The sequence below is a fragment of the Physcomitrium patens genome, chromosome 9, assembly GCF_059467195.1.
Source record: "Physcomitrium patens ecotype Gransden chromosome 9, ASM5946719v1, whole genome shotgun sequence".
In the NCBI taxonomy this organism is placed as follows: Eukaryota; Viridiplantae; Streptophyta; class Bryopsida; order Funariales; family Funariaceae; genus Physcomitrium; species Physcomitrium patens.
The window spans coordinates 8,762,208-8,834,296 of record NC_143418.1 but is presented as its reverse complement, the minus strand read 5'-3'; the positions used below and the strand labels follow the sequence as shown (position 1 = coordinate 8,834,296).

The 72,089-nt window shown below is 32.5% G+C and overlaps 4 protein-coding genes across 11 annotated transcripts; 3 read left to right on the top strand and 1 right to left on the bottom strand.

Moving 5' to 3' along the window:
- The first annotated feature begins 12,307 nt into the window (after positions 1–12,307).
- On the top strand, positions 12,308–15,752 carry LOC112286903 (uncharacterized). Its single transcript, XM_024529286.3, has 7 exons — positions 12,308–12,619; positions 13,192–13,361; positions 13,862–13,938; positions 14,071–14,136; positions 14,399–14,473; positions 14,736–14,810; positions 15,060–15,752. Exons 1-7 carry the CDS (start codon positions 12,468–12,470, stop codon positions 15,549–15,551), a joined length of 1,107 nt encoding a protein of 368 aa, XP_024385054.1. The 5' UTR covers positions 12,308–12,467; the 3' UTR covers positions 15,552–15,752.
- Positions 15,753–16,442: 690 nt separating this feature from the next.
- LOC112286901 (chaperone protein dnaJ 10) lies at positions 16,443–22,150 on the bottom strand. Of its 2 annotated transcripts, none has more exons than XM_024529285.3 (11): positions 21,549–22,150; positions 20,675–20,734; positions 20,347–20,429; positions 19,907–19,982; positions 19,458–19,541; positions 19,176–19,305; positions 18,624–18,782; positions 18,225–18,403; positions 17,964–18,044; positions 17,579–17,710; positions 16,443–16,983 (listed from the first exon to the last, which is right to left on the bottom strand). In XM_024529285.3, exons 1-11 carry the CDS (start codon positions 21,633–21,635, stop codon positions 16,966–16,968), a joined length of 1,089 nt encoding a protein of 362 aa, XP_024385053.1. In that variant the 5' UTR covers positions 21,636–22,150; the 3' UTR covers positions 16,443–16,965. The 2 variants fall into 2 exon arrangements, with proteins under 2 accessions (XP_024385053.1, XP_024385052.1); XM_024529284.3 differs by having other exon boundaries at positions 16,443–17,092; positions 21,549–22,074.
- Positions 22,151–41,258: 19,108 nt separating this feature from the next.
- LOC112286347 (persulfide dioxygenase ETHE1 homolog, mitochondrial) lies at positions 41,259–45,432 on the top strand. 4 transcript variants are annotated; one of them, XM_024528144.3, is made up of 10 exons: positions 41,259–41,701; positions 42,488–42,730; positions 42,907–43,035; positions 43,296–43,403; positions 43,697–43,831; positions 44,080–44,121; positions 44,308–44,367; positions 44,610–44,663; positions 44,841–44,865; positions 45,017–45,432. In XM_024528144.3, the coding sequence occupies exons 1-10, from the start codon at positions 41,663–41,665 to the stop codon at positions 45,100–45,102; spliced, it is 921 nt and encodes a 306-aa protein (XP_024383912.1). In that variant the 5' UTR covers positions 41,259–41,662; the 3' UTR covers positions 45,103–45,432. The 4 variants fall into 4 exon arrangements, with proteins under 4 accessions (XP_024383912.1, XP_090109209.1, XP_090109210.1 ...); XM_024528143.3 differs by having other exon boundaries at positions 41,517–41,701; positions 42,485–42,730; XM_090253083.1 differs by lacking the exon at positions 44,080–44,121 and having other exon boundaries at positions 41,263–41,365.
- A 4,960-nt stretch (positions 45,433–50,392) lies between these two features.
- LOC112286920 (protein ROOT HAIR SPECIFIC 17) lies at positions 50,393–57,609 on the top strand. 4 transcript variants are annotated; one of them, XM_024529326.3, is made up of 14 exons: positions 50,393–50,700; positions 50,834–50,963; positions 51,348–51,754; positions 52,091–52,147; positions 52,457–52,547; positions 52,877–52,950; positions 53,284–53,372; positions 53,659–53,848; positions 54,138–54,224; positions 54,526–54,620; positions 54,853–54,955; positions 55,405–55,736; positions 55,922–56,066; positions 56,367–57,609. In XM_024529326.3, exons 3-14 carry the CDS (start codon positions 51,557–51,559, stop codon positions 56,712–56,714), a joined length of 1,809 nt encoding a protein of 602 aa, XP_024385094.1. In that variant the 5' UTR covers positions 50,393–50,700; positions 50,834–50,963; positions 51,348–51,556; the 3' UTR covers positions 56,715–57,609. The 4 variants fall into 4 exon arrangements, with proteins under 4 accessions (XP_024385094.1, XP_073392335.1, XP_090109208.1 ...); XM_073536234.2 differs by lacking the exon at positions 50,393–50,700 and having other exon boundaries at positions 50,824–50,963; positions 51,534–51,754; XM_090253082.1 differs by lacking the exon at positions 50,393–50,700 and having other exon boundaries at positions 50,861–50,992.
- Positions 57,610–72,089: the final 14,480 nt, after the last annotated feature.

The window sequence follows — 72,089 nt, the reverse complement described above, 5'->3', positions numbered from 1 at the left end:
TTTTTCACCTGAAATAGATTTTTTACATGGTAAAAAATGTACTATTTTGGTGAAGAGATCTACGATTAAAATTAAAGAGTCATACGAACCTGAGACTAGAAGATCCATGATAAAATTCATGAAAATAAAAGACCATGGTTGTTCTAGAATTGGTAATGATTAAAGAAGTCCATAAGTTCAATGGCGAGGGATTTTAGATCTTGAATAAGTATCACATGATTGCACAAAGTCTTTGACTTCCTTCCACATCTAAGGCCATCAAAAATCTCTTGCTATTAGCTCCAAAGTCTTATTGTATTAAAAATGTTCTACTGTTGGTAAATCATCATGAGCTTGAAGGATACATAACTGTGCGTCACCTTCTAAAATATATTGGCAATCTTTAAAATATAATAGATTATTCTTGAACTCAAACTTTGAAGTATCATAGGACTTAGAGGAAAAATACTTGATATCATGAATAAGAAGATCATAAGACATACTTAATTAAATTTTCTTGATAAAAGTTGAATCAACAATCAATGTTGATTTTATTGCTTGAAGATGAAAATGCTTAGACTTCAAGATAATCGATCTTTATTGATAAAAAGATGCATTTCCTTCTTTTGGTACAAGATAAGAACATCTAGAAAGGGCATCTGATAGACCTTGTTTTTTTCTGGGTCAATAAGTGATCTTCAAATTGAAATTGGATAAAAACATGCTCCAATAGGCTTGATGACGATTCAAAACACATATTGATATGAAATACTTGAGGTTCTTATGATCTATATATACGATAATTGGATTTGAAGTGCCTTCTAGATAATGATGCCATTCTTAAAATAAATCCACAATTGCAAGGAGCTCTTTGTCATGAATCTCATAATTAATCTCAAATGCTGAAAATTTCCTAGAATAAAAAGCTATTGGATGGAATTTATTATCTATTCTTATTTGTGACAATACAACATCTATAGCAAAGTTTGACGCATCTATTTCCATAAAAAATACCTTAGAAAAGTCGACACAATACAAGATTGGTGCAAAAATAAATTCCTTCTTTAAAGCATCAAATGATGCTTGTGCTTCTTTATTCCACTCAAGTTTTTCTTTATAAGTCAAATGTATAAATAGAGATGCAACTTGAAAAAAGTTCTTCATGAAGATTTGGTAGTAATAAATAAAGCCCAAAAAATATTGCACATCTTATATTGTTCTTAGAATCTTCCAATCTATGATAGTTTTGACCTTCTTAGGATCCATCATAAAGCCTTTGTTGGAAATGATGTACCCTAAAAAGTCAACTTTTATAGTGCGGAATACAAACTTTTCTAACTTGGCATATAATCTTATATCTTTAAGTTTTTTTAATATATAATAAATATAAAGTTCATGTTTTTAGAGTAGATTAGAATGTTATCTATATAGTAAATGACAAAATCATTTAAAAACTTACAAAAAATATCATTCACAAGATGTTGAAAAGTAGCCAGTGTATTTGTGAGTCCAAAAGGCATGACATCATATTCAAAATATCCACACCTAGTTTAAAAAGTAATCTTTTATTCATCTCCTTCTTTAATACAAACTAAGTTGTATGCTCTTTGTAGATCTATTTTGGTATAGGTCTTTGTTTGATTGAATTGATCAAGAAGTCTTGAAATCAAAGGCAAAAGATACCTATTTTTGATGGTGATCTTATTGAGTCCTTAATAATCCACATACATCTATAGAGATCCATCTTTCTTCTTTACAAATAAGATAAGAGCCCCGACTAGAGATTTAGAATCATGTATAAAGTTCTTTGCCAAGTTCTCGTCAATGTACTCTTTTAATATAGCAAATTCATTCTATGATAAGCTATAGATTCTTTTGAATGGTGGTTGAGCTCGTCCTTGCAGATCAATTAATTAATCATAAGATTGATGCTTTGCAAGAATATCTATATTTTTTTTTCAAAAATATCTTAGAATTGTTGATATTGGTTAGGAATACCACTTGACATTTTTTTACCATTAGAAATAAACATAGCATATATAGCAAAAGATGATCTTTCTTTTACAACTTATATGAAAGCTCTCACACCTATCAATAAAGGTTTGGATGTCAAGCATAAGAACATGATAAAGATAAATAAACAAGTGAGACTTCTTTCAAAGAAAGATGACAAAATAGAAATAACTTGATATGTATATTAAGAAAGAAACTACAATGGCTATTGCCAAAAGCCATGAAAACTAGAGACCTTTGAAGCTAAAATCGAAGCAAGAAAGGAATTGACAAGAGTGAAGAAGGCTTCATTCTTGTGTCTATATATACTATCTTTCTAGGAGCTATGTGGCGACGTTCTATAGGACCTCTAATATGTATTAACTTTATAGGACACATGCCTTGACTTACAAGACAAGTTTTTTTATATGTAGGCCACATAATTAGCTTGGTCTTTAAGCTAACAACATATGTAGCACATGGCAAACTTGTTGACCACGTTTTTGATCCCAAAAAGTCAATTAAAGATGCTTATAAAGTCAAAGTAGCATCTATAAAGCTTCTAGGAAGCTTCCATATCAAATACTATAGAATTAACTTATTTTTACCTACTTTTATTTACTTCTATTTATTTATACATATAATTACTAGCTTACATGCGTATGTTCATGACATTATCTCCTCTTCTAGGGACGAGTTCCACTAGGAGCGTCAATCATATGTTGAAGAAATCTATGATGCGATGAATTGTATTCACTACATACTCTGATCTTTGTTCTCTTCGAAGATGATTGATAGGACCTCTCAACCATCGATACTGTCTTATACCAAGGTAGGAGGACCACCTAATTATTCGATCATTGTTGAGGCCTTCATAACTTCCTTTGAATAAAATATTTGGAACACCATCAGGAGTTGTTCCTATTTCTAATAAAATCACCAAACATCGGGAGTCCCTTTCAAGGTCGTGATACCAAATGCGTTGTATCTCACCATCTATTCAAAGAAGAACATGTCGTTCTTGAAGATCTTCATCTCGATTGCATCGTCTTGAAGGTTGTGACAATCGTAATGTCTCATTCGGTAGGTCAACAAATGAAGGCTCTTAAGTCGAATCCCTTGGTTGTTGGTTCTCCATCTTCTGAGCATCACAACTACAAAGAAGCTACAAACAAGGATTAGAAGTAGAATTTTATCTTGCCTAGATCTTGTTTCTTTTATAAAGAAGGTTTTCATTTTGATTTTGATGGATGTTTTCGATGAAAAGCCTCCACCGCCTTTGCTACATTTGTAAGATTCTTTACTGGCTCCCATATGCGTTCCCTAATATCATATCCATGCTAATAGAGAAGATATTCCAATTTATTTTAGCGTCGCCTCAAATCTAAGACTTCTTCCACTTCAAACTCTTTATTATTGTCCACTTCTATAGGAGGAGGTGGAGCTTATCTTCTTCTTGATATATCCACTATCTTGTTTGGTTCAAGAAGAGACATGTGAAAAATTGGATGGATTTTCATTGACTCCAATATGTATAAATGATATGCAACTAGATTGATTTGTGTAGAAATAGAAAATGGTCGAAGCCTTCGATAGTCCAACTTGTCACAAGGACGAGTAGTCTTGATATTGCGATGAAGTAACCATACCTTATCACTGATGTTGAATGGTAGTTGTTCCTTTCAATAAACATTCGCATTGATCTTTTGTTGTTCTTGAGCTTCTTTTTAACTATGTCTTCATCGTTGCATGTAGCTTTGACAAATGAATTACCAAATCTTTCGCAGCAAGATTATCAACTTTTGAAAAGTCGAAAGTATCAAGTCGTGGATGATAACCATAATTAGTAAAGAAAGGTGTTTATTTTGTAGAAGAATGTATCGTGTTATTTTAAGCAAACTGTGCCAATGGCAAAAGAGTTGTCCAATCATCTTATTCATAGTTAATGGTACATCTTAAATACTATTCCAAAACTTCATTAACAAGCTCCGTTTGTCCATCGCTTTGAGGATGGAATGCAGAAGATAGTTTTATATCCACTTTTAGAATCTTAAAAAAAGTCTGCCAAAATCTTGATACAAATTGAATTCTCCTATTTGATATAATATCTTTGGGTAATCCATGATAGCGATAGATATTATCAAGAAAGAGCTTAGCTATTTCTTCACCTGTGATAGATTTTGTACATGGTACAAAATGTGCCATCATGGTAAAACGATCTACTATCATAAATATAGAGTCATAAGAACTTGAGATTGGAAGATCCATGATGAAATCCATAGAAATAGAAGACCATGGTTGTTCTCGAATGGATAATGGCTGAAGAAGTCCATAAGGTCGATGACGAGGAGTTTTTAATCTCGAGCAAACATCACAAGATTGTACAAAATATTTGACTACTTTCCACATTTGTAGCCACCAAAAGTCTTGTGATATTAGTTCCAAAGTTTTATTGTATCCAAAATATCTTGCTATTGAAAAGTCATGACGAGCTTGAAGAACACGTAATTGAGGTTCTTCTTCTGGAACATATAGGCACCCCTCAAAATATAGTAGATTCTACTTGAATTCAAACTTGGAAGTATCATGAGACTTTGAAGAATTTTTCTTGATATAAGAATAAGATGATCAGAAGACATACTTGACTGAACTTGCTTAATGAAAGTTGAATCAATAATTAGTGTTGATTTCAATGCTCGAAGATGAAGATATTTTGGCTTCAAGAAAATTATCCATTGTTGATTGAAAGCAGCATCTCCTTCCTTTGGTGCAAAGTAAGATCATTTAGACAGTGCATCTGATAAACCTTGTTATTTTCCAGGTCGATAAGTAATCTTGAATTTGAATCTTAACAAAGACATACTCCAATGAGCTTACATAAAATATTCAAGATTCTTGTGTTCCATATACACTGTGATTGGGCTAAAAGCATCTTCTAGATAATGGCACCATTCTTGAAACGAACCTACGATTGTAAGAAGTTCTTTATCATGGATCTTGTAGTTGATCTCTGTTGTTAAAAATTTTCTAGAATGAAAAGCTATTGGATGAAGTTTACTATCTATTTCCATTTATGACAATACGGCATTCAAAGCAAAGTCTAGTGCATCTGTTTCCATAAAAAATAGCTTAGAAAAATTGACACGATACAAGATTGGTGCAAGTCTAAGTGGAGAAAAGTCTTTGATGAAGATCCGATAGTAGTTAGCAAATCCCAAAAAGCATTAGATATCTATTATTATTTTTGAAATCTTTCAATCCATAATAGTTTAAACTTTCTTAGGATCCATCATAAGTCCATCATTTGAAATGATGTATCTTAAGAAGTCGACTTGGGTAGTGTGAAATACATACTTTTCTATTTTGGCATAGAGTCTCGTATCTCTTAGTTTTTGTAATACTTAGCGAACATGAAGTTTATGTTCTTCTGGGTTCTTAGAATAGATTAAAATTTTGTTTAGGAAACAGACAACAAAATCATCTAAAAACTCCCAAAAGACATCATTCATTAGATGCTGGAATGCTGCTGGTACATTTGTAAGTCCAAAAGGCATGACGTTGTATTCGAAATGTCTATACTTTGTTCGAAATGTCATCTTCCATTCATCTCTTTTTTTGATGCATACCAAATTGTATGCTCCTTGTAGATTTATTTTTGTATAGATCTTAGCTTGATTCAACTGATCAAGAAGTCTAGATATCAAAGATAGTGGGTACCTATTTTTGATAGTGATTTTGTTGAGTCCTCGATAATCATTACACATCCACAATGATCCATCTTTTTTCTTTACAAATAAAATTGGAGCTCCTGCTGGAGATTTGGAATGGCGTATGAAGTTCTTGGCCGAATTCTCTTCAATATACTCCTTGAGTTCAGCCAACTCATTTTGAGATAAATTGTAGATTGGTCCAAATAACGGTTGTGCTCCTTCTTGAAGGTCAATTGAGCAGTCATAAGAGCGATGTTCTAGAAGAGTATCTGCATTCTTTTTCTCAAATACATCTTGAAAATCTTAATATTGGTTTAGAATGCCACTTGAAGTCTTTCCAACAATAGAAATAGGTGTGACATAAATGACACAAGGTGATCCTTCTTTTTTAACATACAAGAAAGTACTTACACTTACAAATATAACTTTAATTATACTAGAGTTATGACTTTCTACTTGATTAACTACACTCTTAGTTATACTTTCAGAAAAGTCAAGACTACGAAAAGTCTAATCTATTTTAGGATAATATTTTTCTAGCCATGATAAATTTAAAATGACTAGATTAGAAGGAGATCTAATAATATTAAATATTATAAAGCTACAATGACCATTAGTTGCTATTTCTATAGGAAGGGTTTGATGAATAACATCTCCTGAAGACAATGGACGACCATCTATGACTTCTACATCAATAAGTTTAGTTTTCTTTACTAAAATTATGCTATATCTTTTAATAAATTTTTCATCTAAGAAACATGTTGAGGTTCCTACATCTAGAAGGTAGAGGCTTTAAGATGTTTAGGTCTTAAAATAATATTTATCATAAAACATAGAGAGGGTTCTAAGGAGAGGATAGGACCTTCACTAGGCATTGTACAAGGTCTCAGCTACATGGTCCTTAATGTAACTCGAAAAATTTGTTTTCTGACATCCAATCTTCTTTGATCGCCGTACTCCTCATTTTATGGTTGTGTCTCTTTTTTGGGCAATGTTGAGCAGTGTGCTTAGATTCTCCACAATATAAGCACAATCCTTCATGATGACAATGAGTCTTTTCTTGCTTAGTAAGAAGTTTAAAACGTAACACATCAATTTGTATATCTTCTACTTCCGAATGTATGTGTTGAAGCAATGTTGGTGTTGCCATTGAATCATAGTAACGTTGAGGTCCACTTGTATGGTTCTCAAATCAAAACTCAAAAAGGTGATTGTCGCACTTCACAACAAAGTCAATTGCTTGATTCAATGTTTGAGGTAAGTTGAGCATTAATTTTTTTTACCTCATATTGTAATCTGTAGAGAAATTGGCTAATAAGTGCAACATCATCCCACTTGATATCAGTTGCAAGTTATCGAAATTCTGAAGCATAAAATATTACTGATTGATTGCCTTGTCATAAAATACAGATCTTATTGGTTGCAATACGAATTGCATCATATTCTCCATACGTGGATTGAAACTCCGCCAAAAAAGCCTCTATATTATCCAATATTGGATCTCGTCATTCAAGAAAAGATGAAAACCATGATAATGCTAAACCTAAAAGAAGTGTACTAATGAATCTAACTTGCAATCCTGAAATTAGATAGCTTTGGGGTTGAAGTTCAATCACAAGTTGTACTTCATTGATAAATCCTCTAAACTTTGATCTGGTGCCATCAAACTTCTCAGATAGGATAATTCTTGGTTCTCTAATACTAGAAGGGCGTTTCATCATAGAAAAAAGGACATGATTTGGTGCAGATGTTGAAGCAGCTCCAGTCATTTCTATATCTTCACTTCCTACCAATCTTATTGCTCCATGTACTGGTAAATTGAGTTGATGCATCACAAGCATTATCTCCCTCAATTACTCTTGCATTTGTGTCATTACACTCTTCATTTCAGTTAGTCTTGCCATGATAACACTTAAAAAAGAAAAGATGTCTAATATCGCTCAAGACAAATAGAGGAGAGGACTTGAGAACAAAGAAAATACCAAAGACAATATCAGTTCAGAAGAAGGTAATCCAAAACTTCTTATATGCTTATGTCTTATCAAAAAAAAGAGGTAATCCACTCTTAATCAAGATTAGATAAAGCTCTAATATTGTAAGTGTACTCTTGTCAATCTGTCAAGAATAAGAATATAATAAAGACAAATAAATAAGTAAGACTTCTTTCAAAGAAAGATGACAAAATAGAAATAATTTGATATGTATATTCAGAAAGAAACTGGAATGGCTATTGCCAAAAGCCAAGAAAACTAGAGACCCTTAAAGCTAGATTAGAAGCAAGAAAGGAGTTGAGAAGAGTGAAGAAGGCTTCACTCTTCTCTCTATATATACTATCTTACTAGAGGCTACGTGGTGACGTTCTATAGGACCTCCAATATGTATTGACTTTGTAGGACATATGCCTGGACTTACAAGGCAAGTTTTTCTACGTGTGGGTCACATAGTTAGCTTCGTCTTCAAGCTAACAACATGTGTGGTACATGACAAACTTGTTGATCACGTTTCTAATTCTAAAAAGTCAATTAAAGATGCCTGTAAAGTCAAAGTAGCGTCTCTGAAGCTTCTAAGAAGCTTTTATATCAAATACTATAGAATTAACTTACTTTTACTTACTTTTACTTACTTCTACCTATTTATACATGTAATTACTAGCTTACATGTGTATGTCCATGACATTGGATGTACTAGACTTCTATACTTCTACTTCACTAACTCGATCTTTGATTATACTACCAAAAAAAGAAAAGTTATGAGAAATCCAATCTATTTGAAGGTTATATTTTTCTAGTCATGATAATTCTAAAATAATTAGATTAGAGGGAGATCTTATTACATTAAATACTCCTATGCTATTATGAACTTTAATTGCTACATCTAAAGAAACAGTCTCATGGATAACACTTCTAGAAGACAATGAATGACCAACATATGACTTCTACATGTATGGATTTAACTTTCTTGATTAAAGATATTTTTTTATTTTTGACAAAATCTTCATCTATAAAACAAGCCGAGGCTTTTAAATCTAATAAGGCAAAGACTTTGTGATTTTAGATCCTAAATATACATCTATTGTAAAATAAGGTGGGGGATTTGAAGAGAAAATAGGACCTTTACTAAGTGTTGCACATGATTCTAGATGCACGATGCCTATTGTAGCTAGAAAAACTTGTTTTCCAATACATTATCTTTTTTTGTTATTGTGTTCTTCATTTTGTAATTGCTTGCTTCTTTGGACAATGATGGGCAGTGTGCTTAGCTTCTCCATAATATAAATATAAACCCTCTTGGTGATGTTGAGTCTTTTCTTGCTCTGTGAGAAGTTCAAAACGTATCATATGAATTTACATTAGTTCCAACCTTAGTGAATACATTTTAGAAAACTTGGGAATTGCCGTCATTACTTGACTTGTTTCTCTCCATTCAAATCTTTATTCTTGATGCCTTTCAAATAATCAATTGTAGCATGCAATGGCTTGAGCAATAAATTATTCTAAAGATTCTACTTTTGACATTGTTAATAACAAATCTTTGAGACTATTCTTCAATCCATATTAAAATTGATTGATAAGTGCTTTGTTATTCCAGTCCACATCACAAGCAAGGTTTTGGAATTCAATAACATATATGGTGGTTGATTGTAATCCTTGTTGTAAAGATAAGAACTTAGTCTCTGCTACTCATTCTTGATCACTTTCTCCAAATGTGGCCATAAACATTTCTAAGAATGAATTCAAATCATAAAAGAATTGCAAATCTTTTCACATTAAAGTTGTAAATGATGAGAGAGCACTTCCTGATAGAAGTGCATCTATGAATCCAACTTGAGTAAATCCATCAGGGTATTGGAAAGGATGCAATCTTAGATAGAGCTTGATTTGTTGCAAAAATCTTCAAAATTTTGATCTTATTCCATCGAACTTCTAAGGTATACTAATCTTTGCCCCTGTCATATTTATAAAATCAAAACTCTATGGATTTGGTTGTGAGGTCGATCTACTTGCTTCACTTAACTACACAACTTCTTACTGCAGACTCTGAACTTCTTCTGTAGGCGTAGGCATAATACTTCCATGATTCACATTACAATTACATGAAATTTCTACTGTTAGAGTGTTAACAAGTTTATGAAGATCTATAATAATTACAAATCTATTTTCACTTCCATTAAGAGTAGTATCCATAAGCTTTTTTTCTATAGATAACTCAAACAAATTTAAAAAATTAAATTAGAGGAAGATAATCTGCAACCTCTAATAAATATTTCTACAAAGAAAAATAATCTACCCTCTTTAAGGAAAAGATCAATGTTAGAAAATAAAAAATAAGAAAAATTTTAAAGGTGGGTAGTCTTGAACCTTCAAAATACAACAATAGAAGTGAGATAATCCACTGACTTCTAAAACACGATAGAAATAGTATATTAGCACTCTTGACAAATTGTCAAATATATGAATCTCGAAGAAAGAAAAATCTCAATACAATCATGTATTATTAAAGAGAACTAGAAAGTCACTCAAAAAGGTGATGTAATATTAGACTTGAATGCGTATTGCCAAAAATAAGACTTAGGACTACAAAGGCATTGATAAGAGTGAAGAAAGCTTCATTCTTGCTTCCATGTATACTCTTAACTAGGAACTATGTGGCAATGTCCTATAGAACCTCCAAAATGTGTTGACTTTGCTAGCCACATGTCTTAACTTGCAAGGCAAGTTATCTATATATGTGCCACATATTTAGCTTGTTTGACAAGCTATTACATGGAGTTAACTTGTTCCACAAGCTACCAACACGTAGTTAACTTGTTGGCCAAGTTTGTATCCTATAAATACATCTAAAATCAAAATTGTGTCTATGAAGCTTCTAAGAAGCTTTTCTAGAAGACTTTATGAAATTAATCTATATTTATTTACTTCTACTTAATCATATAAGTAACTATTGGAATAAATGTTTATGTCTGTGACAACTTTTTCTTGGATTGGATCTTCCTCCTTCACCATAGGTATGAATCTTCACCCTTCGTAAAAACTGAAATAAATTCTTTGCATGCCTCTCAATAATTCTCCTCTTCACAAAATTCAAGTAAGTATTTTTCATTTTATTTTCCATAGGTTTGGAGCGCCTCATGCTTCAAGTATTGTGGTATGAATTCAAAGGCATACCACTCATTGAAAGTGAGAGATCTTTAACACTTCTCCTTCATCCATGTTTGAAACCTCATTTTCTAATTTGACATAGAAATGTCTTTAATTTTTCTTAAGAATCTATCCTTCACCATGTTCTAAGGATTATCTTCCATCTTGTGAAATGTGTCCACCACCAAGATCTAAAGTCTTCAAGTAGTATACAATGCTGAAATAGTTGAAAAGCCTTGTTAGTATCCACCTTTAGCCCAAAGTCCTCGATGTGGTTACTATCTAAGTAGTCTAGTGAAAGAAATCAATAATATCGACTCTTAGTATGCACCATAAAACGACTCCTACGATACTTGTAACTATCTAAAAGCTAAAAGAACAACCTACACCTACAAAACCACCAAGCTTTATAATTCATCTGTAGATCACTATAAGTCCAATATACCTAGAAAAAGAAGGATCTCACTGGCCATCAATCCAACCTCATCCGTATAACATGCACTTCCAAACTTGACACTTAAGAGTTCTAGATAATGCGTTTTATTTTTTTATTTTTTAAATGCTTTGTAGCTGCACAATGGTTCCTATGACCGTGGAATTCATGTCACCGCGGACCCTTTGACCATGGGGGTCCTGTCACTGCGGACCCTTTCACTATTGGGGTCTTGTTACAGCGGACCCTTTTGACCATGGTGAGCCTGTCACCGTGGGTTGATGCCTTGAGCAGCAGCAGTACGCCGTGAACTGTTGTTGGTCGCCCCTAGCCACCGACTGCCGTCGCAATGTTTTTGTTGTAGTTTGTACCAAAGCATTGCGCTGCACAGTCTCGCGACCAAAACCCTATGTCGTGATAATCTTGTGTCGCCTTTCAAGCCGAGCCAATATCTCATTGCCACAACCTCCGCAACACAGCCTCGCCTTGCAAATTTGCATTCCTTGATCGCAACCTGTGATCGTCTAGCACCGTGACCCCGAGCTCCGAACAAGTTCTTTCACTTTCAAAGTCACTCACAGGACTTCACTTGACAAAAATGTCAAGTCAAAAGTTTTTCTCTATTTAAGTAAAATCGTAATGGACATGAACAAGTTAACTAACGAAAAAACTATCAATAGATGAAAAAACACTAACAAAACTAAACTACATCTGACGGGATTTGGCACTTGATGCCATATCATGTGACAATAAGATTATAGCCACACAATCCTTATTGTAATTGGACAAACTTGTTTTCCAATACATTGTCTTCTTCAACATCCATGCTCTTCATTTTGCAGTTGATGAATGATCAAAATTAATCCAAAAACAAACAAAACTAATCTACTAATGAACGAGGCCAATCCATCGACGAATGAAACTCGTCCACCTACGAACGAAAAATTAACCAACGAAGAAACCAACAGACGAACGACTTGTCGATGACGAAGGTTTCGTTCCGTTGGGGGTGGTGTTGCGGCACTGGGATGGCCTTTGAAGCTCCCCCGCATAGGAAGTGCTTGCAGCAGAGTCGTCGAGGTCAAGCTCCTCCTCGAGACCTCTCTCTCACCACCAGGAGTGCTGGAATCCTGACCTCACGAGACAGGCCTGTCTGCTTCTTCTGGCTTGTGTGTAATTTTTTTGTGTGAAATTGTTGCTTTAATTTACTGCATTATGGACCGAGATTATGGCAGCAAACCTGGGAGTGGAGGTGCTGCCTCTGACCAGAATGAGGCAATTGATCGACGGGAGCGGCTGCGGCGATTGGCGTTGGAGACGATCGACCTCGCCAAGGACCCTTACTTTATGCGAAATCATCTTGGAAGGTAGGTTGTTTCCGTTCTTCCTTGCTTTCATCAAGAGGCCGAGAGTCACAGTGGCTTCTTGGACAGATGCTTCGGGTTTCGGGTTCATTTGTTTTCATGGTTTTCGTGGACTGGGATTTGTTATTTAGAGTGGCTGATTTTCTCTTCGAACCTACGCATTACTTCTCCTGCGATGATGGTGCAATTACTCAATTGGCTCGTCTGGGACAATGCAAGTGGCTTACGGAGGCCGAGTTTTGTTTAGTAGTATATCGTAAAACCTAGGAGTTAGCTTCCATGAGCTATTGGATTGGACAAACTTGGAGGCTTCAGATTCAGAGTTTAATTTCGTCGTCACTTCATGAATAACGTATCCGCTCTGTAATGGGTGAGTTGTAAAATTAATCGCGTGATTAGTGTTTCAGTACGCTACGAAATGGATTTCAATATTCATTTAGATAAATCTTTATTCTTTTCAATTGCCAAGTTACTGATGTGTACGGATATTGTCCCTTTCTCTTTGTACTGCATGGAAGGTCATTTCACTGGAACGATTATCTTATTGAAATATAGTGGGTATTTCCTTGGTGCAGTTATGAATGTAAGCTTTGCTTGACACTTCATAACAACGAGGGTAATTATTTGGCTCATACCCAAGGCAAGCGGCATCAGACAAATTTGGCAAAACGTGCAGCTCGTGAGGCCAAAGATGCCCCTGCCCAACCCCAACCTAACAAAAGAAAAGTTAATCCTCGAAAGACAGGTGATTTTTCACTCTTGATGCCTCGATTGCAACTGAACTGTTGCGTGTTTTAAGAACTTCTTTTGCTGAACCTGCCTAATGCCATTTTTTGCAAGTAGGGGTAAAGTAAGTATTTACCGGGATCATGTTGGTTTAGTAGGAAGTACTTGGTATCACATGCAGTATTAAAGTATGATGGGATGATATAACTGAGGTTTTCATATACCCTACGCGGCAATTATATGAACTAGGTGGATCGCCTGTAGTTTTACAGTATAATCGCGATATCCTTCACATCTCTCGTCCTAGTTACTCGTTTCTTGACATGCACCCGGTTGCTTGTAGGGGTTCTAACCTATATAGGTCCTTGTAATTTTACCTGTACTCCTTATTTTGAACGGTTGCCCTTCATGTCATGGCGAGATTTCGGTGCACAAATATGTTTGTTAGAGAGGTTCGATTTGGCTATGGTGATTTGGAAGCTAATCCCTGTATCTACGTGTCTATTCTATTGCCCTCAGTAAAAATTGGTCGCCCTGGTTATCGAGTGACCAAGCAGTTTGATCAGGAAACTAGACAGCGTTCTCTACTCTTCCAGGTATGCTTGTGCTATATGCTTATATTTGTTTTATGGATGTCGTGAGCCTCATTGGTATTCACTGTCTGCGGTAGTTATCTTTTTCGGTTTCTACATGGAATTTGCTACCAACTAACAATCATAATCGGACAGATTGAGTATCCTGAAATTGAAGAGGGGACTGAGCCTCGCCATCGTTTTATGTCATCTTATGAACAGGTAAGTTTCAGTATTATTTATCCTTGAAAACTCTGGTTTGAATGGATAGTGATAGTTGTATTTCAATAAAGCAAATATTTTGGTTTTTATGTGAAAACAAATAAGCATTATTAGACCTGTTTCCTTAGTGGTGGAAATAATGATGCTGTTGGACGTTGATAAGGTGGATATAGATTTTAGGACTGAAGTGCACGTGTGTTGTACTTTGCTTGGTACTGCAGAAGAAACTGTCCTTGAGCTCTGTCATCGTTTGTGAATGTAGAGGGTACAGGCTTGGGACAAGCGCTACCAATATCTCCTTTTTGCTTCAGAACCTTATGAAATTATTGCTTTCAAGGTCAATGAAAATGACTGCATGCGTTGAGCTCGTGTTTATTTCTATTTCTTCTTTGATAAAATAAAATAAGATAAAATAAAATAAGATAGATTAAAATAAAGTGTTGTTAATGTTTACCTTTGAATGTAAAGCAAGCGTCATTGTAACATATAAAAGTTGAGAAAACTGAGTAGGCTTGTTTCGTATTAGCCAAAATCTAAAAGCCATGAGATCTGTACTTCGCATCAAAATTGCCATCTAACATTTTCAAATTTATCCGCAGGTCCCTAGCTTTGAAATTGATAAAATCTCAAATAAGTTTTTCACTCACTGGGACCCTGACACAAATATGTTCACAGTAAGCTGATTAAACTATCTGAGTAGGTTGTTCAGAGGTTATTTTCATATGCTTTTCTTTTACTTCGGTACAAACCATATGCTTGTATTATTTAGGTGTGTGTGTGTGTGTGTGTGTGTTCGACTAGCGTTGATTTAGAGATTGAAGTAGTATGAGAACGGCAATCACTATCATATCTTTCTGGAAGTTGCATTTTGTGGTAGGAGCAACTGTCTTCATCTTTTTTGACATTAGTTTTTGTGTCCGCAGCTTCAACTCTATTTCAAACTAAGACCCACTGATCAGAAAGGTGGTCCGCCTTTGGGTGTCAATGGACCTCCCTCTGGTGTAACTCCTCCTAATCGACCTCCACCTCCGTATCATATGGGGGGACAAGCACCTGGCGGTCCTCCAATGTGGGGCCCACCCCAACGTGGTCCACCTCCGATGAGTGGGCCTCCTCACCAGATTGGAGGACTCCAACAAAACATGAATGGTCCTCATCGTTCCATGCCCCCCTCTCGGATTTTTCCTGGAGGTTCACAGATGGGAGGACCCCCTCGCGGATTTCCACCTAGTCCCCCTCCCGGTATGCGAGGGCCTCCACCAAAAGATGGACCTCCCCGGGGCTTCAATCAAAGGCTATCTTCACAGGGGTACCAGATGGGACCTCCAATCAACCAAGGCATGAGGCCTCCTGGTCCTCCACCTCCCAACATGGGTCAGCAGATGATGCACAGGCCACCCCCTTCCCAGCTATGAAGCATTGTGAGAAAGTAACGGAGTAGATTTCTTTTGAAATTTTAAATTTTAAATGTGAATTTTAAACCTGTATACTGGTTCGAGATTTTTTTTTTCATTCTAATTCTCGGTCTTTCACTTTAAAAGAGTTTTAGTCTTGTACACTCACCACAGCTTCTTCATGACATATTTCATATAAATATTGGTATGATATTCAGTAAATTTCTAATATATTTGTGCATGTAAACCTTACTGGAGGACTTTTGGTTACCCTCCAATCACTCTAATTCAATTCCACTTATCGCAGAAAAGCTTAGGTGAAAACCCAAAGACAGTGTAGTAATTGTTTGTGAGGGTTACTTGTGACGAGATTTCTGCAGGTGCTTTCATTTTGATCCTACTTGGCAATGGCTTCTGGTAATGAACCCCCAGATTGGGCACAGATTCGTCTCCGAAAGAGCTTGGCCAAACATCTCTTTTATTGGGTGATTATAGGGTAATTTATTGGGTCTGTCCTGTAACTAAGGTCACTCTTTCGAAGTGCTACTTGGTGGACTACAAAGATTATCTGCATGGTAACCACAACATTATATGGACACCTCAACCAAGCAACTCGATCCGAAGAAGTACCTGAAGTGGGAAAGTGTCATTTGACTCCGCAGATCGATCACTCCCAACAATGGTATACTGGAGTAGTATGAGGGGTAGATCGAGTTAGTTAGAATGGACAAAAAACGATAATCACAAATTAGATGAAGAGAATCGATTCTTTCATCATTGTATGGCATCACACAAATACTAAACAGAGGTTAAGCGGAATATTCAATTTGTACCATATTTTCAAATTGTGACTGAACCCTCATCAAGTAACCGTGACGATTATACAATCGACGATAGTTTCGTAGTCCTCGGTAACGAACACAATGTGACTATTTATTAACTTGGTCCAATAATAAGACATGAAGTAATGAGCAGGATTTGGACTCTAACCAACCTTTCAGAAATATCACTTGTACAATCAAATATAGAAATTTGATAAGAATGAAGGCTAAAAGAATGGCCTCTGCAAACAAGTACCAACAACGTAGAAGAAAAATTTACTCTACAAAACCTGTACCTTCAGGGCCTTCAACTTCCAAGCACAGGGCGCAAACCAAATTCACGGGTAACCTCAATTAAGATCTGAAAGCGAATATTCAGGAGCTCCTTAAACATGACTGCTATGGAACGCTGCGCTGCCGCAGATGACGAAACTCAAGCATTATATAATTTGAGTAGAGTAGCCTTCAGACCTCTCCAGCCAATTTCATCAGCATATATATATATATAGATATTTGGTTTGCAGCGGCTGCGTTTGATGATGTTCACAAATGGGAGTATGAAGGCGAGAATTCACGAAGGCGTAACATTCAACCAAGAATGTCTTAAGTTAGTCTCAACCGGATCCTGAGGCCTGGACATCCACCGGGAAAATCTGATCAGAAAGAAACAAGCCTTCACGTGTAACAAATGCAACCTTTTCCTGAAAATTCCTTTTTCTTAGGCAAGAGCCTTGAGTTGCCCTGCAACATACCCACCCAGAAGACCCAATCTCTCAGACCATTTCTCGTTCCAAATAAGGAGAAATGTACATGCCTGAAATGTTAAGAGAGACGATAGGGACTGGATTTGTGTGCAATTGCTAACCACTTATCATTCCGTATAAATTCAGCACTTCTCTTTGTTCTGTTTATAAGATTGATCACTTACCAACCTAAACGCCACGCCTACAACATAATCACCTTTGATTGAACTGTTGAATGGAGGTCTTAACAATCATACATTGGCATAAACATACCAAGCCCTAGTTAAATGTCATACAGTGCGTCTGACCTAAGAAAAAAGAAAAGAAAAGAACATCTTTCCAAACATAGCCGTCCAATGACAAACGACGATATTAGTAAGAATTGGTGGATTACAGAAGCAGGGCTGATCACACAAGACACATCATAAATTCAATAAACCATAGATGCGGTGTGAAGTACAGAATGAGAAAAACCATCACTAACCTGGTTGAGGCTGGCACTGTTAGCTTGAATGAATGGTTTCGGTTCTGGTTCAATTTTAGGAGAGTCTACCGACCCGGGAAGCTTTTCATCCTTTCGACGAAAGCCATGGTCACTCTGGAATCCTTTCACACCCTGATCCATCAAAACACACAAACCATTCGAAATATGTTATGGGGACGATGCCGATGAATCCTTGTCATGTACCTATCCTATGGATCCTCAAAAAATTAGGTGCACTGCAATTAAGCAACATTTTTATGATTAACATATAGCTTGGGCATTTCATTGAATGCATCTGACATAAATTTGATATTAAAACGCAAGCTAATAAAACATCATTTACAATGTTACGAAAAACAGTTCAGAAGAAATGTTTGAATTCTACCTGGAATATACCACCCATTTTCTTGAGCGCTTTTGCCCTCTGCCTCAACACGTTTTTCTTGACACCAGATTCCCGTAACACCTATGTAGTAGTAAATACGCACAAGTATTCTCACATTATGAACACCTGTACAACTAATTGAAGTATCGTATAACAAGTGTTGGCGAAAGACATTGTAAGGGCTATCTCCCTCAACCCACGACAAAGGAGCTCAGTTAACTGCCCAAGCTCATAACTGGAGCATTCGATAAGCAATCATACCGCTTGGCAAACATGGGACAACGTAAGCTCTATGTCGGCAACGTTGAGCTTCCATAGTGAGTCCAACATTACTTTTTGCTTGGCCTGCAAGTAACTTTCAATAGCTTCTTCTCCATTGCTCTCACCAGCCTCTACTGCTTTCCTTAAATCCTCTTGCATTTGCATCAGTTGTATTGCACCTGGCCAGATACTCCAATCTCGATTCAATCAGGTGACTGTGATAGGACTAGGACAAAGTATTGTGTTGCTATGGGGTGGAGAGAAAACGGAACGCCTAATTTCGTGCGATATATGAAGACAATGGGTACCAACGCATTTAAATATCATGGTCAGTGTCATTGGTTAATAGAAGCTCCAGTGAACATCCTCTTTCAAGTATGACGATGATGTGAGAAATACCCGCGGCAGCAGTAACTTGAGATTTGATGAAGTGACCTTTGTCGCGCACCCATTCTGTTAAAAATGGAACTCCTAAGAGAAATATGTTCTTGCCCATCTCCTTCGCGGCTTGCCTCGCATAAATATATCCGATGGTGTGAAGCATTTCCTCACCAAAAGCTGTCAAACACAACCAAAAATTTGGCAAAACAGTCACAAACTGCATAGACTGTGGTTTCAAGCTCCAGTAATTACTTCAATTCATATTAAGAAATTAAGATACATTAGCATGGAAGTTTTGATCCACCTAGATTATTTACCGGGGAAATGAGTCTCAGCAACAAGCTCAACGAAAGTATTCTACCCCAAGGACAAACTTTGGCGTAATACAACATCCGCCCATATGGAACTGCTAACATCCTTGAAATCAGTTTCTACGTAATAGCCAGAGAATGAACTGACATGACTGCAGTATCTACGTCTCTACGCTTCAGTATACCAAAACTATCATCATAAAAAGTAAAAATGAAAACAAAAACTTAAGAACATCGGCCTCTTTGAAGATGTACTCACCAGCTTCTGCAAGTTGTGAAGATTCTTCTTGAGCCCAAGAAACGAACCCTTGCTTGTCACCTTTCACATACAGGTCAATCCGATCGCGTAAAAGATTCGCTAGCTGCTCCTCCCTATCCTTCTGCGCTTTCTGTACACAGAACCCAACTGAATGTTATCGATCTGAGATTCCGAGTACCCTTGAAACAATGCCGCATCAATCACAACTGCTTTATAATTTAGCAAGGGTTCCAACAATCATCGGGGTCCGTCCTAATCTTTCGTGTTTCAAGTTTGAGTAACCTTGAATTTTGCTTGAGCTTCTTTCATGTCCACTGGTTGGCCATCCGCACCAGTATCCATTGATGCCATTGACGCCATTGCAAGCTGCAAAATTCAGAAGAAGCTGCAGTTAGAAAATTCCATGCATCTTGTCAGGATGTTGGGAACATAATCATCTTCAAGGAGTTCACCTACATTCTGAAGCAGCTAAGTAGCATATTAGTAGTAAGTCCCTAGAGTCCAACCAGGACTTGCGTAAGGGTGTCACCAAAACAACAGAGATTATGAAGTCAAGGACAAGACAAGGCAAGTCAGATTAAAAGTCATCTTCACATCGTCCAGAACAAAGACGATGCAATCGAAAAAGCTGATAGGGCAAAAGTATAATTTTAGAAGTGCCAGTGATATTTGGGCATAGAAAGTGGATTTCAGAGCATACATCACAACCCGAAAAAATTGAAAAAGCATACCTGACCCACGTAGTCTTGAAAAGCATCGCTACCAAACAGCATTCCGAACACTGCAGCTGCATCCACCATTGCATCCCTGAACAGACCCAACACAAGATGGAAGAACAATGAGTATGTTCCCAGCACCTAGTGGAACTCTACATGGATCATTGATCCATTACCATGCATACAGCCATTATGACGATGTGGATGTCAGACATATCAATCACAACAAAGAACAAAGACCAGAAAAACAAAAAAAAAAGGGAATGATGCAGGGAATGAATGATTCACTGGCATCCATCCAACGAAGGGAACACATAAGAAGTAAAGGCTTGAGCTCCTGACAACCGGCAAAGAATATTGAAGTTTATAGAAATTGCTCCAGGATGCAGCGAAGATGCTGACGTGGTTATAAAGGTCTACAAAACCAAACTCTATCAGAGGTCAAGTCAACTTACTGTGAGACACTCTGCTTCCCATACTTATCATACGCCTCGCGTTTTTGCGGATCGCTAAGTATTTGATAAGCTTCTCCTAAAACCTTCAAGCCACGAAGGCATTACATTCAAAGCTTACATCCCACGAATTGCAGAAGACTAAGTCTGCATTGATGTTTCCGCAGATTTTGAATTGAGCGTCGTTGGCATCAAAAATCATGTATCTCAAAAAACAAAAAAAAACCCACAAAAATCCACAAAAACTGATGAATCAATCCACGAACTCAATGCTCTATGGAAAAAAGTCCTAAAAGATCTCGGCAAGCGAAAACTACATTGCAGAACCAACCTGGAAATTATGCGCAGCTTCAGGATCATTTGGGTTCTTATCCGGATGAACCAACCTTGCCTGTAGTTACAAGAAGATGGCATACATTAGTACATCTAGCTATCTCCCACATGATGAATACCAGGTAGCTCAGGCAAATGAACATTCTGCTATTCTGCCCGTCACTCACAAATCAGACGTCATTAAAGACACATCCAACACTTGAGATCGTGAATGATTACGTCAAAATTGAGAAGTGAATGCCAACAAATCACTGTGTTTGTGATCATGATACGTGAATCCCAGGAGTGGAGAAATGTCACACAATAACAGATGTGGCTTAAAATAAATTATACAAATAATCGTTACTGCGTGACGATTCATCTGCAGAGCTAGATTTCTCACTTCAATTCCACCTATAAACCCCAAGTCTGTGAGCCTCAAATCTAAATTGTGGTAACCATCGAAGTCGTGCACAGTAACTGTCTCACAGCTCGTCACTCTTTTTTCACAAGGTATCTTTCGAAATCAAGAACATTCATGAACGTGCCACTCTATAACGAATGCAATTGCAGTGGCTATCAGGGACAGATCCAGAATATTTGCACGTGATCTGAAACACTGGGATGACCTCATTAAGGGCATGGTCATATCCTGTAAACTTCATGATCGGAATTACTCTTCACCAATGATTATCCGCGGTAAATCCACCGACTACCGAAAAAAAAAAAAAAAAAAAAAAAAAAAAAAAAACATCTGCAAGTCAGAATAGACTACAGAGGAAACCAAGCTAACACGCGTTTCATGAACACAGTTTCCGAAAGAGACGAATCATCCGCGCCGGAACTTTTGTGATTAAAATTTATTCATAATTTCCATGGAAAAAACACTCTACCTTAAAATAATACGCCTTCTTGATGTCCGAAGCCGTTGCATCTGGCCGCACCTCCAAAACCTCGTAATATTGAGTATCCTTCACCATCTTTATACAGGTAACCCAATCCCTCTTCAAACCAGCTCCTTTTCTATCAAAATCCTTGACAACTCAGCAACGAGAGCCTTACTCTGAAAATAGACCTACTCAATATTATCATAACCCGTACAAATTTCCAATCACCATCCACGCGAATAGGGGGGAAAAAAGAAGGAAAAAAAAAAAAAAAAAAAAAAAAAAAACTCAGACTGCGAGCTGAGATCTTTCCACTTGTGTCACCGACGTAGGGTTCCTTTCAAACTTCCACCGACTGCGTCTCCTCTACTCCTCCTCCTCCTCCTCCGCCGCCAAAACCCCCAATCCTCAGCGTCTAAACCTTCTGCGACTGTCCACACGCACATATCACGACTGCATTCTCCCTCCCTCCTACACCAAGCCCCGGAACTCGCCCTCCAAGGAACCTCAAACTTCTCACCGCCAGTTCAGGTTAACAACAGGCCGAAATGTGATATCGCCGGCGGAAGAAACTCGACGGGAACCATCAAAAGATGCAGAATAAGAATTGCCAGCAATCAGAATCAAAGGTCTCCTTCGCCCAATGCCACCCTGACCAGAGCCTGTGCAAGGAAACCCGCTCAAACAATAGCTATTCCGCGTCGTTTCCGCATCGGAAATGCGCGACAGGGAGCCCTAGCGAAGGCGAGATAATGAACGCAGTGGGAAGAAGGGATGGCGGGCCCCTTTTGGCTGCAAAAAGGGCACGGGCAGAAGGAAGAAGAGGGAAAGAAGGGAAGGGAAAGGGAATGGAAGGGAAGGGGACTGAGCACACACCAGGCCCCGCAGGTCCCCCGCCAGCATCTGCGCGCGCTTCCATCCAGGGCGACAATGATGGATAATGAATACAATAGGACGGATGTATTGATGGATGGATGAATGTCTGGGTAGATGAACTTGGTGGTCTTTCACCTTTTTCTTCCTTGGATAGATGATTCATCCATTGTATTCCAGTTTCGCAGTCTGCCGAGTTCATCCAGGGATGAATGAGACATTTGTCGTTTTTGTTCGACGACGTGTGTGTGATGACCGTGAGGGACAACATTCGTTCGTTGGTTCGTTACTGACCAGGTTTTTAAATTTAAATTTTAAAGTGGAATGAGCGTTCTTTTTTTCTTTTTTCTTTTTTTCCTTACCAAGATGCATTACTGACTCGTGGTAATAATACCTGAACTTACCGCGCCATTGTGGTAATTTTCGAGTATCCGACTCTATGTAGAAACCACCTTGTCATACACATTAATAGATTATCTCCAACAGCACAACAGAAAAAAGTTAAAGTATATATGTATTCAAACTTCTATAATGGAAGGGAAGAATCAAAATTGTGTTTACAATTAAAAACAAATCCTGAGTTTGCACCATAAACCAGTGCTGTATTAGGTGTTGAATTTTGTGCTAAGTATGTATGGATACATAATTTTTGGTGAAATTTTTATGTTAATACTATGTAAGGCAATTAACATCATAAAAGTAAAGTAAAAGATTGTGATAGAATAAAGTATTAATTACTATTATTTCTACATAGTGCATTAAACATAAATGCAAATTGTTTTGTTTTGTTTTGTTTTGTTTATTTTTATGAAAATTGAATTGATAATAAATTACTGTGAAATAGGATATAAAAGTAAAACACAAATATATATACTTTGTGGTGCAATGTACAAATTGCTTTTCATGATAAACATACTAGTTTGATATCAATATTGATGAATTTTTTATAAACATAAGTAAATGGATGATTGAATGTTCCAACCATTCCATATGCATATTGTACAAGCTTTTTATTACTTAATGTTTTTCAAATTTATTTTTTAATAAATTAATTTTCAAACAATTAAAATGTTATCAAAATATTAAGAGAAACAATCCTCTCTATCTATTAAGTTTGCTCTTACAAAATAATCAAAAATAAAATTTTATTTTACAATACAAAAAGAATTGTATGTTGAATGCACATTTAAAGTGCAAATTTTATAGCTACCATTTAGATTAGTAGCAACTAAATTTTAATATTATTATATTATGATAAAAATAATAATAATCTTAAAGCATTAAAAATATATAGTTATAATATTATAATGTGTTAAGTTTAAGTATATATTTAGTATAAAGTAATGATAATATCATATACATATTTATTATATTTGTATTAAAAATAATAAAATTAACAGGTTGAATGGATGGCAAGCTGTGGTAGTAGTAACAAATAAGTGTGGTGGCATTAGCAATACCTAAAATTTGTCTAATACCAATGATAGTTAATATAAAGTAGAAAGACAATACCTAATTAGTATATAAAAATATTTTTTGTTTAATACTTTAATACTCAAATTGTAAAGAAACCATGAACTAAATTATTCTACACCAGATACAAGATTTTATTCTTATCCAAATCAATTACATAGTATTAACTAATATAATAATTTTAAATTCTTAACATATTTTCTATCTTTATGTTTAAATCTAAAACAACTCCAAGGCTCTCTACAATTATTTTATGTATACCTTTAGAATATAGATATATTTTATTTAACCAATAAATATTGTATTTATTTCATCAAAAAAATTGTTTATGAATCAATCACCAATTTTTTTGTAATATACAACTTTTATTGTTTATTACTTCTATAAAGATGATCAAGCTAAGTAGATATAAAAATAAATAAATTGAGACTATGGTTTTAAAATATGACAAAGTAATCATAAGATAAGTCTAATTATTGAATAAAAAAGTTATTTAATATTCATAAACTATTTACATATTAATTATATCATTTATAAAATATATTTTTAGAACTCAAATAATAAAATGTTAGTAATATTTCCTAAATTTATTATGGAAATAAAAATTAAAAGTAGGTTTTAGCTTTATTTTAATAAAATTATAAAACTTAATAAAGCTTGGTTATTAATGCAACAATACTATGTTATAGGTTAATGTGATATATAAGAGTTTTTGGATATGCTCTATGGCTATAAGAACTTCTTTTAGTTATACTTTTGCATTTTAGAAGCCATTATAAAAACAACCCATAATTTAGAGACTTGACCCTCAAGCTTCATGGTTTTTAGGAACCCACCACATGATCATTTTCTTAAGTAGTATATATAAGAGTAAGGCTTTGGTCATTTGTAGTCTTAATAATACCTTTCTTACAATCTAATTTAGGTTTAAGATCCTTAACTTACTTTGTACTTAGTAATAACAATGATAATACATTCTTCTTGTGTGTATAAACATAGATATGTATATAAACATCAAAGGTACCTAATTAAATTCTTGAGATTCTATGGCCAATGGCATATGTTTCCAAAATTTGACTTTAGTACATCCTTAAATGTCCTTTTTAATGTAAATTTATATTATTTAATTTTTTATGCATAAACAAGTAGTTTCTTGAATAAAATTGACTAATTTTTTGTATATTATCCATAACAATGACATGGATTCACTTATCCTACTTTATAGTTCAAGGTTCCAATGTTTATTTTATTTCTTTTTTAAAATATAAAAATATAAAATTTGATTATTTTTTTAATATTTAATAATTATACTTTTAAAATACAGAATTATATATGTATATTATTATATTATTATATAATAAAAAATATATAAATAATTGATATTACTAATAATTTTTATAGATTTTAAATACATATTATACTAAATTATTTAGTAATATTTTATAAAAATTTAGTAGTAAAAAAGATGTTGCATCATGAATAAAAATAAAAATAAAGAGCATCTTACATTTTCTACTTTGCTTTAAAATCAGCCATTAAATATAAATTGTAATCAAGTTAAAATACAATAATTTAATATTACTAGTATAATTAAATAAACACTTTAAACATAAAATAAAGAATCCTATGGAATTTAAAGTCTCAAAGAAATATGTAAGTAATAGTTTAAAAAAATAAAAGTAATATAGCTATTTCTTTATTTAACAAAAGCTTTTATTATACATAAATTTATGAATATATATATATAATTGAATATTTAAGAATGAATAATGAACCATTTTAATTCAAATTTATTAGAAATAATTTAAATATAAAAAAATCAAAGATATTTAGCTAAAAATCATCAATACATGCAAAAACTATTATTAGTTTATTTTGACATAAATTTGGATGTTGTATTTCTTAACAATAAACCATTAAAATCATACATATATCTTTTGTATTAGTAACATAGATATTTTTCTATTTTTATACATCCATAAAAAATATAGAATATCTATTCATACATCTATGTATTTATTTGTTTAATAATTATTTTAAATTTTAAATTATTTGAATTAATTTTTTTATCACCTTCATTTCTTTTTTTCTTTCTAATATAATTTACATTCAAAAAAATTAATTTAATTCTTCTATTTTGTAAAGAAAAAAATATCCTAGTTATTCTAATAATAATAGATAAAAATAAATAAATCATATTTCTACCAAATCTGGTCCATACTTCTATAAGATCTTTGCATTACCAAATTTTATTTTATTTTTTAATATTTATAAACAAAACTTACATTATACTATAACAACAACAACCAAATTTTTACCATAAAACATTATAGATAATCAATAAGTTTCATAACACTCATTTTTTTATATTCTTATCTTATCCTACAATCATTTGTATTTAACTTTCATCCTTCTATTCAATTATATAGTAGAATCTTCTTACTTTGTCTTTATTACTGACCAAAAACATAAGCATATTTTTAATTACTTATATTTCTTTTATTTTAGGTTTAAATTTATTCCAAAATATTAAAAAAAAAATTAAAAATATTAATTAATTTGCATCCATTCATCAATATGTCTCATTTTTGGAAAAATAATTACACCATATCATCTTATTTTCATTTATTTATAGATGAAAAGTCAATGTCACACTATTATACTAAGATTTGAAAGTATAAGATCTTAATACATATATTTATACTCTAGAAGTTTGTAATAGTATGTCAATTAAGAATATTATCCTTTTTGTGCTCTTTTAATTACTTTTTTGATTCTTTTGCTTTACTTCATCTATGATTCATCTTGTTGTTTTGTTCATGGTATCAAAGTAAATTTTATATGTAGAATTCTGGAGCATTGTCATTTCTTTCTTATCAAAGGCCTTTCATTCATTTCAATTTTTTTTCCTTAAGATTGATCTATTGTATGCATTGCAACATAGTATTTACAAATATTGTGATCTTATTTTTCTATCAAAGTATTTTTTACCAATAATATCATATATCCGTATATTTTTTTTCTTGAGTTCTTTGATAACATCTATTTGTTGTGTCTTTCTTCATTTCTTCTTTTCAATACTTAAAACTCTTCTTCTTTACACTGCATACTTTATATCTTTATATCTATAAAATATCACCAATGAGTACTCACAAAAGTATTTGTTTCAAAAAAACCATATTAATAGATCTTACAAACTATAAATATTGGACCATGATGATGCAAAAAATATTATAAAAAAAAAGATTTATAAAGTCTTTTTAAACTTAAAGATATTTTGTTAACATAAAATGATATAAATGATAAAAATCAAAGATAATACTACTAGTTCAAGGATCCTTGAGATTGATTGTAAATACAAAAGATGCACAAAGGCCTTCATATAACTTCTTTTTTTCTTGATTTTTATTACACCATCTTCAACATTTAAGATCCTTCAAAATCTTGGAATCACTTCAAGCATATATTTTTTACTAATATTATATTTGATACTATGATTATACTCCATTATTAGAAAAATTTATGCATGGATGAATATTAAGATATTACTTCTTTTATGCAATATGTTACCAATGTTATTAGGGATCTAAAGGCCATCAACTTGACTCAACCACCAACAATTTTAATTCATAAAGTATTCAATTGTCTATCAAAGCATTTTAAAAAACTTATAATTCATATATAGAATGAGAAAAACTTATCAATTCTAGATGAATTGTGATTTGCTTGTATATGAAAGAAACTAACACCATTCTAAAAAAAACTCAAAAACTTGTTAATGAAGCTTTTTTATGCAAATTCAGTAGATCTACTATAATAAGTTTTACAAAGAACCTTTATATTACCAAAGCTAGAATTAATCTAGAACAAATAGGCAAGGACCCTAATATCAATAACATGAACATGCACAAAGCTCACTAATTTGTCAATAATGTGAAAAAAAAATACACATTGAATGTCTATTGAACTCATGTCAATACAATTCTTAATATTCATTAAGATTACAAACATTCAAATAAAAACACTTATTCAATTGTCAACAACCTATGTATGTTTTTATATGCATCACCAATACATAACAATTATAGCATCAATATCACAGAAGAATATTATTAAAATCTTAATCTATTTGATCTACTAAGACTTAAAAGCATCTTAGAAATATTTAAACTTCTAGCACTTCAAAATATGGATGATAATAAATAGATTGTAGATTTGGTACTTTGAAGCATTTTATTAGAGAATACTTTGCTTTCAATCAAATAAACAACTTCTATAATAATACAATTACTTTTGTTAAGTCAATATCTATACAATTATACAGTAAGATTCTATTTATTAATTTATGCCAATTGAAGAAATAAAGACTCTCAAAGAGGTTTGCTACATTTATAGTTTTGAAAGAAATATATTGTCTATTGGCCAAATAATAGAATTTGAAAACTTTTGTATCTTTGATCTTAAGCAATATGTTATTATTCTTGCACATAAGTTACATTAAATCATAAATAAAGAAAAAAAGATCTTGACAATAGATTATACAAGTCAAAAAAATTAATTATGCATAACTTTGATATTAACACTAGATTAATAAAATCACCTAGGCTAAATACAAAACTTCTTAAATTAAAAATGCTTCATAAGACTACTAATATCTTTACATACTTTTGATACCTATCTTTAGGATATTTAGAATAAAAGATCTTGAAACATCTGGAAACACACTACTTAGTTTTTGAACTTTCTTATTTCTTGTCAAAACATTATTATACAATCATTCTTATGAGGACAAATAAATTATAAGATTATCAAGATATTTTTGAAAAGAAAAATATAATATTTTTTTAAGGCATTGCCTTTATGATTGCTGAAGAGAATATGACTAAAAATTTTGTATACTATTTAAAATTTCTAGCAAGAGCTTCTATCTTATTTGTAAAGGAAAAAAAGATCAATTAGTGTGGATGTGTGTGAATTATGGATGGTTCAACAAGATTAATATCAAGAATATGTATCTTTCATCCTTGATATCAAGAATTTTTGATCAATTGAATTAAGTTAAGATCTATACTAAATTTGATCTATACAAAGCATATAACTTGATACATATTAAAAAAAATGAATAAAAGCCAACATTTTAAATTAGGGATATTTTTTTTGAATACAATGTCATGACTTTTGGACTCACAAATGCCTTTGCTCCTTTTTAACATCTTATGAATGATGTCTTTTAAGAATTTCTTGATAAATTTACTATCTACTATTTAAATAATATTTTAATCTATTATAAGAATATAAAAGAGTAAAAATTTTATATTTTTTATATATTACAAAAACTTAGAGATGTAAGATTATATGCCAAAATAAAAAAATATATATTTCATACTATTTAATTTGATTTCTTATGATATATTATTTCAAATGATAGATTTATTATATATCCTAAGAAAGTTCAAACCATCATAGATTAGAAGATTTCAAAAATAATAAGAGATGTATAATATTTTTTGAAATTTTCTTATTATTATCAAACCTTCATTAGAAACTTTTCTTAAATTACATCTCTACTTAAACGTTTATCATGTAAAAAAAAACTTAAGTGGAGCAGAGAATTAAGAGCATTTATTAAAACTTTGAAGATAATATTTATTTTTGTACCAATCCTGTATTATATTGACTTCTCTAAGGTATTATTTATAGATCCAAATATATTGGATTTTATTTTGAATGCTATATTATTACAAATGAAAGCAGATTAAAAACTCTATTCAATGGCTATTTAATTTTTATTTTAAGAAACTTTTAGTATCTAATATCAATTATAAGATTGACAATAAAGAGGTTCTTACAATCGGGGGTTCATTTAAGAATGGCATCATTATCTAAAAGACGCTTCTAATTTAGTCATTATTATACAGATCACAAAAACCTTGAATATTTCATAGTAGCATGTGTTTTGAATCATTGCTATGTCTATTTGAACATGTTTTTATCAAAATCATTTATCAACTAAAAAAATAACAAGATTTATTAAACATCCTTATTTTGTATTTAAAGAAAGAAATGTAGCTTTTGGTTAATATAGAATAATTTTCTTGAAGTTTAAACATTTTCATCTTTGAACAATGAAATTAGAATTGATTTTTTATTCAATCTTTGTCAAGCAAGTTTAATTGAGTATGTTCTTTGATCATCTTGTTCATGATATTAAGAATAATTCTTTTAAGTTTCATGATACTTCTAAGTTCAAGTTTAAGAATAGTTTATTCTATTTTAAAGAATATTTATATATTTTAAGAAATAAATCATAATTTTGTGTTCTTCAAGTTCATCACAACTTCCTATTAGTAAGATATTTTAGATATAATAAGACTTTAGAGCTAATATCTAGAAAATTTTAGTAGCCTCAAAAGTAGAAAGAAATTAAAAACTTTGTATAATCATGTGATATTTGTTCAAAGTCAAATATTCCTCATCATTGACTTTATAAACTTCTTCAACTATTATCTATTCTAAAACAACCGTGGTCTTTTGTTTCTATAGATTTTATCATAAATCTTTTAGTCTTAAATTCTTATGATTCTATATACGTGATAGTAGATTGTTTTACCAAAATAGTACATTTTGTACTATATATAAAATCTATTATATGTGAAGAAACATCTAAGTTTTTTTTTTATTGATAACATCTATTGATATCATGGATTATCTAAGGATATTATATCAAATATGGGGACTCAATTTGTATCAAGGTTTTAGAGAATTCTTTTCAAGATTCTAAATATAGATGTACAACTATCTTTGGTTTTTCATCTTCAAATTGATAGATAAACATAGTGAATGAATTAAATTTTGAAGAAATATTTGTAGTATACTATTAACTACATTCTATATTTCATGTGTTTCTTCTTAAGCCATATTAAACAATGAATATCTTGAAAAAAAAACAAATACCATTATTTTCTATAGAAGTGAATAATAATTAAGAATTTGAGATAGAAGTAGTCTTAGATTCAAGGAAAAGTTGAATTAGGCTGAAATATCTTATTCATTAGTATGGATATAATATTAGTAAATGTAATTGAAGTTAGCAAAGAATTTTACAAATGATTCATCAATAACATCCATCAAAATTAAAATGAAGAGTCAAGCAAATCTTTGTTGTAAAAGAAAGAATGTTTAATGAAGATTGCATTCCATCTTCTATCCTTTATTGTAATTTCTTTGTATTAATTGCACTAATAAGATAAAGAATTAACATCCATTAAATTCAATTTAAGAATTACTGATTATTGATTTAGTGAGCAAGTCATTGCAATTGCTACAACCTTCAAGACAATGTATTAGAAGTGAAGATCTTTGAAGAATGATATGTTTTCCTTCAAATAAATGATAAGATATAATGCATTTGATATCACAATCTTAGAAAAAACTCTCAATATTTAATGAATTTATTGAAGGTATGAACAATTCTTGATGGTATTATAAATATTTTATGTGAAGGAAGTTATGAAGGCTTCAACAATAATCCAATATCAAGGTTATCTTTTCATCCTAAAATGGAACATTATTGATGGCTGAGAGGACCTATCAGTTACCTTTAGAGAGAATAAAAATTAAAATATCTGACAAATATAATTTATTACATTTTGGACTTCATCAACATGTGATTACGACTTCATATAGAATTCATCCTTAGAAGGGAGAATAATTTCACAAACATATATATTAACTTTAATATTTACTTAGATAATATGAAAAAGTAGAAATAAATAAAAGTAAATTAATTTAATAATATCTTATAGAAAAACTTTTTAAAAGCTTTTTGAACGTGATTTTTCTCTTATATGTATTTATAAGTGATTGATTATCAAGGAGATGAATCTCAAAGAAAGAAAATTCTCAATATACTCTTCTATCATTGAAAAGAACCAGAAAGGCATTTAAAAAGGTGATGTAATATTAGACTAAAATGACTATTGCCAAAAATAAGAAGTCCGAAAAGTCTTGAAATAAGATTATGGACTAGAAAGATATTGATAAGAGTGAAGAAGGTTTCACTATTGCTTCCATATATATTCTTAACTTCGAGCTATAGATCGCTATCCTATAGGACCTCCAAAACGTGTTGACTTTATTAACCACATTTCTAAACTTGCAAGGCAAGTTATTTATGTATGTGCCACATGGTTAACGTGTTCCACAAGCTACTAACACGTGATTAACTTGTTGGCCAAGTTTTCAACCTACAAATACATCTAAAGTAAAAATTGCATCTATAAAGCTTCTATGAAGCTTTTCTAGAAGACTTTATGAAATTAATCTATATTTACTTACTTCTATTTAATCATATAAGTAATAATTGAGATAAATATATATGATCAAGACATTACTTCTCTTTCTAAGGATAAGTTCCATGAAGAGCAATCTTCATATGTTGAGGAAGTCTAAGATGTGAGAAATTATATTTGCCACATATTCCGAACTTTGTTTTCTTTGAAGATGGTTAATAGGCCCTCTCAGCTATCGATAGTGTCCCATATCAAGGCAAGAAGACCACCTTATTATTTGGTCATTGTTGAGGCCTTTGTAACTTCTTTCAAATAAAATATTTGGAACACTGTCTAGAATTATTCCTACTTTTAATAAAATCACCAAACATCGAACATCTCTTCCAAGGTCGTGATACCAAACACATTATATCTTACCATCTATTTGAGGAAAGACATGTCATTGTTAAGGATCTTCATCTCAATTTTGTTGTCATAAAAGTTGAGACAATTGCAATATTTCATCTTATAAATCCATAAATAAAAGCTCTTCAATTATATCTAGTGGTTGATGATTCTCCATCTCTTTAGCATCACAAATACATTCAAATTATAAAAAAAGATAGAAGATAGAATATTATCTTCCTTTGATCTTGTTTCTTTTACAACAAAGATTTGCTATTCTTTATCTTAGTTTTGACGGATGTTGTTGATGAAAGGCTTCAACTTTCTTTGCTACATTTGCAAGATTCTTTGATGGCCCTTATGTGCATTTGCTAATATCATATCTATACCAATGAATAAAATATTTCAACCTATTTTGGTGCCACCTTGAATCTAAAACTTCTTCTATCTTAAATTCTTAATTATTATCTATTTCTATAAAAAGAAGTGATATTTGTCTTCTTCTCAATACATTCACTATTTTACATGGCTCAAGAAAAAATACGTGAAATACATAGTAGATCTTCATAGATTCTTGTAGATGTAATTGATAAGCAATAGGAATGATTTGTTCACAAATAGAAAAAAGTCTCAGTCCACGATAGTCTAACTTATCATAAGGACAAATAGTCTTGATATTGCAACAAAATAATCATACCTTATCACCTACATTAAATTATGGTTGCTCCTTATAATAGGCATCAACGTTGATTTTTTCCATTTTTGAGCTTCCTTTAATTGTATCTTCATTGTTGCATGTAGCTCTGATAAATGATTTGCTAAATCTTTCACTGCAAAATTATCAACTTTTGAAAAGTCAACATTTTCAACATTGTTGAATAGAAGAATATACCAAATTATTGTATGTAAACTCTACTAATGGCAAAATAATTGTCCAATCATCTTGATTATAGTTGATGGTACATCTTAAATACTGCTCCAAAACTTGATTTATCCATTCTGTTTGTCCATTAATTTAAAGATGAAAAGCTGAAGAAATCTTTATATCTACCTTTAGAATCCAGATTATAGTTCTCCAAAATCTTGATACAAATTGAGTCTCCCTATCCAATATAATATCCTTTGGCAATCCTTGATAGTGATAGATATTGTCAATAAAAAGCTTAGTTATTTTTTTACCTGAAATAGATTTTTTACATAATACAAAATATACTATTTTGGTGAAGAGATCTACGATTATAAAAAAAGAGCCATATAAATCTGAGACTAGAAGATCCATGATAAAATCCATGAAAACAGAAGACCATAGTTGTTCTAAAATTAGTAACGATTAAAGAAGTCTATAAGTTCAATGGCGAGGGATTTTAGATCTTGAACAAGTATCACATGATCATACAAAGTTTTTGACTGCCTTCTACATTTAAGGCCATGAAAAATCTCTTGAAATTAGCTCCAAAGTCTTATTGTATTAAAAATATCCCACTGTTGGCAAATCATGACGAGCTTGAAGGACTCATTGTCATGATGTAATACGACTATATAGTGTAATTATAATCAAAATTGAATTTCTAATTAATATTTAATTATCTTAATTAAATTATGATTTGAAGTATCTAACAATGGCTTTTTAAAAACTTTTTAAAAGCTTTTTAAGTTATTTTCTTATTTTAATAGTTAATAAGTTGAAAGTTAGTTACTAATTTTACCTTCTAGGTTGTAGAAGCTCTTCTACTTCCTTAAAAAGACCATAAATTAATAAAATCAGATTAGATGAGGTAAATAATTAGTATAGTTGAAACAAGAGTTAAGTTGAGAGTAAGTTGGGCTAAAAAATCCCTAGGATAGATTAGATTGATACTCGCGGGTCGGCCGTTTGTGAGTTAGGGTCGAAATCAGATCTCTGGTCACAAAAACGATGGCATAGGGCAAAATATGGATTCATTCGAAGATCAAAGAATAGGATTTGAAAGCTAGCTTGAAGTTCTTTTCAAAGGCATAAGGATTGTTTTTGGAGGATTTTGAAGGACTTAGCAATTATTGTTCAAAGTCAAGATTTATATTAGTAATTTGGATTTTATATAATATAATTAGAGTTAGAAATTTTAGCTAATTTGTGCAATTGGTGTAGTATCTATAGTTAAAAATTTACTAATATTTGGATTATTAGGTGTACTAAGTATATACAAAATTTTGTCATAATCTAATAGCATGGTTTAGACATATTTGGTTTTAAACACAAGAGGGTTTCAGAAGTTGGCAGTTTGAGAGTGGGTAGATTTCTGTGGTATTAGGAGATCTATAAGTAGGATCAAGGTGAAATTTGGCATGGTATTGAAGGACTTGAAGATCAAGCTCTACACCAAATTTGAGTCAAAGTTAACAATTAGAAAAGGAGAAATCAGTGCTGGGATTTCTACTTCACTTTTCAAGTTGGCGATTGAGTGACATCAATGCAATTTTTAGAGATTTTTTCACAATTTGTAAGTTGGACTAGGCTAAAAATTCTTCAACATATAGAAGACTTACATTGATAATTACATGCAAAATTTTACATCAATAGGATGGTTAGATTGGGTGTTATAGCTTATTAAAGCTCATTGATTAGAATTAGGGCTTAGAAGAAAAATCTAAATTGCTTAAATATGAAAGTAATAAGGTAATTGGAATTTAGGTATGGTTAAGGCTACTAAGAAGAGGGTTTTTAGTACTTTTGAATTGAAATTCAGATTATATTCTTCTCGTATAGGTGAAATCTATTAGGATTTCTGGGATACTTATGAAACACAACCTCATCCTCCACAGCTAGGTGCTCGATGCATTTCCAAACAAGATAACATGTAATACGACAACGTAACCGCGCCTCATCTTTAAGAATATACAAGAAATCTTCAAAATATAGTAGATTGTCCTTCAACTCAAACTTTGAAGTATCATAGGACTTAGAAGAAAAATATTAGATATCATGAATAATAAAATCACAAGACATACTTAATTAAATTTTCTTGACAAAAGTTAAATCAACAGTCAATGTTGATTTTATTGCTTGAAGATAAAAATGCTTAGACTTCAAGATAATCGATCTTTATTGATAAAAAGATGCATCTTCTTCTTTTGGTACAAGATAAGAACATCTAAAAAGGGCATCTGATAGACTTTGTTGTTTTCTCGGTCAATAAGTAATCTTGAAATTGAAACTGGATAAAAACATGCTCCAATAGGCTTGATGACGATTCAAAATACACATTGACATGAAATACTCGAGGTTCTTATGATCTATATATACGATAATTGGATTTGAAGTGCCTTCTAGATAATGATGCCATTCTTAAAATAAATCCACAATTGCAAGGAGCTCTTTGTCATGAATCTCATAATTAATCTCAAATGCTGAAAATTTCCTAGAATAAAAAGCTATTAGATGGAATTTATTATCTATTCTTATTTGTGACAATACAACATCTATAGCAAAGTTTGACGCATCTATTTCCATAAAAAATACCTTAGAAAAGTCGACACAATACAAGATTGGTGCAAAAATAAATTCCTTCTTTAAAGCATCAAATGATGCTTGTGCTTCTTTATTCCACTCAAGTTTTTCTTTATAAGTCAAATGTATAAATAGAGATGCAACTTGAAAAAAGTTCTTCATGAAGATTTGGTAGTAATAAATAAAGCCCAAAAAACATTGCACATCTTATATTGTTCTTAGAATCTTCCAATCTATGATAGTTTTGACCTTCTTAGGATCCATCATAAAGCCTTTGTTGGAAATGATGTACCTTAAAAAGTCAACTTTTATAGTGCGGAATACAAACTTTTCTAACTTGGCATATAATCTTATATCTTTAAGTTTTTTTAATATATAATAAATATAAAGTTCATGTTTTTAGAGTAGATTAGAATGTTATCTATATAGCAAATGACAAAATCATTTAAAAACTCACAAAAAATATCATTCACAAGATGTTGAAAAGTAGCCAGTGCATTTGTGAGTCCAAAAGGCATGACATCATATTCAAAATATCCACACCTAGTTTAAAAGGTAATCTTTTATTCATCTCCTTCTTTAATACAAACTAAGTTGTATGCTCTTTGTAGATCTATTTTCGTATAGGTCTTTGCTTGATTGAGTTGGTCAAGAAGTCTTGAAATCAAAGGCAAAAGATACCTATTTTTGATGGTGATCTTATTGAGTCCTTAATAATCCACATACATCTATAGAGATCCATCTTTCTTCTTTACAAATAAGATAGGAGCCTCGACTAGAGATTTAGAATCACGTATGAAGGTCTTTGCCAAGTTCTCATCAATGTACTCCTTTAATGTAGCAAATTCATTCTACAATAAGCTATAGATTCTTTGGAAAGGTGGTTGAGCTCGTCCTTGCAGATCAATTAATTAATCATAAGATTGATGCTTTGAAAGAATATCTACATTTTTTTTTTCAAAAATGTCTTCAAATTGTTGATATTGGTTAGGAATATCACTTGAAATTTTTTACCATTAGAAATAAACATAGCATATATAGCAAAAGATGATCTTTTTTTTGTAACTTATATGAAAGCTTTCACACCTATCAATAAAGGTTTGGATGTACTAGACTTCTATACTTCTACTTCACTAACTCGATCTTTGATTATACTACCAAAAAAAGAAAAGTTATGAGAAATCCAATCTATTTGAAGGTTATATTTTTCTAGTCATGATAATTCTAAAATAATTAGATTAGAGGGAGATCTTATTACATTAAATACTCCTATGCTATTATGAACTTTAATTGCTACATCTAAAGAAACAGTCTCATGGATAACACTTCTAGAAGACAATGAATGACCAACATATGACTTCTACATGTATGGATTTAACTTTCTTGATTAAAGATATTTTTTTATTTTTGACAAAATCTTCATCTATAAAACAAGCCGAGGCTTTTAAATCTAATAAGGCAAAGACTTTGTGATTTTAGATCCTAAATATACATCTATTGTAAAATAAGGTGGGGGATTTGAAGAGAAAATGGGACCTTTACTAAGTGTTGTACATGATTCTAGATGCACGATGCCTATTGTAGCTAGAAAAACTTGTTTTCCAATACATTATCTTTTTTTGTTATTGTGTTCTTCATTTTGTAATTGCTTGCTTCTTTGGACAATGATGGGCAGTGTGCTTAGCTTCTCCACAATATAAATACAAACCCTCTTGGTGATGTCGAGTCTTTTCTTGCTCTATGAGAAGTTCAAAACGTATCATATGAATTTACATTAGTTCCAACTTTAATGAATACATTTTAGAAAACTTGGGAATTGCCGTGATTACTTGACTTGTTTCTCTCCACTCAAATCTTTATTCTTGATGCCTTTCAAATAATCAATTATAGCATGCAATGGCTTGAACAATAAATTATTCTAAAGATTCTACTTTTGGCACTGTTAATAACAAATCTTTGAGACTATTCTTCAATCCATATTAAAATTGATTGATAAGTGCTTTGTTATTCCAGTCCACATCACAACCAAGGTTTTGGAATTCAATAACATATATGGTGGTTGATTATAATCCTTGTCGTAAAGATAAGAACTTAGTCTCTGCTACTCATTCTTGATCACTTTCTCCAAATGTGGCCATAAATATTTCTAAGAATGAATTCAAATCATAAAAGAATTGCAAATCTTTTCACATTAAAGTTACAAATGATGAGAGAGCACTTCCTGATAGAAGTGCATCTATGAATCCAACTTGAGTAAATCCATCATGGTATTGGAAAGGATGCAATCTTAGATAGAGCTTGATTTGTTGCAAAAATCTTCAAAATTTTGATCTTATTCTATCGAATTTCTAAGGTATATTAATCTTTGCCCCTGTCATACTTATAAAATCAAAACTCTGTGGATTTGGTTGTGAGGTCGATCTACTTGCTTTACTTAACTATACAACTTCTTACTGCAGACTCTGAACTTCTTCTGTAGGCGTAGGCATAATACTTCCATGATTCACATTACAATTACATGAAATTTCTACTGTTAGAGTGTTAACAAGTTTATGAAGATCTATAATAATTACAAATCTATTTTCACTTCCATTAAGAGTAGTATCCATAAGCTTTTTTTCTATAGATAACTCAAACAAATTCAAAAAATTAAATTAGAGGAGGATAATCTGCAACCTCTAATAAATATTTCCACAAAGAAAGATAATCTACCCTCTTTAAAGAATAGATCAATGTTAGAAAATAAAAAATAATTTTTTTTTAAAGGTGGGTAGTCTTGAACCTTCAAAATACAACAATAGAAGTGAGATGATCCACTGACTTCTAAAACACGATAGAAATAGTATATTAGCACTCTTGACAAATTGTCAAATATATGAATCTCGAAGAAAAAAAAATCTCAATATAATCGTGTATTATTAAAGAGAACTAGAAAGTCACTCAAAAAGGTGATGTAATATTAGACTTGAATGCGTATTGCCAAAAATAAGACTTAGGACTACAAAGGCATTGATAAGAGTGAAGAAAGCTTCATTCTTGCTTCCATGTATACTCTTAACTAGGAACTATGTGGCAATGTCCTATAGAACCTCCAAAATGTGTTGACTTTGCTAGCCACATGTCTTAACTTGCAAGGCAAGTTATCTATGTATGTGCCACATATTTAGCTTGTTCGACAAGCTATTACATGGAGTTAACTTGTTCCACAAGCTACCAACACGTAGTTAACTTGTTGGCCAAGTTTGTATCCTATAAATACATCTAAAGTCAAAATTACATCTATGAAGCTTCTAAGAAGCCACTCTAGAAGACTTTTATGAAATTAATCTATATTTACTTATTTCTACCTAATCATATAAGTACTTATATGTGTATATGTATATGTCCGTGATATTTATAGATCAAACAATTGGGCAATGAGTTAATGATGTATTGTACATATTGATAGCTTGTGGTACAAGCTAACCATGTGTCTTGTATATAAATAAGTTGTTTTGCAAGTAAAAACACATGTCTTTCAAAATGAATAAGTATTAGAAGTTTTAGAGAATTTGACTATGTAGCTCTAAGATAAATTGTATGTTTAGAAAAATGAGGAAAGCTTTTTTTATGTTGGTGAATTCTTTTCTTTTTTCTAATCTAGTTTTTAGAGTCTCAAGTTTTTTAGTCTTTGGCAATAGCTAATCTAGTTCTTTTTATATACATATTTTCTTATTTTAATTTTTTTTAATCTCTTGTATACATATGTCATTTGTTTATGTATCTCATTTGACTTTTTATTCTTAATACTAAGATCATAATGTTTAGTACAACAAATCAAAATTGAAATACTCAAAATAGTCTAGACACTATCTATTTAACAAAAAATGAATCACGACAAAATAAACCTTGTATAATTCTATATATACACAATCTATTGCAATACAAACTTTTGAGTAAACAAAATTTTAAATATAAGAAACTCACCTTTTATATAGATAATTATAGCATATAAGATATTTTTTTTGTATAAGTAACTTATACTTGCAAGAAGATAATGCATTCAATCTACAAAATGGTGCCACCTTAAGAACATTCATTATCATACTTCTTAGCCAATAATATTTCAATTGTAGTAATAGTCCAATCCACTTATCACTAGAACTTGACAAAGTGACTATCTATGAAAAAAACCTAAGAATATTTTATTGCATCTATGCAACAAAGTGATAAAATATAATATTCAATCAAAAAAATCTTCTTGTCAACCTATGTTGTTGCAATGCCACTTTTCAAATTGACCAAGTAGTATAAATCTAATCCATATTGTCTCATCCTTTCTTTCTTTTCCATTTGATCAAATATTACATGTTGACCTAGAACATCTCCTTGCCAACCTATGTCATCATAACCAACTTTTCAAATTGACAAAAGTAGAAAAATGTGGGATATCCGAATATTTATCAAAAACTTAATGTTAGAATAATTTCACATACTACTTTGGCCACTTACTTCAATGCAAGGTTTATAGCACAAAAGAGTGATGGAAATATAATCATAGCTTATCATCTTATTCTCATTTATCCATAGATGAAAAGTCCACATCATACTATCATGTTGAAATTTGGAAATATAGGATTTCAACCTATGTTTTTATATTCTACAAGTTTGCAATGGTATATCACTTAAGTATTATTCCTTGTGTGCTCCTCAAATCACTCTCTTGATTCTTTTGCTTTACTTCATCTATGATTCATCTTATTGTTTCCTTTGGTATATATATATATATATATATATATATATGAACATAATATTTCCCTTTATTACAAATTAATGACTTGATGAAACATGTTACTTCCAAAACAATAGGCCCCAATATTAGTACTCACCCATGTATGTGTGTACAAACAAATAAACAAATGAATGAATAAATGCATCATGACATAGTAATCAACCACAGTGATTCATCCTGCAGGAAGAGTTGAGGAGGATAGAGTGTGGGGTACTCATGAGAGGACGGATGTTACTCAGGTCCCCTCCCCCCCCTCCTTCCTTTTCATATATGTATATCTCTATATATATCTGCCCCCCACGGTCGTCAATGCCCACCGACCGTGGGACCCATCACCAGCCAGGGGGGGGGGGGTAGAAGGAAAGAGAGATCTGACTGCATGTTTTCCATTGAGGGAAGGGAATGAAGTGAAGGGAGGGATGTATATGTATGGTTGCTGAGCTATGGCTTGGAAAAGAGCATTGCATTGAGGAGGAGGAGGATGAATTCGGGGATTTTGTCGAGGACGATGCAATTGGGATGGTGCAGCAGCACTACTGTGTCTGTGAGTGAGATTGAGTGAGTGAGATTGAGTGAGTTGTTCCTGCATCATCATGTTCCTGGCTTTCCATGTCAGAACTCCGTCAGCATTCCGTGCATGAGGACGAGGAGGAGCTGATCCTCTCCCTTTCTTTTCTTTGCTTGGCTTCATTCATTTATGGGTCATCCTGTCTAATCATCATCGCCTTGTCTTTGCGCTGCGCTGCTCTACTCTGCTGCTGCTGTTCCTTGGGAAGAGGTTTTTTTGTTGTTGTTGTTGTTCTTCTGTGGGGGAGAGGTGGGTTTGGTGTTGCGCCGACTCATGTGCAGCAGCTCCTCGACAGCTCGTTTTCGACCTTTCGTGAGTGCTCATATCTATTTTCTGCCCACAATTCTGCCCTGGTTTGTGATGTGGGGAGTTGCTTGGGCAGTGCTTTGTACGGTTTCGATCGGGAGTAGTTTTACGTATGCTTCTCGGTTTACGCGTCATGCTAGAGTTTGGTCCATTTTTTTTTTTTTTTTTTTTTGTGTCCGCTCCTGTGGTTCAAATAGGTTACTTGATCGTTCATTTATTGGTCTCTAGTGTTTTGATTTCATTCTGGACTCCATGTTCGAGATCGTTTTAGCGCAATTCTTTATCATATGCTGCATGTACCCATTCCTGCATCTCCTCCACCTCTGGACGGATTTTTCTAGGCACCTCGAGTCTCGTCATTCTGCATAGAGTAAAATTGGGAAGGGTCTAGGATATCTATTGAGTGGGTGTTAGGGCGTGTGTAGTTTACGTGTTCTATGTCATGGTGTTGCCAAGTAGTTCGCCTTCGAGGTAGAGAGAGTATCAGGGTTTTTTCGTCCATTAGATACCACTGGGGCGAGCAAGAAGTGTAACTCTCTCTTGCGTTTATTTTTTAGTCAGTTGATGAGTTTTCATCTCACACGGAACCTGTTCTTTCCGATTTTTTTCTTTTTTAGAATCCATTTTGTTTCTTCATTGCTATCAAGTTTGTGAATTCTCCCACGGAAGGATCGTATAAGATTTGTGCCTGTTCATGCATCTTTGTGATGGTGGCCCATGTTCACTTTGGTCGGAAGATATGTCGTAGAGCACCAATGATCTGACCCTGTTTCTCTACTTCGTGAAAAGCAGGAAACGTGCACAAGAAATCCAATCTACATGCAAGCGCTAGCGGTAGCGCAGCATGTTAATACTGTGGTTTTGAAAGTGCACTGTTCACTTCCATTTCGAGTGTTAGGAGTTCAATATTTCATTAGTATGACGAGGCCCCCGAAAGCTCAGCCTTCCTTGCTGTTTCGGCAGCTGTTTGAGAAAGAGTCATCAACTTACACTTACTTGCTGGCGGATAATGCACATCCGGATCGACCTGCTGTGGTAGGTTCGATTACCCCACGAATTATTCCATTCACGAACATCATACTTCTCAGCATGTTTCTATTGCTTCTGATTTCGCGATAAGTTTAAAAGGCTCTTAAGTTTTTTCAACCCGAGTGGTGTTAAAAAATTCGAAGATATGTGGACTTTTAACATTTGAGAGCTTGTGGGTGCAGCTAGTGGACCCTGTGGACAAGACCGCAGAGAGGGATGCCGCGCTCGTGGAGCAGTTGGGTTTGAAGCTGTTGTATGTTATGAACACTCATGTGCACGCAGATCATATCACCGGCACCGGTATTCTCAAAGTACGCCGCTTCAGCGAAACGACTTCTCAGATTCTTTCATTGCATTTCTTCTCTTTATCTCGTTGTTGAGAGCGTAGCATGTACTGTGCCACCATGCTACTTTACCGCCAGGTTTAGGGTTTGTCAGCACATCATCTCAGCCTTGACGTGTATATAACTGCGTGGACAAAACAGACTGCGATGAGGTCTAGTGTTGAAAAGGATTTTTTCAAGTCCGTCAAGGATATCAACAAATTGCGACTTCGTTGTAATTGACGCAGAACAAGATTCCAGAAGTTCGATCAGCTATTTCTAGAGCAAGTGGTGCCAAGGCTGACTTGCACCTAAATGCAGGGGAGAAAATTTACTTCGGTAACCTGTATCTCGAGGTATGCGTGCCATATTCGAATCCCCCTCTGCCAGTCTAATATTTTAAGTTAATATTTTGAACTTAGAAGAATGCGTTTTCACGTATTATGTAAAAAAATTCACATTCGTTATCATAGTTTTCGATGGGTTTCCCAGCGTGCATCCACTGGTAGCTATTACTTGAGTGTAAACCTGTACGTCATTAATTTATTTTTCCCAGAAGTTCGAACCTTCGGAGGATCATTCGTCATCATATGTTCCAGCATTCTTTTACTATGGCTTCGACGTGCATGTTTCTTGGCGTGTGATGCAGGTGAGACCAACTCCAGGGCACACAAAAGGCTGCGTGACGTATGTCACAGGAGAGGGTCCCGATCAACCGAGTCCAAGAATGGTATTTACAGGAGATGCTCTGCTTATTCGAGGCTGCGGCCGCACAGACTTTCAGGTTTGGATTTGTTTGCTTTCTGTTTCAGTGCTGGTTTTCAGTGATCCCAACAAAGCAGTATAGGTTTAAAAGCTGCAGCTTCTTAACTTTATCTTCACAGTTTCTGAGACCCAGCAAACCGTCAAGTTCAGCCTGCTTAATGTCTATTGATAGTGGTGAATGAGGCACGTATGAAACATTGTGGACATGCAACAAAATAGGTATTCTAGCAAAGTTCTAGTGCTCATGAATCATTAAACTTGTATCAGGGAGGGGATGCAAGCCAGCTGTATAATTCGGTGCACTCGCAGGTGCTGCTACTTTCGCCAGGATGCCTCATCACGAACCATACTTTGTGACGACGCATCGCAGTAGCATGAGACTTCGTTTTCAGTGATATTTCTGATCTCTAATGCTATTTCGTAGTCTTTTCATGCCAAAAAAGTTATATGATTGGATGCTAGAATACGCTTGATATTAACTGCTTGCGGCCGCAGATTTTTACTTTGCCGAAGGACACGCTTGTCTATCCTGCACACGATTACAAAGGGCACACTGTAAGCTTTTTCCTCCAGACAGCTCAAATCACGAGAAAATAGTAGTTTGGTAACAGATGCAATCACTTGAATATGGTTAAGATATTCTTAGTCTGTACCCACTTAGACTTAACAGCTGAATTTTTATTGGGATTTGGATTGCATGTAAGGAAAGAAATGAGACAATGCTTTGATATGTGCAAGGATACCATTTATGTGTTGGAGTGTTACTTGGTCTACTAATACATGTTTCATCTCAATAGGTTTCTACTGTTGGAGAGGAGCTCAAGCTCAATCCTCGACTTAGTAAAGATGAGGTGAGTCCAAGGACGTTCCTGTTTGATGACGATAAGTTGTGCTTGCTGTCAGCGATTTCTGTAACACAGATTTCGGCTCTGACATTGCCGGAAGTGAGTTGCTGGATCCTAATGAGGTGCAGTGGATAGAGAAAGTCCAACACAACTACTGAATGTCGTGTTTGACACTGTTTGCAGGAGGAGTTCAAGCGGATAATGAAAAGTAAGTTCCTGAACTCCATCCATTTTTCTTCAGGAGGTTTTACCCATGGCTGCCTACTCCATGTTCACCTTTTTCATGATAATTGAAGGGTACCAAATTTTGTTTGCACCTGTTCCTGGAAACTGATTTTGAGCAAGTGATGTGGACACAGACTTAGGATTGCCCTATCCGAAGATGATTGATGTGGCATTACCTTCCAACATGGTGTGTGGTGTCCAAGACCCTGTGGCAACATGAGCAGTTTAGGGAGCAGATTCTGATCCGTATGAGAGCTGTTTGGCAGATTGGACCAGTGTTGGCAAATTACATGTCCTCCAGAAAACCTGGTTCAGAATTTGCCTCGGCCCACTGCTGGTAAGATATAAAAATATAATCCTCAATCCGGGATTGGAAAATAGGAATACCACTAGCAGTTGCTCGACAATCCAGCGACAAAATCTTTCGTTCATGCCATCGATAAATGGCCAATTGAAATAGTTCAGGAATTATTACATAAAATGGTACGCTCGATCTCTGATCCGATATCACTGGCACTACTTGTGAATAAATACATCTGAATTACAACAATTGCAAACTTCAGTTGATAAGGTTTTATTGTTTTAGGACCATAATTCATCTTACTGAAGCATTTTTTGTCTTTGGAATTAGGTTGTATATACAATCTGCAGATGATGCTACAAATAATCATCCAATGTCCTGGCCATGTTACTTCCAATGTTACAACACAAGCTTCTTACTTGGTTGTGTTTTGATGACTTATTAGAAAAAATTGCCCAAGATTAAGCAACACATTTCTTTGTAGCTAGATGTAGGTTAAGCATGGAAATGATATAATATGAATTGTAGAGTTAGAAATGTAGCTTTGCCTTTGATTCTTTGATTTTTCTATTTATGTTTATTGACTTAGGATTAAAAAAAGAAAAGGGGAGGGGGGGGGGGGTTCAAACATGGTACTTTTGCAATACCAATAATTGGGATTCAGCATCTGATAGTTTCAGGATCACCTGAAATATCAAGTCCAAAATATTACCAGTCAAATTTTATTACTCTTTGATTCTACTCTTTGATTTAAACTTTATTTACCCTTGATGTGGAGTGAAGAGAGCTGAGGTGAGCAACTCAGTTTTTGATATTTGACTCACATATATTTTGATATTTTGAAATATCATCGGATACTTCGAGCTTGCATCACAGGTAAAATATCGCCCAAAAAGGCCATGTTTGAAACCTCCCAATAAAAGAAGTTTGTCAAAAGTCTTCAATATTATGGGAAAGTAATATATTTTAAAATTTTTATATTTATTTATTTATTTATTTTTTTAATTGTACATTGAAATGGAATATAAAAAAAGCAATGAAATAGTGTAGCAAGTCTTTAATATTAAGTACTAATAATTTCCATGTGGTTGTAAGTTAATTAGATAATTATGGTTAAATTAAAATATTTTAAATCTTTATTAAAATCTACTAATATTAATAAAACAAGTATCTTTTTCTATTACTAAGTATGAAGATGGTTTTAAATTTATTTAATAAATCTATAGACTTATATATATATAATTATTTATAGAGGGGTAACTTTTCTAATTATAATTATATTATATAATAAATTTATATTAATTCAAGAAATTTAAAAATAAATAAAATTATATATCAAGTCTTATCAAAAGCAATAATGGCATTAATCATATTTATAAATTTTATAAGATGTAAAAATAAATTAATAATTAAAAATTTAAATATATAAAATTAGAAAAAATGACAAAATTTCTATGTATATTTAAAATATATGATTGAAAAATAAAGAACAAATAATTTACAATTTAAGCTATTATAAAATTTGAATATTTGATTTTATATAAAATACACAAATCAATGATATATATATATATATATATATATATATTATAAAAATCTATGTTATATATTATATATATATACAATGACTCAAAAAATTATTTCAACATTGACATATTTTGGAAAGAATGGTGTATTATAGATGAATTGTAGTAAATAATGACATGTGGTTTGTATAGCAAATAAAGTGCTCTTTTACAGCTACCAAATGAGCCTAGGTTGAAAAGAATCTATCAGGTAATTGTGAAGCTATGACCAATCCTATATGATCAATCCTCCCTTCAACCTTTGCCATCTTTCCAATTCCATTCTATTCCATACAATCCCATACTATTATATTTTCATCCCCATGCATAATTGTTTTTTGGATCTTCTTGTCAAGCAAGAACTAATCCTTTTGTTTCCACACCCACTTTCTGCCACTTGATCCAAATGTGTTGATTTTTGTCTCATGTGACCAAATAACCCTCTTCTAATCCTCCACAATCTATTCCTTGTACTTCAAAGAAAAATCCAAGCATTATTTTTGATGGCAGGTAAATAATAGTGACTTTTTCTTCTTCACCACAACTTTCATATTCCATTTCTAAAAAACATTTTGAATGGTTTGGATTGACACAAGATTATTTATAATATTTTTAAGATTTTTAACAATGTTAATAGTATTTTCAATCTTCCCACTGTTAATTTGGCAAATGATTTTTCTTTCATCTACTACAATGAACTTCTTTAGTTTGCCTAATTTAAGGTTCTATCTATTAAAAGTGATCTTTTTTCTAGCCTAAAGATAGTAGCTTTATTGTAGCCAAGTTTAGAAGTGATTTGGCTATAAGATTTTTGAAAATGAAGAAGAGCAAAGGTGATGTTGTCGTAGAGAGAGCGGAGAATGGATCTCATAGTTATTCAAGGAATTGTCAAGGATACAAGAATCTGACAAAGAAATATGTCAAGATTAAAAACAAAGAATGAGATTGATAGCAAAAAAGATTCCAAAGACTCCTATTTATACTAAAATAAAGATTATAAAAGTCTATAGTACTTTTTATGGAAGTTTCTAGAAGTCTAAAGAGGCTTATAGAAGCTTATGGAACTTTCTAAAAGATTGTGGGAGATTCTATAAGTATCTAGAAGGTTCTAGAAATTTACAAAAGATTCTAGAAGGTCTTAGAATATGGTAATTTAAAATATGTCTGTGTCAAGAATTGTAATTAAGAATGGTGCTTTTTTAACTACTAGTAAGCATGAATAATGTCATTAGATTAGTAATAATATTGTCATAATAAATCTGATGATGATAGAATGCAATAATGTTGAGTAACTGATAGAATCCAAAAATTAGACACCATATTCAAAAAATTGTTTCAATACTACTCCAAATTAGATTGGTCATAGCTCCACAATTACTTAATGGATTCTTTTCAATCTAACTCATTTTGTAGCTATAAAAAAGTACTTTATTAGTTATATAAACTACATATCATTATTCACTACAATTCATCTATAATACACTATTCTTCCTAAAATATGTCAACATTGAAATAATTTTTTGAATCATTGTATATATAACATATTTTAAATAAGTTATTAACTTTGAAATAGTCTACATTAGATTTAATTTTTAAGAATTTCATATCAATATATATATATTTTTTTACTAACATGTCTATTTTATTATGTTAGTAATTGAAACAATAGTTTATTATTTTATAAACATAAACATGTTCTAATAAGAATTTTTAGAATCTCTACAAAAATATTAATAATATATTTTTGTTTCAAAACCATGCATATATATATATATATATATATATATTTAAAATTTAAATATTTATTTTTCACTTTTAGTTCAAAATAATATTCAAAATGCATTTATTTTCATTAATATGGTATCAATTTATTTGAGCATTTTTGCCATATTTGATAAAATCTATGTCACAAGCATCCATCAATGATGACAATTATTGCATTTAGGATGTTTTTTGCATTCTTGGTAATAAATAACTAAAAATTTCAAGGAGGCATTACTATTATTAAATACACAAATATATATGTATTTTTAAATTAAATTTCTAGGATGCTTTATAAAAGTGAGTCTGCACATGATATGAAAAATATGTCTTATTTTAAAAATCAGCAGTGAGCATTAGAAGATTCACGTGAGCATGTGACAAGTTGACATCAGTTAATGCCAACTACATAATGTTAAGCATTGCCTGATATTTCTTAAACATACAATTTATAAATGGACCCATATTTGTACATAGCTTCATATCTCAAATGCTTTATTACACAGTAAGAAATCAACTTTATTACTTCAGTCATGTTTATTTGAATACTTCATTGAGCGTGTAGTGCAGGACACTAACCAAGTGAGTTTGCTCATCCACATCCTCCAGGCATTTCAACAAAGAAAAATCAGCATCATTTTCATTCTCTGAGCTCCGTCCTGCAAGATGTAGACATTTTGTTACACAACCACCACATCTTTTTTACGAGGATGCAATAGACATCAGATACCACTACTATTTATTATAACACAAATAAGATGGAAAGGATGTGAAAGAACTATTGAAAAGGAGCGTAAAAAGACAAAAAAAATTGTACTAGCAAAAAAGCAATCACAGAAACACCAATTTTATACAGAGAATGAGTACTAAAGGCTGTAATGCTTACCAAGTTCAATCTGAAGCGAAGTGGGTGTGTATCTTAACACTGTAAAGATTACAGAATCACTGAAGCAGTTTTGTTAAATCACGTGAGTGAGGTCATGTTTCAACTCCAACTAGAAAACACACAACTGTGAATACGGTAACCTTCATAAGAGTAGAATAGATTTGTTTAACATGTGGGAGTGTAGCATGACCAACGTACATCTAGCTTGAGAGATTTATAGAGGGAACTAAAGCAGCCACATGTAAGCTGCAGCGAACAACACCCACCAGAACGCATCATGCTCACCGCAGAGTCTTCAAGTGGCTACAACTTCATAGAGGATAATGAGCACAGATGCGTAACAAAGAGAAGTACAATTTCAGGTGAAAAAGTCGCGAGTTATAATTCAACCCCGAAAGGTTGTAGCGCTGAAAATATCTCCAGGTCTAAAATCCACAAATCAGGCGTTCCAAGCGAAACTAGCAATTCCAAGGGCCCACCACAACCTAGCTGATGGGAGAAATCTATACTAACCAACATGTTGAAAGGCACTCTTTCGGGTAAGTGACGGTAATTCACTTCTCTCGCACCCAATTTTTCACGAGGTGGAAATAACAGTAGCCCACAAACAAAACTAGAGGGAAGAATACTACGCTCCTCCAGAGCATATAGTTCCTTACCCCAAAACTCGGTTGCACCTTTAGCCTGTTGACAATGCGACATGTCGCAGCAGAATGGACGACAAGACTCGGCGGCGATCAGTCGCAAGACACATCCCCAATTTGTTTTGCTAAGTAGAACCATCTTTTTCAAATTTTCCCCACACAATGTCAACAAACACCCTGAACACACCCATAACTTCAAACGATGCGTACCAGCTTGAGACTGCGAATTCAAGGTCAAGTGACAAGAGCTTTCCTGATCCCAACCATTGAATATTTAGGTCTCAACAAGGGGTGTTAAAAATCTACAAAACCTTCCCAAGCGAGGTTTAAGTAGCTTCTATTCTCCAAAGATTATTGCAGTTCCTACCCCGTGATTCAGACTGCATTTTCTGTTTGTTTGTGTTTTGTGAAACTGAGAGTAGAATACTTCGAATATTCATTACGTATGAATACCTAGCCGCATGTAGATTCATCCAAGATAGGTGGGTCATTCTGTCTTCATCTCCACAGCACGGGATCCGACATCGATGCACTTACGCGGGGTGGCGAGAGAGGATTTTGCTGCTGTCCATTGTCATTTTAGCGAATCGTAGCTTTTTGTGCGCTACAGCGTCCGATACATCAGGGGGTAGATCGGCGGCAGTAGTTGTAGATGCAGCGGGTATGTTATACTCTATCAACTGGGTGTTTTCAGCTTGCGATTGGCGATGCTTGTACTATTGTTCTATTGGGTGTGTGTTCGACAGCATGAATTAAATTGGACAATGAATTTTTTTGTTGTGATCGTCTTTTAGGTCATTCGCTAGGATGAGGATGAGATTCGTCAGCATTTGATCTGTTGGCATATCCGTAAAATTTGGAGGCGAAGAGGGATGGGGTTATGTCAGCCGACTCTGTTGCGAGGCGCTGGAGCCTGACGATCGAGTAAGTTCCGCTTCCGACATGTGTTGTGGGTATGCAAGCGTTTTTACAACTTATGAAATAATGGGGATGGGCGAAAGCTTGAATTGTCTGTAAGCAGATTGGAGTATCTAATCACCACATAGGGTTGTGGACAGGATGCTCTCTTCAATTTGTTTAAACATTGTGGATTTCTAGACTGCATTCATAATTGATAAGTCTAGCAGAGTGCGTAAGGTTGTGTGTAATGTAGTCCCTAAGATTGCGTGGATCTCAGTGGGTGGGAGTAAATTCAACACGTCAAGTAACCAAACCACTGCGAGAATCCGCATTGTTGGTCTGCCAATGGATTACTGTGGACCAGCTTTCATTAACAAACAATACGCTGATTTATTCAATGCTCTGCAGATGAGAGAGAGAGAGAGAGCGGTTACTAGCTCAATGCAATGGACATCTTTATACTTGCTATTCATAGGCTGCTGGAAATGCTTCATGGCATACTCCCAAGGGGTGATATCGTATAATACTTATTTTACTCGGTAATTTGTTGGAGATCCGTTGTACCTGGTGGGGCTTTTCCATGCATGTGACAAGAGCTTGGAGCACGGGACTCCACTATGGGGCGAGCCAGAGGCAGGTCGAGGCAACCAGTTTGCCCAGGAATCCCCACTCTTTCTTTAGTGTGCTTTGGTGCTCTCATCGTGCTGGCGGTCTTGTCTTTGCTTTCGGGCCGTTTGCTTGACATGCAGAATTCAAAAGATTACCCAGAATCTCGACCAGATGCAAATGACCCGTTTCGCGATGAAGACTTTGTGGTACATGTGCTTCTGCTACATGATTAGTTTGTGTAGTATCATTTGTCGCAGAAATTCTTTTTAAAATGCTGATTGAACCATCTGTGACTGCCTCGTGTGAGTAAGGATAACAGATGGTGATATGCCTCAAGCAATCGTTAATTTCCTTATGCTTTTGCGCTCTGTGTATGCAATGCTGTCTTTGTGTTATTGTAGCACCACTCCCAAATTGAGGTAGGATCTGTAAGGATGATCGGACCCTGGATATTGGTGATGCCTAAGCTTTAAAAATTTGACAGTCTTTCTCTTTCTCCTTAGATGCTCTGATGTATTGACTTAACCTGTGTGTTGCCGTAGACCATCGAAGAAGAAAATGTAACCAGAGCTTTGTTGACAAGCTCTTGGAATGTGCCAGTAAGTTTCCCTTTTCGATCTGAACCCTTGAAAAGCTTTGTGCTAGTTTGTGGTATTTATCTTTGTATATGCACATCTGCATCAAATATTTTTCTGTTATCAATTTGGAATCACGTTTCTCGAGTGCAAAGGTCGCCTTAAAATAAGTAATTTGAAAGTAAGCAATTTGTATGTCTTTATGATTATCGCTCGCATTGTGGAGTGTCAACAACTGAGTTGTATATTACTTTTCCTTCACCTGGTTAACATGAAGCTATGTAAATCTTGCAAGCTAATGGTAAGATTGATCGTTTGAATATCTGATTTTAGGACCAGTGGGATGCAACTGCTCAACACATTTGGGATGCAGAGAACTCTGAGTACTACTATGGGTGCAGTGAGCCCTCGAAAGATTACCAAAGTAGGTGGCTTCTTCCTCCTTTTACTCAATATGGAGTTTACTGTTCCGAACAGAGCGCACCCAACATACTCCGATTGTGAAGTTAAATTATTTTGTCCTACGTTTAACATCAAAGAAATCACTGCTTTGATCAACTGTTTGCTTTGTTGTTGGTAAGGTCTTGGCTTTGATACCTCTTAAAATGTGCAAGGTACTGAACAAGTAGAAGTGACAATTGTTGTTCTGTATTCACTACTGCTGTTCACTTGGGTGAAATCTTTGTCCACTCACATGTTGCTCTGTAACATCATGCTACGATCTTCATGCTAATGCCTTGTTTTGAACTGTAGTTGGTCCTAGTTCACAGATCAACGGGTATCTTCTGATTGCAGCTAGTGGTGGCCTAAATCAGCAAAGAACAGGGGTACGCTGTTGCATATCCAGTTATCCATGATATGTTGGCTGTATTTACTTTGGTACTCTGCTTGTGGAAGTAATGACCTGTGCTCTATGATCTTACATTCTTGCTTACATTGTATGGATTTGATGAATAATGTTTTAGGGGCTATTTTGACTCATATTGTATTCGAGATGATTTACATTAAGGGATTTTTCGTACATTGCCATTAGTTTCGAGGAGAATTATGGATTCTTAGAAATACACTCTGAAGTCCTGTGTTCTTTGTGCACTAATTTGGTTTTTTTTTTCCCCTTATTATATTCGTATTAAAGGAATTTTAGTTGACTTCCGCTGCAGATAACTGATTCTATTGTTGTTGCTCGACTATTGAATGCAACCCTAGTTGTTCCACAACTTGACCATCGATCATACTGGAAAGACAACAGGTTATCCCTTTGTCTTTTTTTTGTTCTTCGTCATATCTACACTTTGTAGTCAAGGATTTTTCATTTATTCCTTTTATATATTGATTGAGGTCCAGTCTGGGCCGTAACAGGAGACATATGTAATTACTTTTCATATGGTTATAAAACTGTTGACGTTGTCATGATCTCAGTCTGCTATTTTAAAATCTGTAAGCGTCAACTTCGAATTGGTGATCGTAATCATGGATTCTGTATTTTCTGATGCTCGAAGTGGTGTTCATGTGTTGGTATGGGTTGTGGGGAGCAGCAATTTTAGTGACATTTTTGATGTGGACTGGTTTATTAAATCCGTATCTCCTGACGTGAAAGTGATCAAGGAACTGCCTCAAAGTGATAGGAAGTATCTCTTAAAGCAGTTGTACAGTCAGCGTGTCCCACGAAAGGTTCCACCGCACTATTATCTTACACGCATTCTGCCCAATTTGAAAAGGAGACATGTAAGCGCAATCTTAGGCTTCCTGTTGTATTGTTCTGGTTCATTGCACATAAGCAGATTCTTCGTTTACCTACTCCTAGTGATCTTGACTTTCAACATGTATAGATTGTCAATCTTGTCCCCTGATGAAGAATACAAGAGATTGGATGTATTGATGAGTGGATGCTGTTTAGCTCAAACACCTCTAAACATTTATCACAGTTTTGTGGCTCTTAACATGATCTTTTATTCATTTTGAGACTACGAAATGTGACGCGATTACCTTTTACTTTTGTAAAATTCTGTGGCAGTTTATCAGGCTTACCAAATTCGACTACCGACTTGCCAACAGGTTGGATGCAGATTTTCAGAAGCTGAGATGCCGCACAAATTATAAGGTTTCTCTTCTTGCTACAACCACAACTATCTCATGTGAATTTTCCATGTTGTCACGTTGAATGCTCAAACATCATCTGTTCCTGTCTAAGCATGACATGAGTTTTACTGAGATAGATACTCTCTTGTTATGTACTTGTTCATTTTTCATGGCCGTAGATTCTTCATAATGATGCAATCAATTTTCTTACATTATTGAATATAGTATCATATGGAGCCAATTCTAAGTGTTGACCTAAAATATTGGTTACCATACTGCACTTGCCTTACAAGACCGATGTCCTCTTTGTGATATTTCTGCAGGCACTGCGTTTTACCCAACCTATTCAAAATATGGGACAAACCATTGCAGATCGGATGAGAGCTAAGGGTGGGCGATACATTGCATTGCATCTAAGGTTTGGACTGCGCTCGTCTATTTTAAATAACTTGAGAATCATGACGCCTTGTAATTTCGTACTGCAATATGGCAATGACACCTATTGTATTATCTTTAGCATTGGAGGCTGCCTGATCTTTGATGATTTGTTGGACAGATCAAATTTTGGCAAGATATAACTCTTTTTACTTCACGAATTCTTTTTTCATAACAAATTCGGTATCACCACAACTTGACATGGTACTGTGCAGATATGAATCTGATATGTTGGCATTTTCGGGCTGCTATTACGGTGGCGGTGAGAAAGAGAAAAGGGAATTGGGCGCTATTCGCAAACGGTGGAAGACGCTGCATGTAATGCATTCATCCAAACTCAATTAATGTGTTCGATCGTCTATAATCTAAAATCCATAAGTTAGGACTGGGTTTTCACTGGTTATTTATTATTAATAGCACGATCAAGTCGATTACGTTACAATTGATGACTTAGCTTATTGACATACTAACCGTCAGTTCTAAGATTGCATGTGAGCTATTTGTGCTCATTCACGTCATCGAACATAAGATAATCTTACAGCTCAGTTATTGATTGTCATCTCATTCAGGGTGCAAAAAGCGGCATTTTTTGCTGGTTTGTAGCAACTAGTTACTAAGTCATCTTGCATAATTATCTGATTTGGATAGTATTTATCCAAATACGAATCGAGTGAGCATATCTTATCTGATCTAGGACAACTTGCTTTGTGTCACCAATAGTTTACTCTAGAAATTCATGACGGTTTTGTGCTATATTGAATGCTTAGTATCACGATCCCGAGCGAGAAAGACGCAATGGAAAGTGCCCTTTGACCCCCGAAGAAGTTGGTCTTATGCTACGCGCACTTGGCTATGGCAACGATTCGTATTTATACGTGGCGTCTGGTGAAGTTTACAACGGGGAGGCTTCATTGGCACCATTGAAAGCCATGTTTCCTAATTATTACACCAAAGACACAATATCAAACCAGAAGGAGCTACAACCTTTTTTGAAGTACTCGTCGCGAATGGCTGCTATTGACTACATTGTCTGTTCAGGAAGTGATGTCTTTGTGGCCAATAATAATGGAAATATGGCCCGAATATTAGCTGGTGAAAGGTAAACACCTTCAGCTTAGAGAAACATCTTAGAACACTGTTGCTTTTACCGCAAATTACAGATTTTCGCATTTTTTTAGAAAGATGTCTTCTCGTTTCAAAACTTTTGCATTCAAGAGGTTGTATCCAGTTTGGAAAGTTTTTGATGTTCCCAAATATTCAAGCTGTTTTCATTTTTACCTGCAGACGCTACAATGGCCATAAGCGAACAATTAGACCTAATGCCAAGAAACTAGGGAGGCTTTTGCCTGCTAGGCACAACATGTCATGGGCAGAGTTTGCCGAAAACGTGCGACATTTTCAGAAGGGTTTCATGGGTGATCCAATGGAGGTAACATGCTGTCCTTTGCTTGACATTGCTACTATTACCTTTGAGCGGAGTACCTTGAATTTAGAGAATGGGACCTTGTTGGGTAGATGTGATGATTTCATTAGATACCTTAAAGGACATTGACTGGGAAGAATGCATGCAGTCGAGCTCGTGGCTTCTTCCTCACTTCCAATAGTGCATTTATTTTCATTTTTCATAACGTTTTGTACATTGCTAATTGTAATGACGAACAGAGTGTTCTATTTCCACTATGGCTACCGTATGTGTGACTCCTTATAGTGTTGTTGATTTGCTATGCAGGTGAGGGCTGGTCGCGGCGAGTTTCATGAGAACCCAGCAGCATGTATATGTGAAAAACCTGAAGCAAAGGAGAAGCTTCGGCACTGGCGAGAACAGCAGGCAAAGAAGCCGAAAAAACCGCAAGAAGCTACTGAAATTCTGGGACAAGACCCCGTCATTCCTGTAGAAGATAGAATAGACGCTGAAGAAGAGGAAGACGAGGAATTACCTCTGGTGATTGAAGATGAGCAGTCAAATAATGAAACAGAGGTGACCGGTATGGAGGATTTGCTTCTAGAGACAGAAGATTCCAATGAGCAAGAAAATGGTGATGGAGATGCTGATGGTGATGAAGATAACAACTTTTGACACTCTCGAAGGTGCTGAAGTTTCCCTTGAATTGATGCAAACATGAACGCATCAAGCGTGAGAGAAGACTTGTAAAGCTACTAAAAATTGTGCCAATGAACGCGTGGTGAATTTGTGAACGATGTATCGAGGCATCACCGAGACACAGCATTCTTAACACTTTCACTCACTTTCCAAAATTTCGGGGCCTCTGTTCATCTTTGTCGACGTGTAGTACGAGAGGAAGGCTTGAAGCATCCAGTGTGGGTAGTGAAGATTTGGTTAATGATGCTGGAATCGCAATTCTGCGGCTACGTCCCGTAAGTGCCAAAATCCTGCGTAGGCCTACTAAGACGTGGGTGGTGGTTTTGCCGAATCCTGGATACTAGATGGCGAGGTTTGTAGCCGGATTCGTATGAGTAGGAATGTTCACCTCGTTCGGAACCCAGTGTCTCATGGAGTGTCGAGATGTGGTCATTTTGTCATGAAACTATTTTGAGCTACCTCTCTCTTTGTTGTTTTTGCGCCGCATATATCATGCTCAGCTCATGACTCGTTGAGTGTGAAGAAAATATAAGTGATGGAAATCACCTAAGATACCTTTTTCATTTTTCTCTCTTAACTTGGTTAGCGCTTTTAATACTTTGTAGTGATAAGGGTAGGTAAGTAGATGGGTAGACGTAGACAACCAGGGCTAGTGACCACATTCTTTTTCAACTCTTACATAAAAATTATTGTAGAGCTAGCATGATACAGATCTTGTCAGAGGTTGGCATTATTCTTTCGGCTGTTTGATGCTCTTTAAAAAACTGTGAAGACCACCATCCTCTACCTCTCACTCTTGGAAGAGGTACTGCTTGAAGGTTCAATTCTCAACAAGGAGCAATTCTGCAATGGATAGCAATTTGCATCATAAGATTGAATGGAGTATTTATGGCCTGCCTCACTCATTTTTTAGTTGAGAATTCTGGTTTATGTGTGTAAAGTATTGTTTTTTTTTTCCAGTAAGATGTGTTTCAGTCTTGGAAAGTCAACAGGATAAGTAAAAGAACTAAAATAGACAACCCATTTCTGATAATTTAAGCATTTCAGCATATATTCAGTAGGTGTAAAACTGGAAAAAAAAAAAAAAAAATACCCCATGTAGGATTCCAAATGTTTTCACACAATTAGGCCACAAAATGGAATTCGTATAAATGTTTTAGCTGAAGATTTTCTTCAACCCATTTCCAACATGGAAGTCAATTTAATTCTGATCATAGGCCATTCTAATTCTAATAAATGGTGGATTACAAAGTTAAGAATGTAATTTTTACAAAACCAAAAAGTGTGGAATCTAATTATATTATTATTCCATCCCAACCAATCAACAATTGCCACCTATTCATAATTTATGTGCACCCATTTTGAGTACCATGAATTTTATTTATTGCTCACAGCTTAACTTCATTTTAACCAACCTCCAACCTATTTTGGATCAATGTGGATGTTAGTGGATGTTAGACCTAGTCACCATACTAACGGAAATAGAATATCCTACATGTTGGAAATGGGAGTGAGGGGAGAAGTAGGTGGATCAACAATAGATTTACTACCTTACTAGATCTATTTTCTATGGTCTTGTTCATTGTGTGTCTCATCCAATAATGCAGTCATTTAGACTCAATCCATTGTGAGATGATTATGATAACTTAGATGTCCTTTGTTTAAACAATACACTCATATGCCTTTGTTGATTGTTCATATATGCTCTGCTAAAATGGAAAATCTATTCATCATCAACCTTCATGTAAAATTGTTGCTCTTTATAAATTACAATCAGATTTTGTTTATTTGTTTGTTTACCAAGTTTGGTGTAGATATAATTGTTTTTCATGTATAAATGTATATGTATATAGATAGATTCAAATACATAAATTATCTTTTTAATATATATATTTTTTATTTGTAAAATATTTTGAAACATTACCAATTTTGATTTCTGTGTATAAAAATATATACACACATATATATTCTTAATAAGACCACAAATAATAGACTTTGAAATGCACAATCACATTTGTATCCAATTATATAATATAATTATATAGTTTAAATATTATTAAGCCTCATTGAATTATAATCTGTTTTATATTCTTTTTTATTTTTTAATTTTTAAAAAATATTATTATGTGTATTCATATTTTATATTTATCAAGGTGTTTATTGTTTTTATACAAATTATATTGTGTTTCTTTGTATAACTCAAGAATTTGTCTAAAATTCATTCAAGTTGTTTACAAATATAAATTTTATTATAGAAATTTAAAATATATTCATTATAAGCATAATATGAATTTTTCTAAAATCATTTAATATTTTATAATTGATTTAATGTCAACAAATAGTTTATTTGGAGGTAAAACTCAAAGGTTATAGGTTTATGAAGTAGCCAAAGTAAAGAAGAAAAATACTACAAAATACATCAAATTTGTAAAGAGACAATATATATTCTTAATTTCTAAAGTTCCTACTATTATCTTACCTTCTTAACTCCAAAACTGCCAAAAAATACCTCTTTGAAGAAAATGACTTCCAAATTTTTTTAGCATTTTCAATATTTTCAACCACAAGATCTTATTCCTAACTTATATTAGGATTAATCTATTATATCTTAGGTAATGAGGTTATTGCATGTCAAAGATTGTAACATTTAAAGTTGAAAGAAAAGTATTTATTGGTATTGCCCAAAAGGCATAGTGAGACTTATACTAGGGACAATTCCTACTTGTGACTTTGAACTTTTTAGGAGATTTTTTTTTTCAAAGATGTTCTCATATTGAACATATGGATGTAAAATTTTAGAGCAAGGAGACATTTATAGCACCTTCAACTAATATTTTTTTAAGAAGTAGGTAGTTGAAAAACTAGTAACAAAGAAATTGTTTCAAAAAATCATATTGTTTTCAAAAAACTTTATTAAAAAAACTGATGATGGATAGAAACACTTTTATATGTTTTAGAAGGAGAAAAAAAATTAAATATTAAAAACTAAATTGATATGGATTATAGAAGGTCATACATAACCATTAGCTTTAAAATGTATTTAGTAGCTTTATATTGCACCAATATTAGACTTGTTACCATATATTATTGTTATTATGTAGCTTTCAAAATTGTCCACTATTATAGCCATCATGTAATTTGAACATGCCCCTATATAAATTACCCAAGTTATCAAGGACATGAATCTTAAAGAAAAAAAACCTCAATACACTCTTACGTCACTCAAAAAGACTAAAAAATCACTTGAAGATGATATATTATTAAACTAAAATGGCTATTACTAAAGACAAGAAGACTAGAAAGTCTTAAATAAGACTAAAGACTTAAAAGACATTAATAAGAGTAAAGGCTTCACTCTTGCTTTTATATATACTCTTAACTAAAAGCTATGGTGAAATAAGATCAAACTATTTTAAAAATCTATGATCCTTATAATCTACAACAACATAAATTCCATCACAATGTAGGATAGATCAGACTATATATGTATATATAAATAAAATAAAATTGAATAGGAAGATGAAAAACCAAACTTTATTAAAAGAAAGGGTTTGAAGCCATATCTGACCAATGGCCTACATGGCCTTCGTTAGTCCTATTTATACTTTGTCCAATCATCCAAGAACTTTCTAAAATATTCCTAATGGTGGACCTTACTTAGATAACCACCCTAAACTCTTTTTAGAATGTTCTATAGTAGGCTCTATCTAAATAATCACCGTAAGATCTTTCTAGAATATTCTTTGGTGGATCTTACGTAGCCCAATAACCTATCCAAATTCAAAAAAATTCTATAAAATTTTCAAACATCGCTTCAACTATCTATTCCTATGCATCAATAATATAAATATCTTATCTATATCTAATTATAGTTAATCATTCTCTACTAATGGAAAACGTCCTTGTTTCACTTCCAATGGTGTTTCCAAATTTTTTTTTGGCAATGAGTGAGGTTTTGTACAAGTTTCAACATTGCATCATAGATAGGATAACCATTCTAAAGGACTTTGTACTAAAGTTGTAGTCGTCTACTGCCACTGCAAAAGTAGCACTGCTCCAAAATGTTATCTACTTCATATTCTTATTGATCATCAACTACAACTAGTGGTGGTCGTAGTTGGTATTGGTCCAAAAAATGCCTTGGCTTGGTATGAAATTCCTTGAGTTCCAAATATAGAAGACTAGATGGGCTTGAATATGTGACAAAAGCTTGAGGCAGTCTGTGACATTAGAAATCACTATAGAAATGTGAAAAGTTCCAAGCTATTGAGGTACTAGTTTATAGATTTGAATTGATGTAACAAGTTACAAATTGGCATTGAAGAGTAACACTTGATTAACCTCCTAGAAGATCTTGTATTACTGATGGTTATCTGTATATTGCTTCTATCAAATCTGTGTAGTAAAGAAGTAGTGCCATGCCTCCTATAAGGCCATTGTAAGCCATTGTATAAATTCCTTTGTTGTTAGATTATTGGTGTCAATGAGTTGATGAAGAGTTGTTGGCATAATCGGATGTTGACTGGTGTTAAAGAAGAATGATAAATGATGGATACTTGCTTGAATACTACCATTGTAAGCAAACTCCAAGGACATCAAATATTCATCCCAATCATTATAATGAACAACCAAAAATACCTTTAATATATCCTCCAAGGTTTAATTTGCATGCTTTGTTTGTCCATCTGTTTGGAGATGGAAGACTATATACATAACAAGTCATGTGTCTAATAGCTTAAGCAAGACTTGCTAAAAGCTTCTCATGAAGTATTGATCCCAATCTAAAATGATGGGATAAGATAATCTACAGTGACAAAAAATAATATCGAAGAAGACTCATACAAGTGCTAAAACATTAATATTTCAGTACATTATGGCCAAATGAAGTTGTTTTGAGAATCAGTCTACAAAGATAGCAACAAAGATATGATTGTGAGGTATGTGCAACAAATACGTAATAAGATCCATAATTATTTACTCCCAACGTTCCATACGTAGTAGAATTGGCTGTAATAGTTTAGAAGATGCTACATTGCAAGCTTTGTTATATTGCCATGACTTGCAAGAGCTTATAAAAGGTCAAATATTACAATCCAAACCTGCCCAAAATCATATCCTTGAGATCCGTTCTAGAGTCTTCTCACGTCCTAGATGTCCAGATATTGGAATGTCATGTCTCTCTTGAAGTGTATGCATTTGAAGTATAGTATTTTTAAGTACATAAATTTGCTTCTTGAAATAGAACAAACCATTACTAAGACTATAATCTTAATATTATACATTGCCCACCTTCAATCGATTGCTAATTATCTTGAAATAAACATTCCAATATATAGCTTCTTTTCATTCTACCTCTCTAGTTTGGTTTGAAATGACACTACTATTGTCAGCAATTTCTGTCTTATTTCTCGATTCAACCTTCAAGTCTGATCTCTGTGATAAGCTATCTCATATAATGTGTTGTTGCCCTTGTTTATACTCAAGCTAAATATTGAAAAGCTACAACTATTCTTCTCAATGACAATTTTATGATTTCATATTTTCTAAATACAAATTGTATAGCAAGTCTCGATAGTTAGTTCAAATAATCACTTATTTTTCTTACAAATAGTATTGCAACACTTTTGTGATATATATAATTACTAATTATTCTTAATTATATGCAAAGTAATTGTGCTTTATCCTTTTGAGCTTGCATAATTTATATGCCATAGATTGAAAGTCCCAATTTAAGTATTGTTGAAAGACTGCTCCAATAGCAAAATCGGAAGCATCAATATTAAGTGTACAGAAAAAGTTGAGATGATACAATTGTAATATTGGAGCAGTAATGAATGTCTCCTTCAATCAATCAAAGGGACTTTGCTGCTCCAATTTCTATACAAATGGAGCACCCTTCTCCAATAGGCTTCTCAATGAAGCAACAATGTGTGCAAATTGTCAAACAAAACAGTGATAATATCTAGTAAGATCTAAGAATGAAAAAACTTCAGAAGTATCTTTGAAGGTTGGCTAATCTTCCACTGCTTTTACCTTATCTTATTCCATGTGCATACCTTTAGAGGACACTACATGTCTCAAAAAAGTAATGTATAATTTCCAAAATTTATACTTTGATTGCTTATAATAAAAAAAACTATCTTGCAATCGGTACAATACTTTTCATAGATGTTGCTCATACTCCTCAAAGATTTTACTATATACTAGAATATCATTAATGAAGACAACTACATACTTATTCAAAAAGTCCCAAAACAATCTATTCATGTGACTCATGAAGGAGATTGGAGCCATGGCATATCAAGGATAAGATCATATCTTAGCTTTGTTATCTTAAACTTCTCTCTTAAGACATATGTGTCACTCAACCTTAAGGTTTCTTCATCACATTTCTTATTCAATATGTTTTTTCAATCATCTGTAAGATATATATTTCTTCTTTTGATTACATTAATTTTAATTTTAAGTCAAATTGTAATTTTAATTGAGATGTAATTTTTTATAGAGCTACAATCTACAAGCATTCAACATGGTTTTCCTCTTAATCATCTTGTTAGATACACTAGTTGATTCTTTTTATAATTATCCAAGGCCATGTTGTTTGTCTTTGAAAAACATCAAATATCCCTAGTACTCATCCTCAACATCTTTATTAAGGAGCCTCATTTTTCTCTTCCATCTTGTTATTGATTTGTAAGTCTAAAGATTGAGAACCTGCTTTGATTTGTTGATGCTTAAATTTTGATATTTTGAATAATTTCCAATATAATGGTCTAGTTCTCAATAATAGAAATATTATTCTTTCTGTGCCAATATTTGTCATCTTTGTGGTATCAATAATCCTTGTAGGGCATCAATCTCTATTGGTATTGATTGTTGTAAATAATAGAAGTAGTAAGAAAAAGAGCAAAAGAAGTAGAATACAAAAATAAGTGAAACAAGTGCAATCAAGCAATTATATACTACAAAACTAGTGGCTTCTCTTATCCTTCTAACTACCTTTAAGGTGCTACAACCCATATGTGACTTATGTACCCCCCTTCTTATAAGGACTACATTAGCTGCTAGTCCTGCTATTTTCTACTAGTAAAACCAATATTTTTATATTTTTGACTTTAATATGGTGTTTAAAAACATCCAATTAGCTTAAGAACCTTGAATGGCCTTTAAATCTTGCTACATTTCTTCATAATGGCTCCTAAGGTAGTAAAACTTATTTTTATCAAAGTCTTAGAAATTGCTCTAAAAATTCATTAATTTTTAAAAATAAATTCTAAATAAAATTTAAAATTTTTAAAAATATTTTTATAATATTAATATAAATTTAAAGCTATATTTTCTTATCTTGATAATTTTTATAGTAATAAAATCGATTTAAATCCACTATAACTCCTACTTTTTAATTAACTAATTAAAAAGATATGAGGTTCTTTCTCATGCTTCTTCTAACTACTAACTAACATTTATAGTTTTTTTATAAGTAATAAATATAGATATAAGGCCAATTTAAATGTTGATCTTAATAAATAATCTTTAATACTCAATAATAAATAAAAATATTAAACCAACTAAGATAATTTCCTCCAAAACTTACTTAAACTCCATTTATATAACTAACATTCTAATTTCTATTTGTCTAAAGATTTCTACACTACTCATCTTATATTATGGTTTTAAGTACTCTAAATACATCTTTTTATTCTAAAATAATTAGTGAGGTCATTTGAAGACTCACACTTTGAACTTGATGTTGCCACTAAATGACTATTGCATCTCTCAAATAGCTCATTGCATACATAATTCCTTCAATGATGTTTGCCCCACATAATTGGAAATATTTTTGCATGCTAAAGAGTCATTGGCATACATCTTTTTATCTTAAAATCCTAGAGTATGTATCAAGCTTATTCAATTTCAACCTAGCAAATGCTGACTTTCTTGTTTTAGAAGCTTCTATTTGCCTTTAGAGAGTAGCAGTTTGATCTAAGAAGTGTTGTATCTAAGCCTTCATTTGAGATTGCTTTGCCATATCTTCCATGCTACAATTTTCTTGTTGGACTCTACTATTATAATGCCTTCTCTCTTTCTAGCTCACTTCTTAAGAGTAGCTTGTAATAGCCTCAATTTAATATCCAATGTGACTATAATAATTGACCTTGAACTAAATAGTGGCTATCGACATGCTACCAAAAAACAATCTAATACTTACTATGATATCAATGAAACATGACCAAATTATTTCAAAAATTTAAGATTCTTTTAATCCATAATAATGTAAATCTCATCATAATATTGAATAAAGCAAATTATAATAAAAAATAGAAAAAAAATTAAACAAAAAGATGTAATATTAAACTTTATTAGGAAAAATGATCCAAAGCTATACCTAATCAACAACCCAAATGGCCCTAGCTACTCCTATTTATACTTTGTTCAACTATATTGGAACTTTCTAGAATGTTCTTAATGGTGGATTCCATCTAAATAATCTCCTTAGCTCTTTCTAGAATATTTTATGGTGGATCCCATCTAGATAATTATCCTAAGCTCTTTCTAGAATGTTTCATAGAGGATCTTACATAGTCCTCTAATCTAGCTATAATTTTAGAAACTTCTATAAATATCTCAAATATAATTCTATGTATTTATTTCAATGCATCAACAATACAAATATCTTATCTATAATCTATTACATATGTGGTGATGTCCTATAGGATCTCCAAAATATTTTGACTTTTCATGATATGTATCTTAACTTATAAGGCAATATACATATAGATTACATAATTAGCTTTTTTTGTAAGCTATCAACATACAATTAACTTATTAACAAATTTTCTAACCTATTAATCAACTATAAATACATGTAAAGTCAAATTAGCATCTATGAAGCTTTTAAAAAGCTTTTAGAAAGATTTCTAAAAAATATTATGAAATAAATTTATTTCTATTTATTTCTATTTAATTATATAGATAAATATTAGAATAAGTATATATATCCAAGACATTACTTCCTTTTTTAGGAAAGATTTTCACAAAAAGAAGTCATCATCTTTCATGGATCTTGCAATTCTTCATCTTTATTTAATGGATATCATTGATAAAAAGCCTCAACCTTCTTTATTGCACTTATAAGATTCTTTGATAGGTCTCATGTATATTCACTACTATCATATCTAAGCCAATGAACAAGATATTCTAACCTATTTTGACAACACCTTGAATCTAAGACTTCTTTTATTTCAAACTCTTGATTATTATCCATTTTTATAAAAAGAGGTGGCATTTGTCTTCTTTCGAAGATATTCATTGTCTTATATAGCTAAAAAAACACATGGAATACCTAATAGATCTTTATAGACTTTGGTAGATATAATCAATAACAACATACTTGATTTGTTCACAAATAAGAAAAGGTCCAAGCCTACAATAGTCTGACTTGTCCTAAAAATAAGTAGTTTTGATATTGTCACAAAGTAGCTATATCTTGCCATTCAAATTGAATTGTGGTTGTTCCTTGCTATAAGCATTCATGTTGATCTTTTTTCATTCTTGAGCTTTCTTTAACTATACCTTCATTGTTACATATAGCTCTAATAAATGATTCACCAAAACTTTTGTAGCAAGATTATGAACTTTTGAAAAGTCAAAAGTATCAAGTTATAGATAATAATCATTATTGATAAAAAAAAAAGATATTTTTTGAATAGAAGAATATATCAAATTATTATATACAAACTTTATCAATGGCAAAAAAAATTTTAATCATCTTAATGATAATTGATAGTATAACTCAAATACTACTCAAGAATTTGATTCACCTATTTTGTTTGTCCATCAATTTGAAGATAGAAAGCTAAAAATACCTTCATATCTAACTTTAGAATCTTAAAAAGAATTTCTAAAATCTTAATATAAATTTAATTTTCTTATTTAATATAATATCATTGGATAATCCATGATAGTAATAGATGTTGTTAAGAAAAAACTTAGAAATTTTTTCATATATCATAGATTTTTTACATTGTATAAAATAAGCCATATTAATAAAATAATCTACTATTATAAATATAAAATCATACAAACCTAAGACTAAAAGATTTATAATAAAATCCATGAAAACAAAAGACTATGATTGTTTTGAAATAGATAATGGCTAAAAAAGTCTATAAGGTTGATGGTGACAAGTTTTGGATTTTGAACAAATATCACATGATTGTACAAAGTCTTTTATTGCCTTCTCTATTTGAGGCCACTAAAAATTTCTTGATATTAGCTCCAAAATCTTATTGTATACAAAATATTTAATTGTTGAAAAGTCATGATAAGCTTGAAGAATATGTAATAGGTGACAAATTTATGTAAATTTGTCTTCTATTCCCATTTGTGAAATACTTGCACTCAAAGCAAAATTTTCCATGAAAAATGCCTTGAAGAAGTCAACATGATATAAAATTGGTGTAGAAGTAAATTTCTTCTTTAAAACATCAAATAATGCTATGCCTTCTTTACTCTACTTAACTTTTTCTTTATAAGTCAAATATATATGTGGAGCTACAATTTAAGAGAAATTCTTTATGAAGCTCTGATAGTAATTAACAAAGTTCAAAAAATATTGCATATTTCTTACTGTTCTTAAAATCTTCCAATCTATGATAGTTTGGACTTTTTTTTGAATCCATCATTAGTTCTTTGTTGAAAGTGATGTATCTTAAGAATTCAACTTGAATAGTGTGCAATACACACTTTTTTAACTTGGCATATAATCCTGCATCTCTAAATTTTTGTAATATATAAAAAACATGAAATTCATATTTTATTTTTATTTTTAGAGTTTATTAAGATATTGTCCAAATAATAGATGATAAAATTATCAAGAAATTAAAAAGATATTATTCATTAGATGTTGAAAAGCTACTAGTGCATTCATGAATCTAAAAGATATGAAAATATATTCAAAATGTCCATATTTGGTTTAAAATATAATTTTTTATTCATCTCTTTTTTTAATGTATATCAAATTATAAGCTATTTATATTCGATTTTTTTTATAGATCTTTACTTCATTCAATTGATCAAGAAGTCTTAATATCAAAAATAAAGGTTATCTATTTTTGATGGTGAGCTCGTTAATTCTTCAATAGTCTATGTACATTTATAGAGATCTATTATTTTTCTTTATAAATAAAATAGAATCTCTTGCTGGAGGTTTTGAATGGCATATTAAGTTTTTACCTAAATTTTCATAAATATATTCTTTTACTATAGCCAACTTATTTTGTCATAAGTTATAGATTGATGCAAATGGTGGTTGAGCTCCTTCTAGCAGATCAATTGAACAATTATAAAGTCAATGTGTTGAAAGAATATCTACATTATTCTTTTCAAAAAAAACCTTTAAAATCTTGATATTGGTTAGGAATGCCACATAACATCTTCTCACTATCAGAAATAGACATGGCATATATAGCAAAAGATGATTTTTTTTTGAAGCATGTATAAAAACTCTTGTTCCTACAAGTAAAGGTTTGGATATATTAAACTTATGTATTTCTACTAGACTAATGGGATTTTGGATTAAATCTTTAAAAAAAATAAAAAAATAAAAAAAATAAGATTACAAGAAATCCAATCTATTTAAAGATTATATTTTATTAATTATAATAATTATAAAATAAATAGATTGGAAGGATATCTTATCACATTAGATATTACAACACTATTATGATCTTTAATTGCTACATCCAAAGGAACAGTCTCATAGATAATATCTCTAGAAGACAATAAATAATTATCCATGACTTCTACACATATGGATTTAGTTTTCTTGATTAAAGATATTTTTTATTTTTTAACAAAGTTTTTATCTATAAAACAAGCTCAGGTCCTTGAATATAATAATGTAAAGACTTTGTGATTTTTAGGTCCTAAACACATATTTATTGTAAAACAAGATGAAAGATTTGATGAGAGAATAGGATCTTTACTTGGTATTGCACATGATTCTAGCGCATGGTCACTATTATAATTGAAAAAACTTGTTTTTTGACACATTATCTTTTTTAGCAATTATAGCATTCATTTTATGATTGCATTACTTCTTTGGATAATATTGAATAATGTGCTTAACTTCTCCACAATATTAGCAAAAACCTTCTTAACGACGTTGAGTCATTTTGTACTCCTTGAAGGATTTAAAACGCACCATATTAATTTACAATGGTTCTAACCTTAATAAATAAGTTTCAAAAAACTTAATAGCTGCTATTATTGTGTAGTAATATGACTATATGGTGAAAAATAAAAACATGGATGTTGTTATGGAAGAGCCTAATAGGAAGATATGATAGAAAAATAAGGATAAATAATAGGAAGGTAATACAAAGTTTAGTCTTAATATTGTCTTTTAGAAAAAGGCCTACTATTTACTTTGTAGAGGCATAAATACCTCAAATCAAAGTAAATGAAATAATTTATTAATATAGATATGTTTAGAAAGAAATTATCAATAGGTTTAAGTAAAAATTACCTTAAATTAGCAAATATTAATACATGGAGAGGACCAATTGTCAACCTAGATCGAAATCAAACTCTAAAGCATAAAACCACATACCTACAATGATTTTGGGATTCTTTGGTAGTTCAAAGAGTAGAATTTGAGACCAAACTTATAAAGAGATTTTTAAGCATTGGTTTTATGTCAATCAAGTTAATATTCAATTTTTGGGAGATTTTCAAAGTTAATAATATTCTTGGTTAGATTAGATTTTAAAAAATAAAATTATATTTACAAAATTGAGGGTCTCTTGAGTTTTGTGGTATGTATACGGGTGAATTTTGGATAAAGTGTTGGTATTTAGTTGTTAGTGTGTGAAAATTTTGAGGTCAATCAAACAATTAGATTAAAGTATATAAAGGTTTTTGCAGGCTAAGATCTCAAAAATTGAAATATGAGGGTTTGTGAGTATTTTTAAGATCTTTATCAATTTTTTGTTTGGATTGAAGTAAATTTTTTTTTGTAGAAACTAGACTTTATTTCCAATAGTTCAGATGTATTTTAGAAAAATTCAATGGTTCAAAAAAGAGATATTGGTACTAGAAGTTCAACATTCAAATTGCAGTAGGAAACCAATCAATACCCAAGTGGAATTTAGGTTTGATCTTCTATTTGATAAGTTCGATCTTTTTCAAATTTTGTGTGCTTGTTGCCAATTTAATTTTTGAAAGATGTGTAAAATCTTAAGCAAGATCAATAATATATTAAATAGATATTGAGAATCTAAATTATCCTAAGATTATGTTAATTTGATTAGGATTTGATTTAGAGTTTAGAAATTGGTTAGGATTTTTGGTTTGTTTAGAATTTAATTAGGATTTGATTTAAGATTTAAGTAAAGACTATTAAGTTTTTAATTAGGATTAAATTAAGATTTAATTGGATTTTATTTAAGGTATAATTTGGATTTTATTATAGTACTTCTTTTGAATTTCTTTATGATTTCTTGATGTTTTTTTCGTAATTTCTTTGAGATTCTTTGGATTTGATTAAAGCTTCATTTTCATTGTTAAGATTTAATTGAAGTTATTTAGGATTCTATTAGAATTAGAATCTTATTGTTGTAATATTCCTTCTATCTTCCATAATTAGGTGCTTGGTGCATTCTCAAGCAAGGCTTCATGTAATACAACATCGTCATTACTTGACTTGTTCCTCTCCAACTATTTGAAAAAGGTCAAGATTGTGGTTGATTGTGAATCTTGTTGTGAAGATAAGAGCTTGGTCTCTACTACTTATTCTTAATTACTTTCTCTAAATATGATTGTAAATACTTCTAGGAATGAATTCAAATTATATAGGAGTTATAAATCCTTTTTCATTAAAGGTGTAAATCAAGAGAGAGCACTTCCAAGTAGAAGTGTGCCTATGAACCCAACTTGAGTAAATCCATCAAGATATTAGAAGAGATGGAGCCTTAGATAAAACTTGACTTGTTGCAAAAATCCTCAAAATTTAGATCTTGTTCCATTAAACTTCTCAAGCATACTAATTCTTATCCCCGTTATACTTGTAAAAGCAAAACTTCTTAAATTTGGTTGTGAAGTTGATCTTCTAGCTTCCTTCAACTACACAACTTCTTAATGTAGACTCTGAACTTCTTTGATTGGCATAAGAATAGTACTTCTATGATTCATGTTGGAAATATGTAAAATTTCCATTCTTAAAGTGTTGACAAGTTCATAAAGATTTACAATAATTACAAATCTATTCTCACTTCTACTCACAATAGTATCTATAATCTTTCTTTCTATAGACAACTCAAACAAATTCAAAAAGTTAAATTAGAGTAGGATAATCTACAACCTCTAATATCAAATTAAAATTTCTACAAAAGAGAGATAATCTACTCTCTTTAAGAAAAAAATCATTGTTAAAAAACAAGATTATTTGTTTAAAAGTAGGTAGTCTACAACCTTCAAAACACAACAATAAAAGTAGAGTAATCTATTCATTTCTAAAATAAGATAGGAATAATAAGTTAGTACTCTTGTCAAATTATCAAGGACATAAATCTCGAAGAAAGAAAACTTCAATACACTCTTGTGTCACTCAAAAAGATTAAGAAATTACTCAAAGATGATGTAATATTAAATTAGAATAGCTATTGCCAAAGACAAAAAGACTAAAAAGTCTTAAAACAAGTATTAGGACTAAAAAGGCATTGACAATAGTGAAGAAGGCTTTACTCTTGCCTTCATATATACTCTCAATTAAGAGCTACATGGTGATGTCTTATAGGACCTTCAAAACGTATTGATTTTGCCAAACATATATCTTAACTTGCAAGGCAAGTTTTATATATATGCGCCATATAGTTAGCTTGTTCTACAAGCTACCAACATATAGTTAACTTATTGACCAAATTTCTAATTTATTAATCAACTACCAACACATATTTAACTATTCACTAAGTTACTAACATACTAATCAACTACAAATACATATAAAATCAAAGCAATATCTATGAAGCTTTTAGAAAGCTTTTTTAAAAAATATTATGAAATAAACCTATTTTTACTTACTTCTATTTAATCATATAGATAAATATTAAAATAAGTATATATATCTATGATACATGTAGGAATCCAAATCCAAAAAATACCATAATTAATTCTAAAAAAAATCTAAAAAATATTAGTGGGGCAAAAACTTTAGTTATATTTACACTCTTAAAAAAAATTTCAATAAAAATACCAAAGTTTGATATTTCATGTAAAATGCCAAAAACATTCAAAAGCTATTTTGATTTTTAAGGAGCTTTAGGGATTAATAATCTCTATATTAAGATGATA

What these genes read in the sequence shown, in the direction of transcription:
- LOC112286347 (XM_024528143.3), top strand. Translation starts at nt 41,663, where the DNA reads ATGTGCAGCAGCTCCTCGACAGCTCGTTTTCGACCTTTC. An exon ending in CCGGCACCGGTATTCTCAAA is followed by an intron (nt 43,036 to 43,295) that starts GTACGCCGCTTC and finishes TAATTGACGCAG; the next exon opens with AACAAGATTCCAGAAGTTCG. An exon ending in CTCGACTTAGTAAAGATGAG is followed by an intron (nt 44,664 to 44,840) that starts GTGAGTCCAAGG and finishes CACTGTTTGCAG; the next exon opens with GAGGAGTTCAAGCGGATAAT.
- LOC112286901 (XM_024529284.3), bottom strand. Translation starts at nt 21,635, where the DNA reads ATGGTGAAGGATACTCAATATTACGAGGTTTTGGAGGTGCGGCCAGAT. An exon ending in AAGCTCAAGCAAAATTCAAG is followed by an intron (nt 19,306 to 19,457) that starts GTTACTCAAACT and finishes TTCTGTGTACAG; the next exon opens with AAAGCGCAGAAGGATAGGGA. An exon ending in TTCACAACTTGCAGAAGCTG is followed by an intron (nt 18,783 to 19,175) that starts GTGAGTACATCT and finishes TGTGTTTGACAG; the next exon opens with CTTTTGGTGAGGAAATGCTT.
- LOC112286903 (XM_024529286.3), top strand. Translation starts at nt 12,468, where the DNA reads ATGGACCGAGATTATGGCAGCAAACCTGGGAGTGGAGGTGCTGCCTCT. An exon ending in TTATGTCATCTTATGAACAG is followed by an intron (nt 14,137 to 14,398) that starts GTAAGTTTCAGT and finishes TTGTGAATGTAG; the next exon opens with AGGGTACAGGCTTGGGACAA. An exon ending in CTGACACAAATATGTTCACA is followed by an intron (nt 14,811 to 15,059) that starts GTAAGCTGATTA and finishes TTGTGTCCGCAG; the next exon opens with CTTCAACTCTATTTCAAACT.
- LOC112286920 (XM_024529326.3), top strand. Translation starts at nt 51,557, where the DNA reads ATGGGGCGAGCCAGAGGCAGGTCGAGGCAACCAGTTTGCCCAGGAATC. An exon ending in TCATACTGGAAAGACAACAG is followed by an intron (nt 53,373 to 53,658) that starts GTTATCCCTTTG and finishes TGTGGGGAGCAG; the next exon opens with CAATTTTAGTGACATTTTTG. An exon ending in AACGGTGGAAGACGCTGCAT is followed by an intron (nt 54,956 to 55,404) that starts GTAATGCATTCA and finishes TTGAATGCTTAG; the next exon opens with TATCACGATCCCGAGCGAGA.